Below are 70,162 nucleotides of genomic sequence, written 5' to 3' on the forward strand. Positions count from 1 at the left end.
TTAGTATCAATGAGCAGAACCTCAGTTTTATCGCTGTTTAGTTTAAGCAAATTTGAGGAAAGCCAATATTTTATTTCTGCTAAGCAGTCAGTAAGGGAGGGGGGAGGGAGGTTGGAAGTGGGTTTACAGGAAGGGCAGAGCTGGGTGTCATCCGTGTAACAATGGAAATTAATGTTGAATTTACGAAAGATATGGCCAAGGGGAAGGAGATAAATGATGAAGAAGAGGGGCCCCAGGATGGAGCCCTGGGGCACAACGGAAGTGACAGAAGAAGGCTGGGAAGTGAAAGTTTTGAGCTGAATGTACTGAATGCGGCTGGAGAGGTATGATTTGAACCAGTTAGGGGAATCTGAGTGATACCAATGGAGGATAGTCTATTGAGGAGGGTGGTGTGACATATGGTGTCAAATGCTGCACTCAGGTCAAGGAGGATGAAGATGGAGAATAAACCAGAATTGTGATATATAATATTAAGCTGTACATATATGATATGATCGTATATATGATTAATATATTATATAAATCTATACTGGGTGAAGTATACATCTCCCAGTTCAGCACAACATACTATTCTGAAAATATTGGCTGCCATTTGTCCAGAAAAAATTGTCTCTCTCAAGACCTTAACTGAGAAATTTAGGAACACATTAGACATCAGATTACTGTCCTTAAAGGGAACGTCTACGATTATGGGGAAACTCTTCTCTGGTTTGTTTACATTCAGAAGCTCCAAGCCTTTTCAGGTGGAATGGTATGTTTGAAGGGAAAAAAAACAACAACTATTGTTTGTACGTAGCTGAGGTTTGGTTTGTCTGTAAGTTTTTATTAACTGTTACCACAGAAACTCATTTTTATTTGAGTTTTTTAGTTATGTAGCACTTTCGGTCTGTGTTTACTATGCAGTTAGCCCTCTCCCAAATTTAGAGTCAGTTCAATCTACAGGAAACTTATGTCTACCCACTTGTAGGGTTGAAATAAAGAAATATCTTCATCTCAGTTTATGCTTTTCAGCGTTTGAAGTGCTATTAGTTGTCTAAAAACTCCAAATTCTGTTTTACTGCAGTGAGCATAGAGAGAAAGCTTAGCATGCTAGACCGAGACCCATTTTTTTAAATCCATTTAAAGGCACCAGGGCTTTGTAAACACATAAGATTAGACTGGAGACAACATTCTATTTTTAAAATATCAGGGAGGTAGATTTTCATTTTGAAAACATCTGCAATTGTTTGTCCAGAAAATATGACCTCTCCTCAAGACCTTAACTGAATAATTTAAGAATATATCAGATTACTGTACTTTATCTATCTAATCAAAATTATAAAATATGAAAAGAAATTGGATGTGCCAAACATAGCTACAGACTACTTGATGGCAGTAATCCTGTTGTGCAAAGTCAAAAAGATGTAAAAAATTTTGGGGTTTTATTCTTTTATTCAAAAACTACAATGATACTTTGAATCTGATCATTTGTTGACCCTACATGCTGTAAAACCTCATTAGCTGTTCTAGCTGTACTAAATTACATTACTGTTAACTGTCATGGTACATGTATCAGTCCTGGGAAAACCAACTTACGTAATTGGGTGAGTGTCCTACTAATTCTTTATGCTACAGAAAAGCACACTTGTTCCTTTGGGCTTTCAAGTTATCAGAATTGTGTCAGTATCATCATGCACACAATAGCTGACTTAATGTGTTAAAGAATAAAAAGTTGACATGAAGCAGCAGTGTAAAGTGTCATAACCCTGGGGACTGCAGCAGAGTTTCTGTAGATGTGTTGTACTGGTGTAGGCTTTTCAAAGATAATGACAAAACCCTGACGGCCACTGAAAGAAGACCTCACATTCTTGTCTAGATCCGTTTTTATACTTGAAAAAAAATTTTTTTTTGAAAGGTACAAAATGTCTCTTGAACTAAACTGTAAAATTCTAAATTTGGCCCTTGAATGAGTTTTATGAGTCTTTATTCCTGCTCTTTTGTCCTTTTGACCACCTGTTTAATATTTCTGCTTAAGCATTTAAGTCAAATGGGATACAATTGGAACACTTTACAAGGCCAGGATGTTCCACAAGGTCTTTGAGTCATACATCCTGCACTAAACTGCTTCATCAGCAGTCAGAGGATGGAGATGGTGGCCTTAATTTCTGTGTGGTAGTGAAAACGTTGAGCTGTGTTTATGTTTATGCCTTTGTACTCAACAGGGCCTTACAAAGTAGAATTTTGTCCTTAGCCAGCTAATTTCAATTATATTTGGTGTTTAACCTTGAGTTTTGGTCTCAAAATTCCTCTTTTCCTCAAGCGGTAGAACTAGAGCTACATGGCTAACATTGCTAAGAATAACAGGAGGTGAAATAGCCTTTGTAAATTCTTACCAAAGAATTGGTATTCATATATTTAATTCTATGTAGTTTGATAAGCAAAGTAAATATGTGTGTAAAAATAATGTTTTAAGTAAAAATGCCCAGCATCACTTGCCTTGCATCACTGTCTGTGAAGAGTTTTTTGTGTACTCCTCGTGTCTGTTTTGGTTTCTTTCCACGGTGAAGTGTGATACCTTGTGATGGACAAATGACCCGTCCAGAATGTGTCACTGCATTGAACCCACCCCTACCCACAGTGACAGTAAGCACACAGGGGGGAATATAGTTGTTGTTATTATTATTCCGGCGTCTTCTTGGGGGATTACGCTAAATATAAATGTACAGTAGAGATTCGGAAACCCTGACCTTGCACGCACGCACTCGTATGGAAAACGGGCGTGGCTCCAGTCAACGCCTCGCTCTGATTGGTGGAAGCTCGAGGGTTGGATTATGAGGTCACGTGTGGGATTCAGCTCGCCTGCAGTGTGCGGACATTCCTGCAGTCGCTCAGGCGGCGCGTGCGCTGCGTAGATAAGTGTGTTTCTTTCGGTGTCTGTCTCTCTTTTTCTCCCCTTTCTTTCAGTCTCTTGTGGATTTTCAGTTATCGCTAGTGTTGATGAGCATGTGTAGCAGGAGTGAGTGCGCCTGAGCTCGGAGTGGCTTCGCTCAGCGGCTCTCGGCAGGAGGAATATACACGCGCTTTGAACGGAGCTTAGAGTTTATTACGGGCGGATTTGGGATAGATACAGACACACACAGGTGGGTCTTCTCTCTTTTCGTGGTTTAATGCTGTTTGTGGGTCATAAACCCAACTCAAAGCATATCAAGGAAACAATTACGTGCTAAATTAAGGAAAACAGTTCGCCGTTGGAAAAAAAGGTGGTCCTATACATTATTTAAAAGTCCCAGTGCGTTGTTAAGCGCCACATTTGTAAAGAAAAAAATTTGAATTCATTGGGTTGGATGAAGGATTAACACAGGTGGGTGTTCACTCTTTGTGATTTAAGCTCTTTCACGCTGGTGTTTGTTATTGTTTTCATGTTATATAGCTTATAAAACCACGTGCTGAGTTTAGAAAAAGACATTTGTAGTCGTATGTATTGGATTTATTCGCATTTGCAAATTTGTCCCAGTGGTTTAATGTTGTTGTTGTTGTAATATAAATTAGATTTCACATATTACAAAATGATATAAGGGTTATTTTTGCCTTACTTGTAAACAATAGCTGAACCTTTGTGTCTGGTGCTAAAACATGTATTTTTCACACAGTTCCCCATTGAAGAGTTTATTTATCCACAAATTATAATTTATACTGTTAAACATACTGCTATGTCGTTACTTAAGGATCTCTTTTAATGAGCATTTTCAAAACTTAAAAAATCAAATTTAGAGGTGTAGCTTAATTTAATAAATGTTTTTTAGTGAAATCATGACTAAAGTGTAAATTTGTATTCTCAGTTTGCCTGTAAAACTAGAGTGCCATTAGTTTTAACTTTACTGCAGCTATTTAGGCGCGAACGTTCCCTTTAAAAGCAGAAAAGCTTATTTGGTTCATCGGTTGTACTTTTTTGGCGCATTACCTACGGGTATGTTAATTGGTTTGATGTAGGATTACGGTCAATGTATTGTATATCCAGTTGAAAGCAGTCGCAGTAGCTGAAGTTGGTTTCTTGTTCTAATTATCAGTTCCACCTTAAGCGAGGCAATAGTGAGCTTGTGGCTTCTCAGGTTGCCTGCAGCAAAAGTGTATAGGGTACTGGTTAAGGTGGAAAGAATAATTCCAGTACGGAGGCAGCTTCAGTCTGGTGTCTTCTGTTTCCACAAATATAGCGTGACTCGAATTAAAGTATTATCTGAACCTTTATCTAAGCTAGTAATCAAACCGACAGATAATACGTTTTAAAGAGAAAATAGGCGCAACACCGGAGTTCACACAGTTCATTTAGACGTTTCAGTAACAAACAGTTTAAAGTCGCAGAATAAAGTCGGTATGTGTTAAGTCCTGCATTAAGAGCTTAGTGTAAGAGCTCCAAGTTAGACGTGGCTCACTCTCTAAGTCCCAGAGCTCTTTGTTAATGCCCCTGAATCCAAACTTTTGGTTTCATTCGACGAGAAGCTATAACTAAACGGTTTGTTGCTTCAGCGAGTGTAATGCTAATGCTAAATCTGCCGCGCTTTGATTGTAATGTGAAAGGGCCAGTTCACCCAAAAACAACGTCAGAATATTCATTCAATCGTTTTCTGTAAACGTTCTGTTCAGTTGGCGCAGGCATGGTGTGTATATACAACTTAGCAGCTCTTTAAAAATGTCATTTGGTACTGCAGAGCATTTTATTATTATTTGCTAATGATTTGATTTTGAAATCAGTAGAACGTGTATCCACATTTTGTTTTATGTTCAATTTGCTCCATAAATCTGAACACAGTTTCCAAATTTATCGATCCATATAGCAAGAAAAAAACAATGCTAAGTGTTTCCTTGCTAGTTCAGTGCGAATAAAACCATGGAAACATGGTGTCACCACTTCATTCTTTTTTCCTCCTTAGCCTCAATGTTTATTTAGTTGTTTGATCTTAGAGGGCCCTCAAAAGGAGGAGATAGTTCCAAGATACAATATTATTGATAGGTGTTGGAACAAAACCTCCCATCTAAAAATAAATTGGGGGAAAAAACTTTCAGTGTAATTAATGGATCAAGATTATGTTTAAGTCATATGGTCATTTCCATTAATTCCATTCATTTTGTTATAATGGAAATTGCTGCTGGAGTTTCTGAAGAAAATGTCAAAAAGGTAAATTATTAAGTAAGCAAAGTAACCTTAAATCAATGTTGTTTGTAGTATGTCTCAGATTAGCAAAGATTATTTCCCAGTGTTTGGTGTTGTGGGCGTTGTGTCTGAAACCTGATCTCTGGACTGCTTAACTATTATTAGTGGTACTGGTATTAAAAGTGTGAGAGAAGTGGTGCTGATTTGGAGGCATGTGAAGGAAACCTTAAAGGCCTGGAAGATTTGAACAGGGAATGTGAACCAAAAGTTTGTGGATACACGGACCTGGCCATTGGGGGTGGTCTCCTGCAGCTTCACAGCTTGGATTTAAGGATGTTGATTCAGGCGCTTTTATTAGCCAGCTGTTAAAGCAGTACTTCAGCCAAAAGGCAAATTTACATAATGATTTCCCACATCACCAAAATTGTAAACAATCATCCAAGACAAAATTACACCTCAATTTACCTCAAATTTAGTTGAGCGATTCATTTGATTATGTTGATTCTGGTGATGTATTACATATATAAATTTACAGGCATTACTGTTTATAGGACATGCATTTGTGAACTTTTATGTGTAAGTATTAGTTATCCAATGCCAGATTGCCTGAGGCAGTCCTGGTAGGTAATCTACATTTTTGGATTAATGAGAAAAGAAAGATACAGAAATGTAATGTTTTATATTTAAAATGTGCATTGATTTATTACAACAAATACAGAGATCCTGTAGCTTTATTTTCTGATGCAGCTTATTGGATAAAAATTAAGACATCTGTACTATTTAATTTTATCTTTTTGTTTTTTAGTTAATTTATATTTAATCAAATATTTACTGCTGGTCCAGCATGAATGGTTACTAGAGGGGCACTAATTAGTGCACCTGGTTTGTTTTGGTGGGAGCGGCATAAAGTAGTTCCGAGGGAGAGTGAGTGTGAGCGAGTGTTTGTAATCGTTTATCACGTTTTAGTAATAAATTCGAACCCAGACATCGATAGAAGGGTGTTACCTGGGCCAAGGAGAAAAAGGAAGTGGACTGCTGATCAGTGTTCCACAGTCTTGTTTTCAGATGAAAGTAAATTTTGCATTTCATTTGGGAATCAAGGTCCTAGAGTCTGGAGGAAGAGTGGAGAGGTACACAATCCAAGCTGCATGAGGTCCAATGTGAAGTTTTCACAATCAGTGATGATTTGGGGAGCCATGTCATCAGCTGGTGTTGGTCCACTGTGTTATATCATGTCTGAAATCAGCGCAGCTGCCTACTGGGAAATTTTAGAGCACTTCATGTTTCCTTCTGCTGACAAGCTTTATAAAGAAATGGTTTTCATTTTCCAGCAGGACTTTGCACCTTTCTACACTGCCAAAAATACCAATACCTGGTTTAATACCAACAGTATCACTGTGTTTGCTTGGCCAGCAAACTCGTCTGACCTACACCTCAGAGAATCTATAGGGTATTGTCAAGGGGAAGATGGAGACACCAGATCCAACAATGCAGACGCGCTAAGGGGCCACTTTCAAAGTAACCTGGCCTTCCATAAGACCTCACACACAATGCTGTATTGGACACACCAGATTAACTCATATCTAGTAAAGGTAGAAGCAGCCCCATATTGTGCAAAATGCCAAACTCAGCTTACAATAAAACGTTCAATGTTGGACTGTATTGATTTTGGCTACGAGAGGTAACTGATCCTAACTGCAAAATCCATAACAGGATTATTCAACAATACAAAAGCATCAGCGCTCCTAAAATTCCTGTCAGTAACAAAACTTAAGCAACACATATAACAAACACATATGGCATCAACGTCCCTAAAGTAAAACTATTAATAAATTAATAACATCGTACTGTCTTTCTTGATATGTATGTGGCCTTACGTGCAGATATGGCGTTAAATACAAACTAACTAATCTAACCATAATACCTCTGCAGTGCCACAGGCTGATCACCTCCACACCACGCCGCATTGATACAGTAATTCATGCAAAAGGAGCCCTGACCAAGTATTGAGGGCATATGCTGTACATACTTTTCAGTAGGTCAACATTTCTGTATTAAAAATTCTTATTAATTGGTCTTGTATAATATTCTAAATTTTCTGAGATAATGACTTTTGAGTTTGTCATTGGCTATAAGCCATAATCAACATTAAAAGAAATAAACACTCGAATCACAGATCACTCTGTGTAATTAATCTATATAATGAGTTTCACTTTTTTTAATGGAAGTTTACTAAGGTGCACCTGTATATGAAGTGTCTATTGCAATGTACAAGGGAATGTAAAATAGGAAGGGTCTTGCATAATATTATCTGGCAGGTTACTTTTTTTTATTGTTTTAATGAATTTTAGTGGGACTGTTTAGAAAAGGATTTTTGCCTTCTGAGCTGTGAGAAAGTGTTATGTTGTTGAAAACTGCTGCGTTTGGATGTCTGCTCCATTCGGACACCCCAAAACAGACAAAATGAGGAAACACTTTCTGAGAGATTTTCATGACCAGTTTCTGTCTATTAGAACATATTAGAAGCAGAGTGCCCTAATGTTAGAAACTGCAGAATGATTCGGGTTTTAAATTCTACAACATTAGCTGGCAAGTAAGCTTCATGGCTTCACAATGCTGTTTACATGACTTTTTTAGTTGCAGTCTAATTTACTGCATTGTGTATTTATTTATTTTTTCTATTTTTAAACAGTATGATCAACAAGTCATGCATTTACATTTAAATATAGGGAAACAATCCTGTGTAAATCTAATGGAATTGCACATTTTAAGCATGAGGACATGTATGTTGCTTCTACATAAATTACTACCTCCCCTTTACTGAAACGTCATTGTCACTTGTGGCAGATGCTTTGCAGCCAATGCACTATCCAGCACAACCAGGCTCGTCTGGTCTTGTATGTTTTGAGTAATGATGACAGCCCTGTGTCTGTTAGGTCTTGAATACTGAAAACTAAACTGACATTTGGAAGTATTTATAGTAAAATGGCTTGGGTGTGCTGCCTTATTTAGGCTAATAGTCACTTGTCTGAGTCTGTCCCTGGGTGAATCCTGCTACTGGGTTCTCTGGGTGAAAGCATCTATACAATGGGGCATTGATACCATTAACTGAGCTGGACGCTGTGTGTGTGCGTCTCATGACTGTACCACAGTACTGTGGGTGTCCCCCTCAGTGTGTGTGCACGTCCCTGTATTTGTTTCCCACACAGTAAAAGATCATGTCATCCAACCTGAAGCTGTGTCAGTGCAGTGTCTATGTGAGGGGGAAATCGATTGTATCTAGACTCTGTGCAGCTGTTGTTTCAGTCCCTGGAGCACAGACACTACTCTCTTTTTTGCTGTTATGTTTTTTTTTCTCTCTCTCTTTTTCCCACACTCATTATCATCTTATCTCTTTCTTTCTATTCTTTTCACTTTCTTTATTTCTGTTATTTGCCCCCTCTCCCTTTTTTCCTTTCTCATCATTAATTTCTCTTGCTCTCTCCCACACTTTCTTTCTTACTCACAAATTTTAAGGTCATAATTGTAGTTTTCTGGTAGTCTGTTATTGATGTTTTGTATTCAATAGCTAAAAGAGCTTTAGCGTTCTGTCTGTTCTGTCACTGCCTCCTGTGTCTCTTACTATTAATGCATTTAGGAGTGTGTCTCTCTCTCTGACTGGCACTCATCCATGGCACAGTGGCACAACCTATAAACACGTGTGTGTGTGTGTTGTGAGCTGTTGCTATGAAGGGGATATAAACTTGTTTGTTGGCATCTTTTTAAGCCCCACCCTGCTCAGCAGCTCAGAAGGTCAGATCAAAAGATCAGTAACGCACAGTAAATTTAAGTATTTATGAAGTGGTATTACATTTTAAAGTAGATACTAGAACACTGCTTTGAGGATGTGAAGGCATTCGGCCACATAAACATTAATGGGGTCAGATATTGATGTTGGCGATTAAGTTAAGGATCACAACAAACTCCACTCCAGCGCATCCCAGAGGTTTTGAACAGCGCTCCATCTCAAGTTGACTTGGCTCCCTCGGGTCTTACTGAAACGTCTGTGACATGCTTTAATCAAAACACCACAAAGATCAAACACAGGACCCTGTCTGCACTTGTAACTTAAAATGAGTATGAGCCACTGTTCAGTTCAGTGTAGGAGCCCAGGGGTGAGCACAAAGGAGCAGAAGCTCATGTTTTTTACAAATCTTTCCCCATTCTGTTCTGTTTCTTCTTCTTTCTAGTTTTCACCATACGTAATCAGTACACTTATTTCTTTGACATAGGGTTTGCTTCTGTTTAACATTGTCTTTGCTCTCTCACACGTATGCAAGTCCAGCATCTCGATATAAGATCCTCAGATGATGAGTCAGAATAACAACAATGACTTGTCTGTTTTTGTTTTTTTTTTCTTTCCTCCCTTCCAAGTTTTTTCAGACTAAGGCAGGCCAAAATAACTGACTGGGTTGATTTTAATTTCGATTTTGTTATATATCTGGAGTTCCTACCAATCCACAGCATCTCTCACTCTCGCTCTCTCTTTGACTCCAGTGAGAATGTGCAAAAGTGTGAGTAGTAAAAATGACATACTCCTCGATTCCCTCTCTTTCCCTCTCCATCTGTTAAAGCTTGGTGTTCTGTGGTCATCTGTAATGCTCTGTGGATTAACCCTTTGCTCAGAGTTTGCTTTGGCAGTTGACGTTTTTAATGAGACACAGAATTGTGAGACTTCTGTACAGTATGGAAGTAAGTAGAGATTTGAGTGCAGCTTATGAATCAGTTTGAGTGCCTGAACCCAAGCACAGCCTACCAGTGCTTCATTTACATATTTTCAGTAAGCACAGATTCATGCATATATTTTTTGATAGCGTGCCAGTTTAAAAATTGAATCTTGATGCTCATGAGCCAATGGTTTTATGAGGTTGAGCAGTGAGTACCCCCTGCTGAACAAACATTTATTTTAAGCTTGCAACAACTGGCAAAAAATAAATGTAGGTTTATTTGAGACTGTAAAAAAAATTGGTATTGTCTTTTGTTTTTTTTTCCCCAAAATTAATTTATATAAGCAATGTATTTGTGTAGGGTATTCAATGCTTTTTCTGTGTTTTAGTTGTGTTTATGGGTTTTATGGGGGTGTTATTAATATAAAATTAAAAACACAGCGTTCTATATCTTTAAAGAAATACTGGGTAAGATTTGGGTTATTTGTCCTTGGGCACCCTCTAGTATAATTCATGTTTAATTCACTGGACTGAAATCAATAGAGTGGTCTACCTTCCTCCAAAAGTTACTTGGTGCAGTTTCAGCAGGGCTGAGTTCCGAGTAGCAATGGCAGAGGATCTGATACATGTCAGTGGAGCATCACAATGATTTTTTGAAATTTTCATTTTAAAGTAAAAATATTAGGTAGTGGACATAATCTGAACTTTGTGCATTGTGTGTATGTGTGTGTGAAAAATAACTACAACTATGTTTGAACTGGATCACTATTTACACAAATTATTAGTTATATAAGGGGTTTGATTTTTTTAGATATTTATGTTTTTTTCTCCCCGTGTCCGCGTGGGTTTCCTCCGGGTGCTCCGGTTTCCTCCCACAGTCCAAAAACACACGTTGCAGGTGGATTGGCGACTCGAAAGTGTCCATAGGTGTGAGTGTGTGAGTGAATGTGTGTGTGTCTGTGTTGCCCTGTGAAGGACTGGCGTCCCCTCCAGGGTGTATTCCCGCCTTGCGCCCAATGATTCCAGGTAGGCTCTGGACCCCCCGCGACCCTAAATTGGATAAGCGGTTACAGATAATGGATGGATGGATTTATGTTTTTGTTTATTTCGTTGCAAATTTAGTATTTTACATTAAACTATTACACACACAAATATACACACTTGTACTAAATGTAAATGTGGTCATTGTGGGTCACTAAGTAAAACTGATGAATAACCGAACCATCCGTGAAATTTACGTGTGCACACTGGTGTCAAATTAGACCATACATTACTACAGAGAGTGGGGTAGAGAGATGGAGGTCTGGCTGCTATTAGACTTAAATTTCTTTTCTTGATGATCTACCCTTTGCTGTTGTCATGGAAATTCTCTCTTTCCTCTTAAAAAAAAAAAGAAGTCTCTCTCTCTCTCTCAAAAAGATTTTCACCGTAAAATATATGGTCGTTATTCAGCCCTTAAAAGGAGGTATTGGTGTAAGGAGTAAAGAAATGTGAAGTATCTGGGTGCCACACTCAAGCCCTCAAACACAGGCTTATGGTGAACTTTCCTGACCAACACACCTTGTCACACATCAACACTAAACACACACAGAAATACAAAATAACCACTAATGCAACCCAAAATCAAAAACCATCCCTAATGATTTGTGTATTTAACAGTGACAAAATGTATTTTTTTACAAAAAAAACAAAAAAACAAATGAGAGTATTGTCTGTTAATATGTAAAAAAAAAAAAAAAAGTCATAAGCACTAAAAAAAATTTTTTAACTATGGGATAATGTATTTTTTTCCCCACTAAAGAGATGGGGGGAAATGTTTTGGCTGACATAACTATTTACAATATTTCACTGTTACAGAAACAGTATTCAACCTTTTTAGAGTTTATACTCTTTTATTGTCAAGGTTTGACAGATTTCAGTATAAATTATACACATTTTTACAGTGTACTGTTTGGAAATTGTTTAACAGGGCAGTTTACTGTGTGGCACAGGTTACCACAGCACATTTCACTGCACAAATGTGCTTGGACGACACCCCTAATGCTGAATTTGCCTGTCTGAAACAAGTATGAAATTCTCACTAGCAGTGATAAGACACTCATGTCTAGGTTTGCCTCTTTTGGAGCACCCGTGATGTAGTTTCTGGGTGTTTATAGTGTCCTGCTTCTTACTGTGTCTCTGTGTTGTAACTAATTTTCATAAAGTAGAGACAGTTTCAGCCAAGTTGCTTGAGATATCATCGTCTGTCAGATATCATCAATGTAAATTCTTGGCCTAAAATGGTTGGCTATTACATTTGCTTGTACCATGTAAAAACACAGAAATTAAACACTACTTCTTTATGTTAAAGATGTAATAAATGTTATAAAATATTGATAAGTGGTGTGTTCAGAAGTCATAAAATATAAAGATGCTTCTCATCTTGTAGCCAATGACAATTAAGCTGAAACAACAACCTCAATCCTTTGGAGCTTTCACTCATAACTGAATTCAGGGCACAGTGACATAGTTAATATTCACTTCAGAGTGAACCTCAAGCACAAGGATTATGCTTTTATAAATATATAAAACTTATTTATTTACCAATTATTTGCACATTTCTACTACCATTAAATTTTAGTGGGAGCTGTGTGGTCTCCTCCAAGTGTGCTGAGTGGCTCTTGAGGCTGTAGTAGATGACTGCCCAAGTCTGCTGGTTATTGACAATGTGGATTTTCCTGAAACACGTCATTTACGTGAAGCCAAATGCTCTTTTAATGTCTGAGTGATGCACAAGGTGTCTCTGACAAGTTGCTGTATGTTACAGGAATTATAATGATGTTTTAATGGACATGTAACTAATTTATAATTGATCTCTCTTTCTCTGTCTGTCTGCAGGTAAAGTGTAGGTCAGTAGAGGAGCTGATATGAGTATAGAGGTCAGTTCAGGGGTGGTGATGACCCCTCCTCCTCCCAGTGTGGGGCCGAAGGAAAGGTATTTCGATCGTATCAACGAGAATGACCCGGAGTACCAGCGCAGCCGCAACATGTCCCCTGACCTGCGGCAGGACTTCCATATGATGGAGCAGAAGAAGAGAGTTACACAGATACTGCAGAGTCCTGTAAGTACTCAAGCACACACTTACACTACGTTTTCTCACTCAACACCCAGTAAAAAAGAAAAATTGGAAGAGGAAACGCCTGCTGTCAATTATGTCGTCCAATGAGAAAGCAGTTCAGGTACTACTGGGCAGTCCCCAATTTTGGGCTTAAATTTGGGCTGACTGAGAAATTACACTGCACAGATTACTTAAACAGTTCAAAGTGCTGCTATAAATCTCCAATTCTGGTTTGTAGTCCACATACATCTCCAGTAATGAATTCCAGAGGTTAACATCTGCAGTGCTATCAAATACAGTGGCTTAGCACACCCATCCCTTTCTCTTACACACACACACATGCGCATACACACGGTACAATACTGGTCTCTCCTCAGCAAGCCCCTGAAGTGTGTCTGTGGGCTGCGGTAGAGGGAGATTTACTGCAGCGCTGAGAACACTGCAGTCTCATTGCTGAGGTCTACCAAAGATTGCCTGTGACCGAGAAAAAAAAAAACTCAGCATATTTTTTTTGACATCTTTATAGCTGTTTTTATGATTTTTCAGAAAATATGTCCTATTAGCTATTGTGTGTTTGAGTTGGGATATCTAGTGTCCTGTTTGTGTGTGTGTTTGTCCTCTTCAGGTGGGCAGGACTGTTGGAAAATTTAAGAATTAGTGTGCTCCTCAAAGTATGTTGAGCTCAGTATAAATGAGTAGGCTGATGCAACACTCTTATTTCAAAGCTGTGGAGAATACAGGTTTTTTGTGCCATGATCCTTGAAGTTATGTTCGTCTTGATGTGTAGAAGTATGTGTGTCTTGAGTTTGAAGACTTGAGCAGTTGAAGCAGTAGTGTCTTAATTACATGTTGCCTGAAAGTGTGCAAGTTACAGTTAAGGACAGGATGTGTTTACTTGGTTCGAGACCTGAGTGTGTGATTGAACAAGTATCAAAAAAACACATGGCATTATTTCTGTAATTATTCATTCATTCATTATCTGTAACCGCTTATCCAGTTCAGGGTCGCGATTTCTGTAATTATACTCGGGTAATTAATGGAATTGCTGTGATATCAATGAACAACTAGATAGCAACCGTGTCAGTAAAGCATTAGACCCCCAAAGCAGTTAGTTCAGTTTAATGAAACGTGAGTACATACAACACTTTTTTTTTTTACTGTATGGTGTTTTACTCGGCTCTACTCGCTCCCCCCACACCCCGGAATGTAGCCCATGAGTTCACAAAAGACATTGTCTGTAAATGGAACTACAGGCTTTGGAAACCACAATAGCTGCATGTTAAGCATTGCGTTGTGTATTTGAGTGTCCTGTTTTTTGGGACTAAACAAGCTCCCCACACCATTTCCGTGTTTGAACCTATCCAAAATCACAATTTTACGAGCTGCTATTGTGAGTCCAATTTAATAACAAATGTGATCGCTACTGTAGCTTGGAATTTTTACATACGCCTAGTTTGTTCTGGATATCTGCATTTCGTTGTGACTGACAAATCTCTCAGGCCTATCAATGTTCTGCAAGGTTTAAACATCACATTTAGTTCCTACTCAGCTTGCTTGAAACCAGAAGTGAGTAGAGAATGAAAATGTAACCGGTTCCATGTACCAGGCAACAGAATTTGCCTAATTAAGTCAAGTAGATACCGTGTAGTCAAAGTGCCAATAGCCATGGAGAAAAACCACAATGCTATACTGGTTTATGAGCAAAACTAAATTGGTTACTCCAGTTAAAGCTGGAGTTTTAAGGGCAATATTTTGAGTGTTGAAGTTACTGTTGTTTTTTTTTTTATTTTATTTTTTTTACCCCCCCCCCCTCTCTTAGGTAGGTTATAAATAATTAAATTCATACAGTCATCCACCCACCCATCTCTCCTTGAATTTTTCCATCACTGTATTCATGCGTATTTCCTCAAGTCTATCCCTATATCCATCCAGCCATTTTTATTCATCTATTTGTGTATTCATTCCTATATCTTTCCACACATTTGTACATATCCAAGGCATTCCTATAATCTTCTAATCCCTCCCTGCATTAGTTTCATTCAGTCACTATTCCATAAATCATTCAGGTACACAGCCACTAAACAATCATCAATACCTGAAAATTACAAGCAATACAAACTTCAAATAACATGGTGTATTATACCTCAAAGGGTTATGTGCAATTTCTGCATTGTTAACCTGAATATAATGGTTAAATCTTTTTTTTAGTTTAATAAAAAAATTACTGTATCCATGAAAATATATCTGCATATACTGGAGTTGGTACTTTATCGCCTGCAAATCTGTCTGGAGGAAATGGAATCTAAAGGTAACAACAGAATATAGTTCATGTTTAAGTTTTATGATTATAGCCTGTCTTACTGTGTGTTTTAATGAGGTAACTGCTGTTTTTCACCCCTAACAAGTGTGGGCATGTTGCTTTGTTTTTTTCTATATTTATGTTGATGTTTCCCCACAATCTCTTCTTGACTGTAAGAAACATCTTCCCAAACATAGCTGTGTTTATCTGGGTCTGCAGTACCCAACAGGTTTTGTCATAAGGGCCATATCAGGGATGAAATGAGACTAGTGTAGACCTGGCTGTAGAGGACTATGTTAAGTTCAACCCACAGTTGACCTTCATCACAGTAACCTAGTCCCAGTAATTAGCAAGTTACATTCTCACTTTCCATTTTTACTCTTGGTGTCTGTTGTTTTGGGTTTTTTTTTCTTTTTTTTTCTGTCATTGTCATATATCTTTTCTCACTCTCACAAGGCCCCAGGGCAGTTTGATTAGATTTTTGCTGCTGTTTACGTCACATTACATTAGGTAATGCAGTTGGCACCAGCCAGCTCTAAAAAAACACACACAGGCTGGCTGAGGCTGTGAGTGGTTTGCCAGTGCTGCTGTTTTGATGAGTTCATTTTTTTCTATTATTAATAATCACGGTATCTAGCAGTTGCTCAAACACTGCTTACGTTGCTCCTCACTCTCTCAAAGTTCTGCCATAAAACACTTGTCCAAAAATGTCTGGAGACCACTTGTCTGTGAATTTGGCTACTGTGAGCTCAGACATTTTAATTTTTTAATTAAATTCTGGAGTGCCAGAACTACTACTCTGACATGAGTACATGTCTTCACTTGCGTGTTCAAGTTTGCTATTAAACTATTACAGAACTGTTTCTCCTAGTGTGAATCCTTCTCAGGAAAGTAGAGGCTGTTGCCACAACAAAATGGTATGAAAAAGTTTGGGCACCCCCGATAATTATCATGATTTTCCTTTATAAATCATTGGTTGTTTGGATCACTTATTTCAGTTAAAGATATCATATAGCAGATGAACACAGTGATATTTGAGACATGAAATGAAGTTTATAGGTTTTACAGAAAGTGTGCAATAATTATTTAAACAAAATTAGACAGGTGCATAAATTTGGGTACCCCAACAGAAAAATGACATCAATATTAATATCCCCGAAATTACAGCCTCTAAACACTTCCTATAGCTTCCAATGAGAGTCTGGATTCTGATTGAAAGTATTTTGGACCATTCTTCTTTACAAAACATCTTCAGTTCAGTCATGGTTGGATGGTTTCTGAGCATGGACAATCTGCTTTTAATCACACCACAGATTTTCTGTAATATTCAGGTCTGGGGACAGATGGCCATTGCAGACCACTGTACTTGATCCTCTGCATGAGTGCCTTAGTAGATTTTGAGCAGTGTTTAGGGTCGTTGTCTTGAAGTATCCATCCCTGGTGCAACTTCAACTTTGTCACTGATTTCCTGAACATTGTTCTCAAGAATCTGCTGATATTGACTGTAATCCATGTGACTGTCAACTTTAACAAGATTCCCAGTACCTGCACTGACCACACCGCCCCACAGCATGATGGAACCGCCACCACATTTTACTGTGGGTAGCAAGTGTTTGTCTTGGAATGCTGTATTCTTTTTCCGCCATGCATACTGCCACTTATGTCCAAATAACTCAATATTAGTTTCATCAGTCCCCAGCACCTTATTCCAAAATGAAGCTGGCTTGTCCAAATGTTCTTTAGCATACCTCAATCGACTCTGTTTGTGGCATGTGCGCAGAAAAGGCTTCTTCGGCATTACTTTCCCATACAGCCTCTCCTTGTGCAAAGTGCGTTGAATAGCTGAACGATGCACAGTGACACCATCTGCAGCAAGATGATGTTGTAGGTCTTTGGAGCTGGTCTGTGGGTTGACTATGACTGTTCCCACCATCCTTTGCCTCTGCTTATCTGAGATTTTTCTTGGCTTTCCACTTCGGGCCTTAACTAGGACTGTGCCTATGGTCTTCCTTTTCCTCACTATGTTCCTCACAGTGGAAACTGGCAGCTGAAATCTGAGAGAGCATTTTTGTATCCTAAACCATGATGTTGAACAATCTTTGTTTTCAGATAATTTGAGAGTTGTTACCACTCTTCAGAGAAGATGCAAAGAGGAGAAAAACTTGCAATTGGCCACCCTAACTCTTTCTCATAATTGGATACACCTGTGTATGTAGGTCAGGGGCCAATGAGCTTACAAATAATTTTTTGTTCTAATAATTAGTGCTAAAGGTATTCAAATCAATAAAACGACTTGAGTGCCCAAATTTATGCACCTGCCTAATTTTGTTTAAATAATTATTGCACACTTTCTGTAAATCCTATAAACTTCATTTCACGCATGAAATATAAATGTCTTCGTCTGCTACATGATATATTTTAACCGAAATTGCTGATGCGAGGGTGGCACGGTGGGGCAGAAGATAGTGTCACAGTCACACCTCCAGGGACCTGGAGGTTGTGGGTTCAAGACCCACTCAGGTTTCCTCCTTCGGTCCAAAAACACATGTTAGGTGGATTGGTGACGTGAGTGTGTGTTGCCCTGTGATGTACTGGTGCCCCCACCCCCCCAAGGGAGATTTTGAGCCTTGCGCCCAATAATTCCAGGTAGACCCTGGACCCCCCGCAACCCTAAATTGGATAAGCGGTTACAGATAATGGATGGATGGATGATAATTATCAGGGGTGCCCAAACTTTTTCATACCACTTGAATGCCCTTGTTGTATGGGCAGGTGCCCACAGATGTCTGGCTGTTTGGTGTGTATATACATAAGTGTTTACTTGCTGAAGGGTGAAGGTTGCAGGGAGTGTAGGAATGGAACAAAGGGTGGCTAGCCTAAAAAGGGCCAAGATGCACTTTAATAATTAGTACACTGCTCTCATATGAGAGTGAAAATGTTTTAGTTGATTATGGCTATGGTTGCCAACTTGATTACCTAACATGAGATGCTGTAAACAACACAGCAGGCAAAAATCAACAAAAAACGACCCTGAGGCTTGTAGGCCTTGAACTGCATCACGCTCTACTGGCAAATATGGTCTAACACAGAAAGAAGATTTATTACTTCATTTTGGCAGGAGTTTAATTTTAGCTGTCTATAGGTTTTCGTTACACATTCCCTGTCAACACACGCAGAGGGGTAGTAGTGTCTACTCTCCTCCATAAGCTACATAGTGCAGCTTCTGCAGTGCTGACCTCAAAGAAGCAATGAGAGCAACCCTATTCTCTCCATTACAGCTCAGTGGAGCATGTTTCTTTAACTATATGCATTGGATCACATACATTTCCTTTGAAGCAAAAGCATGGCTGTCAGTTTCAGTTTTATAGGTGCAAAAGCCTGGTCTTGTATGACTGGAAATAATTGCCTGAAGGTGTTTTTTAGATTGCTGTTGAGAGGATGTAGAACTGAGTGTATTCTCGTTTCCTTATCCTGGGGGACTCAGCTTTTGGAGTTGAATGCTGGTTTTGTTGTAAATGTAGACAGGACTCTATAGTCATTAATAGCAAGTACTTGTCAACTCCAGGGTTTTCCAGAATGGAGGATAGTATCCATTTTACTGAAATTTCCATCTCTGTAGTGTGAGCATGCTTAATGTGCATACAGCATATTAGTCAAATGTAGCAAACACTGAAATCTTTCAGACTGCATTAATCGTTCTCTGTGAATGCTTGTGGTGTCCAGAGTGAACTGGTGTCAGTCTGTGATAGCCTAGTGACACAAATTCCTTCCCAAACACTGAACTGTTGCTGTAGAAATGTAGCAGAGGGCCTGAGAAAGACTTGGCCCCAGTAAGATTCAGCCAAACTCAGCAGCAGTTTCCGCAGGCCTTAGAGAGGGTGGATGAATGACCCTGCAGGGTTTTGGTGAAAGCTAATTTATTCTAGAGACCTGAAGAAAAAAAAAATATCACATTACTTTGTGAAAAGCTCTGTCTTTAATCGATCAGTAAGTCTGTCATATGTCCCTATGCACATGATGTTAAGAGTGCTAGCAAAGTGTTTCCTTCAACTGCTGCTAATGTATTTTCATTGGAGCTCAACAAGCTTTAAAGAGATCACTGCCTAATATTTTACGAAAGATCTGCATACATCACAAGCATCACATTTTAGCGCTTTTCCAATGCATGGTACCTACTCGACTCTGCTTGGCTTGGGTCTACAACCTATGTGGGACCTGGTGCAGCTAGACCCTGAAATTTAGCAGATGATATCGCAAAATACAGTCTCTAACTGGAACCACAACCTTTGGAAATTACAGCATTAGCAGCTGTAACGTTAAGTGCTGTTTACGCATCATGTTGTATGTTGTTTTTGTTTTTTGGGCCTGCATCAGTTAGACAGATCAATTTAGTTTTCTTGTTCCTGGTTTCACCATCCAGCTCTAGCTGGACTGAGTTTCATCAGCCACCACTCCAAGAACCTCTTTAAAAGACCACAGCATAATTTTACAAAATATTGGATGACAATTGGAATTACCAAAGCTTGAAACTCGTTATTGGGCTTTGAAAGGAGCCTTCACAGTAGTAAAAAGAAGAGGCAGGAAAAATAATTCCAGATCTGAATATCAGGAATTAAGAAGTGTGCTAGTCAGATCTCCTGAATATCAGACTTGTCACATAGGATCTGTTTCTTGGCGTATTTGTCACAGTTGAATTAGCTCTGGTTGCGGCATGTCAGAGACACTTGTTGCATATTTGAGAAGTATTCATGTGGTGACGTTTCAAGTCAGACTTCAAAAGGCTCAACAGATACAGCACTGTTTACACATACATAATGATAATTAGTAGCTGTCTGAATGTGTCTACTGTAGACACTGGTTGTGATCATTGCTGTGACCTAGACAGTGTGTCACAAAACTTACCTGACACCTATCATTACAGACTCCCATCATCCTGTCTGTAGGCAAGAAGACTGATCTGGGATCAGGTTTCTAGGTTGCTCTAAATATTATGACAGCTTGTTTAATGTGCTTTTGAGGAGGAAGTGTGATTCTCTGGCCAGTGAAGACCCTGGATCCAGACATTACCACTGAGCAGCACCATCTCCTGAAGAAGTGGGCCTGTTCTGCAGTAGTGTCTTTTCGACACAGCGACACCCCACAAGTAGGTTTAGCAATGGTTTCAGGTCTTGACAAGGAGTTTGTGTGGTTTCCTCCAAGTTAATCTATTAAAATAGCCGCGGGATACACAGGAACAGTAACATGAGATCCTTAAAGGCCGGATCAGACTTAATGTCTTGATGCCAGGGACCATGGGGATCTTCAGAGCTCTTTTAGAGTCTGGGACTCCTGTGTGCTGCCAAAACAGCCAAAACTGACTCACCAAGAAGACCAACAGCATAGTAGGTAGGTGATCATAAGGCGTTGGCTCATTGTTGTAGGTGTAACAGAATGCATATGCTGCAACTGATACTGCACATGGCAGACACTCACTCTGTATGCTATCAGAGCACCAGGGAAAAGATGTTTTAGTTTATATCTTGAGTATATTGAACTACAGGTTTTCGTTCTCATAGCTGGGTGTCTGTGTGGCAGTTTTTGGTGGTTGGGTTTGTGCGGGGATAGCCATATATTTAGATATCTTTGTTAGAGTTTTTACGTCACTACTTTCCTCACATGAATCAAAGTTCAGAGCATATAGACAACAATACGTAACAAGCATAAACTGCTCTGTAGAAAACTACTTTAAATGTTGGCTCATTTCATAGTCGTCAGGGCTCCCAATCCTGCTGAAGATTTTTGTGCCATTTCCTCACACATTTATAATGCATATGTAGTTCCTTGAAAGGCTTATGGTGATGCAGGATGTAATAGTAGCTTTTACCCTTAACACATTTTACACACATTTCAGGCTTCAACTAAAACTTAATCAGTTGGGCAAGCGACTTGAAATTCCACCGTCCCAAATCATATTCATATCCGAACAAATCTTTGTGTTTTTACAAGTGTTACAAATATAAAAAGCACACACATTGTCTTTTATTTAGATTTATTCTAAACATAAATATACATTCTTACAATATGTTTTAATTTTTGTCTTCTGTATATAAGCAAGCTTTTGTAAAGCTTTTTTGTTTTCATTTCATTTTAAATTTTTCATTTTAAAATTACTTGACTAACAAACTTTTTGTCATGTTTTTACCATCTTAGTAACAATACAGGCTTTCAATCTCCAGTTCATTTTAAAATTGAAGGTTGTGAAGAGTTGAAATGTCTTTATATTGTGACTAAATTTATTTAACTTTAAAGTGGCTTGACTATTCATCCGTCGTATACGTACATCCAGTGGTACAAATGCGCTAGCAGATTTTTTTTGCTATCGCATGCAATGGGACAGTGATTTGTGGGGACACTCGATGACACACTTTTTAAAAAAAATAAAATAAAATAGTAGTCCTAAAAAAATTTGTAAATAAAATAAAGAACATCTTTTTTCCTGCCTTCTTAAGAATCATTGCAGACTTTGCAATCAGAACATCTCCAGTGCAGAGATATATTCAAGTTTAATTCTCTATCTCTCCCTCACTCTCTTTCCCAGGCATTTAAAGATGAATTGGAGGGTCTAATCCAGGAGCAGATGAATAAGGGAAATGATCCTGCAGGACTTCTTGCCCTTCGCCAGATTGCAGACTTTTTCATGGCCAGCTCTGTTGCCGGATTCTCAACCTCCCCCCTAAGTGAGTACCTTGGTGATCCCACCGTTTGCTATAAGAACAGACTGCCACATTCTGCTCATTCTCCAGTCTGCTGTATCTACCGCACGACCAGATACACTCTGAATAAATTCATATTCCCCAGTCATGCAAGAAACATTGAGCCAAGTCAGGGAAGACCTTACATTCTTTAAGCCCCCTCTTTACCCTGCCGTTCTATCCAGCACTCCACTCGTGTGTCTGTTCTTCATCAGGCCTCAACAGTGGGTATTGGGCTTAGGGTATGGTTATTTAGAGAAAATCCCTGATCACTGACAGCACAGCAAATTCTATTGCTTGGGTAGTCTCAGCTCAAAGCTCTAGAAATTTTAAACTGTGAGCTCTTGAATATGAGTTGTTGTTTTTTTTTTTTTCATGATCTAGAGTTTTGAGAATGTGTGTGTGTGTGTGTGTGAACTCTGTAAGTCTTAAAATCATGTATTAGGCTTGTCAGAGCATATTTATCCTTAATGTTTATTTTAGATCTGCAATTCCTAAAGTCCAAAATTCCCTCATGAATTCTATGGCATCTATGTGCTCTAAACAGAAAATCAGGTGAAATTAGGCTATAAAAAATCTCAGGTCTAGCTCTTGGGGTACTGAGGTCTTGTTGAGCTTAATTATTCCTGAGGTATGTTTAATTTCTAGATTTGTTTTGGTTTGTTTTGAGCTGTAAAATTTCCCATATTTATTTGCATTTTAATTTAAAAATTCATGGGGATTCTAGTGCTCCAGTAGATCTCAGTATTTCTTGTGAGCTTTAGAATTCCCTCTCAATAAACTGGCTTGAGCTGAGGTATCAGTAAATATAGTATATACCACCAACCCTCCTGTTACTAAACTGTACTCTGGCCACCACAGTAAATAAATAAAGAACAGCATCATGTAATTAAGTTATGGCTGTAATTAAGTTTAATCAGCATAGAACATTATTTATCACGTGGTTTAGCCTACAGCCATTCATTCAGCTCATTATCATTAGTGTGTAACCTCAGGCTATCTATTGAGGGCATGTGTCTTAATTAGATTAGTATTGACACAATTATCCACGGCCCTAGTTATGTTTGTGTCCATCTCAAGCGAGACTCATTAGGATCGCCTAATTATTGTTTATGGAGGTGGGTTTGGACCACAGAAAAATTACATTTACACAATTTCTTTGCCCCAGATTGCACTAAAAGTTGTGCACAATAAAACCTGGGCAAAATGACAGCAATTATGACAACTCGCTGCCTTGACCCAAGACGTGTGCTTGCTGTACTGAACATCTGGGACACTGAGGTGTCACCTAAAAACTCATTAGCTAATGGGGACGCACCCCTTAAAAATCCATTAACATGAGATTTGTGTAAGAACTGCAAACAAATCTTGAGAGGCAGCTGGCAGTGTACTTGTGAAGCTAGTACAAAAGTCAGAAACCAGGAGAGAAAATTGCAAGCAAAGGTTTCGTTATCAAACGAGTAAAAGACCAATAGTTTACCTGATAACAGAGAATTTATTTATCACAACATTTGAGATGACATTTTGACGTTTTATTTATATATATATATGAATGAATGATGCATTTATTTGTTTTAAAGTATTTATTTCTACACATCTGAGTGCATACAATAAGGTTTTCATATTTAAAAAAGTGTCCAGATGTATGCTTCTAACAGACGAGGCAAAATGAAAGAAAGCACTTTGAAAAGTATGGAGAAAAACATTTTTGATCATAGCCCTGGTTTGTTTTCTAAAGTTACCCTTCTGTCCTTTCTAGGTTTAGGCATGGTAACCCCTATCAATGACCTGTATGCAACAGAGCCCAGTACCATGGTGAAAGGAGAGAAGCAGACACGTTGTAAACTGGCCAGTCTTTACAGGCTTGTAGATCTGTTCAGCTGGGCTCACTTCGCCAACTCCTACATCACTGTGAGAACCTCTCTCATCATCTTCACATTTCACTTGTATTGCTACTGCAAATGATAATTCATAGTTACCTTTAATGATTTGATTTCAGTTAATTTTTACCTTTTTTTTAATCACAGGGAGATTTGTTTTGTAATTATGGTCATAATGTCATAATAATGAACATATGAGTGATGGTTAGTAAATTAATTGCTCACTGTCACTGTAGCATGGTAGCATTCATATCAAGGAAATATAGCTTCAGAAAATGATTGTCTATCAGAAATAAGACAGTATTTGTTGAAAGTATATTTCATTGCCAGTTCTGTACAGTTCACACAGTTGTTGTTTTTGGGGAAATTGTTTAATGTGATTTTTATAGTCACTCACAACTGTTAATCTGTTGTGTGTATCAATAGAGTAACACAGCTGTTTGTCGTTCTTGAACAGAAATAATTTTTTTTTTTTAAGGTTCGGATCAGTAAGGAACAGGACCACATTCTCATCATCCCTAGAGGATTGTCCTTTGCAGAGGCTTCTGCATCCAATCTGGTAAACACAGTTCGCCAGTTGCTCTCCATTTTTCCGCTATGTCCATTTGCCAGGCTAGAGATGTGCATTAGAAGTGAGATCTCTAGACTAATTTTTCATATTAGATTTTCCAGAAAAGTTAATAAACTTATGAGGTGAAAAGGTTTGAAGCATCAGTAGTATTCCTACTTGTGTTGGTGAAAATGTAGAACAACAACCAAAAGTGGGTAGTCTTAATCCACACTTGAGGGAAAGGATATTTACATGAGTAAAATAATGACCACAGTAGAAGTAATAAAAACAGTACAGTAGGACAAAAGTAGCAACTCAAATACCTTAGGTAATTGGTAGAACAGTAATGGGAAATGTTCAGTACTTCTGAGTTTTCACTTTTAACAAATAACCAGGAGAGCTTAATTTCCCAACCTTTGCTAATATACATAAACCAAATTTGAGAAAGGGTGGGGGGGGGGTCTTACTGTGATCTAACACAAGATCCATTTGGAGACGGGACTAATTTCATAAGCTTAGATTTTGTCAGAAGATTCTACGGCGTGTTGTTAGCTAACTTGTATAACACAGACCATTGCTTTAATATATAGCTTACAAAATATGGCTATAAATGATAATGGGTGAGATAACTATATTGACTTCAACAAACAAAGTTGATAGGGGAAAAAAAAACTATGATATAGAGAAGGATGTGATGTTGTGTTGAGCATAATGCCAACCTCCCCAACAGGCTCCTTCTTTACTAAATGAAAAGTGGTGATAGGTCAAAGTGATTAAATTCAATAAAGCTTAGCTATTATAAATTTTAAAGAATCATTTCATTCATATTTTGAAAGGTCCATTTAAAAGCAAATTGGTTGTTTAACATGGTTGCTAATATAGCTAGTTCCACCCCTTAACAGAAGACATTTTTCACGACTATGTTTATTTATTTATTTATTTATTTATTTTGCGAATTAAAATGTTTTCAGAATTTATTGGTTAACCCTGGAGCCTATTCTTTTTTAAGTTTCTCTTTACAATTTCAATCTAAATTCAGAGAAAATTCCTCACTTTTCACTAGCTTTGTTCATGTGCTGGGGGAATAAAAGTCAGGTGTTTGTATGCAGCCCTTGCTCTGTAAAGGAAGTGTTTCAGACCAAACAGCAAAAATGAAATGGCATCTGGAGACATCTGAATGGTGGAGAGGCTTCCAAATGTTCTAAGGATTGACAATCTACTGTTCCACTCTAAAAGATACAGCAGGTCCCAAAACCTAAAGCCAGGCAGTGTGCATGCATGGCATTCTATAGAAGCTTCTGAAGGACGGGTGAGTTTGCCTTGCTGTGAGAACAGTCGTTCTCCAGAATCGTATACAGCACCTTTTTTAAAGGCAGGACTGGACAGATCTAGACCATGAACACTACTTCACTTCACCATTAGTGATACATCCACCATCATCTCATACACACCCAGGACACACAATGATTCAGCTGATGATTTCTGTCAGGTGTGTTGGAGCAGAAAAATATTTAAATGCATGTTTGTGGTTTGAAAGCTGTGGCTGCCCGTCCCTGGATTAAGAATGTGGTCTCTGAGGCATTAAAAAAAAACAAGCATTTCCTTTCATTCTGTACTAAAGTAACGTCGTAAACTGAGCTTTAGATCCTGTTTACTCACAGTCCAGAAACTTTGAGAGGTGTGTGCGCGTGCACTCATGTTTTGGAGGATAAAGTGTTGGCAGACTTTCAGAGCTCCGTTCCATACGTATGCCAATGCTTGTCTGGCAGTTAATCAGCTGTGAGAATAGCAGTATGTCTTTGATTACATGCAGCACAGTATTCTGGTGTGGCGTGTGTATTCTTGTCCACTGGACAACTTTAGGACTTAGCTTTTCTTAGTGTAATTTGTTGGTTGTGGGTTTTTTTTTCTTTCTTCTGTTCTGTGTATGTATGTATATATATATATATATATATATATATATATATAAAATCTCCTTCTCTACTTTTAGTCATTGCCAATTCCACCAGGAAGCTAGGACTTCCAAAATCATGTGCTACCAAACTAAAAGGTCGAAGACAGCACTTACTTCATCTGAGACATAAAAAGGCAGACCCTGCTACTTTTCTTGTGTTTTGAGGTTTTGTTTTTCCTGTTTTAGAAATTTACTGCTGTAAATTGTTTTTGTCCCTGCAGCACAAACTTGAGGAGCATTGAGTTGGATTGACATAAAAGACACATAAATTCTGATCTGGCTTTTTAGTGTTGCATTGCTGCCAATCAGATGTATATCTGTGTGCAGATCTGGTGTCCGATTCATTTTTGTTTTTACATTACATTTGTGCCATATGAAGAAAAAGATCTTATTTTGGCCTCTTTGCTGTATGAATATAGCATAAGACTCCTGGCTTCAGAGAACAGAGGTTTGACAAGGGCTCAAACTCTCAGTATTGGGACCAACACTTGTCTTCAAATTAATTTGATCTGAAATTAAGTAAAAAGGAGGGCTGTCTCAGACCTTTGCACAGTGCTGTGAATTTTGTTTGAGTACCTGTTAAATAAACAGGCAATATACATGGGTATATGTGAATATTTGAATAACTTATTATCCCTGAATTGAAATAGCTGAGACATCTTGCAATGCTGACTGGCATTTTAATCATTTAGACTCAATCTAGGTCACGTACTGTTTGAAAGAATGGCTGAGGGTTCTTCAACATTTTTTGGATTGTGGCAAGATTAGATTAGTTACGTTTTGAAACAAACGTGTTGTCTGTTGTTCCTTATATACTTGACCGTTGGACTCTTGTGGCAGCTGTTTTGGCAGATTCCTGCTAGTCAGATGTCAATGATGGAATAGAGGATGTTTTTAAGAATTTTAGATGCTTCAGGCATCACACTCTACCCTTGACCAGGGTCCTCGTGTCTGTGTCTTTTCATCCACTACTGTTATAAAATTCAGATCATGGTTCATTGTGTTGATAAGACTCTCATTTTTGCTATAGTCAAATTGCTATATATTTTGTATTTAATATATAGCTAAAATTTTGATATAATTTTTTTTTATATATACCTGGGCATGTAGGAAAGTCGTCAAAACTGACTGAAAATTATATATATATTTTTTTTTTTCTGCACTGTAGATAAAGATCAGTGCAGCTATGAATAGCAGGATTCTTCCAGGTGCTTTTACAGCTAATTTTTCTTTTCAGAAAGGCTGCACAGGTTGAGCCGGTTCTACATCTATCACCACAACGGTGTCTGTGACAGGTGTGTATATAATACAGACCTGTGTAAGTTAGGCTGAGCGAACCTTAGAACACCCTCTGGACTTTTCCTGTGATACTGCACTTAGTGGAACTCCTGATGCCTACTTTTCTACTTTTTTTTCTCATTCCTTTTTACACACTTCTCTCTCCCTTTTTATCACTACCTACATATATAATAGATACACACACATAGATAAATTGACTGTTATATGGAAATGAAAAAATAATTAATAGCTAACAGCATGTGGTTGTGTACCGTTTTGCATAATACATGCAATATAACAGTCTGAATCTCATTTTCATAAATGGCCACAGCATCCTTGTGTTGAGGTGTAGGATTCAACAGCAATTTTGGTGGCTGCAGGTAGGAAGAGTGTGTGGTGGGACCTATGTGAAGCTCTAATGGATTGACATAGGATATTTTACATCTTATCTTGTGTATGTTTATAAATACTCGTGTTGAAGTCTCATTACTATCTTAAACAAAATAAATGTCTGAGCTGAATACTCCACTAGAGGGCAGTATAAAGTGTTTAGGAAAGAGCAGAAACCCTGCTAGGGCAGTTAGCATTGATGTGTATTCTGTAAGTTCTTAGTATGGATAGCATCTACTAAAAACATGTTAATTTCCATTTCTCTTGTTACTATTATTGCAATCGTTTGAAAACTAAACCACATGTAGCACAAGTATATTTAAGAGAATAGTAATGCATCCTACAGCCCAGACTTGGCCCCAAGTGGGGTTTTTTAATAACCTGTTCCCAAATTTCAGTAGAAAGTGATATTCTGATAATGGTGATTAAATTATCATTTTTCATTACATTCCATTATATATCTGTTTTCAAGAGACACAAAACCTATTTTCTAGATCTAACAAATATATTGAAATTAAGGTTGATTTACGTCAATTTAAAAAAAAAAAATTATTAATATTTCATAATGATACAGAGAACTAATTGAATGCCCCTTGTAGAGCTACATGCTGGGGCATGTTGAGATCAAATCACATCAAAATTTATTTATAAAGCACTTTTTACAACTGACATTGTCACAAAGCAGCTTTACACAATTCTTATCAGAACAGATCATTTGAATCAAAGCCCAATGCCAGCAAGCCAAAAGTGAAGGTGGCAAGGAAAAACTCCCTCGAGGCTGGAGGAAGAAACCTTGGAAGGATCCAAGAGTCACAAAGGGGATCCATCCTCCTCTGATCAAACTACAGAGAACAATCTAAATAATCACCAGTTAAATGTCATTAAACTACAGTGTAGTTCTAATAATCGTGACATCTGGGGCCAAAATAAGTGCATCACTCAGTGTTGCTAATCTGAGTACATTTCTACATCAGGGTAATGCTGAGTGCTCTGAGGCTGGCAACAGTAGATGGAGATGAGCAGCTGGTCTGGTGTGGACCACAGGAGAATCTAACAATCTTCCAAAAATTGGGCTCCTCTGCCCATTCTTGCTTTGCTCCTTTTGCTTCTGAATTTTGTTCTATATTTCTCTCCCCCCACCCCCTTTCTCCTTCTCCCATCCTTCGCAGCAGCTACTGCTTCCTTCTGAACTCCTGCTATGGCAGTGTCACTGAGCAGCTCAACTCGCTTAAAGGAGAATACAGGATGTCCAGATCTGTATTCTGTTGACGGATACCTGTGCTGGCTAGCACTGGGTTTGTGGTGAGGGGAGTGGGTGGCCTATCCCAATGAACCAAATATGGCAGGGTCAATTGTTTTTGGACAACTCTTTAACCTTTTTAGTACAACATACATAATTCATGTAAATGCATGTAGAGACTAAGAGTGATTTGTTTGATTTCTAATGATTTATTATGAAGTTTTCAGTGTTTAGCTTATGCAAAAATCTTGATGACCACTGCTCTACACCATATACTGAGGTTTGTTTAATGACCTGTATCCTAATAATCCCCTTAATATAGCCTCCAGAAAGGAAGCATTCTCTCTAACGTGGCTCAATAATGTCCCAATTAAGTGTCATTTCCTCTGTGTCTGTCTCTTGGGAGCTGATTTTCCTGATAATGTGCTGGTGGTCTGGAGCGCTTCATTAGAACGTAGTAATAACTCTCTCACCCTTATTTTTCTAGGTGAAGGTGAATATTTTGGGGGATGTGGTGGATCAGGGCTCCACTAACCTGCAGGTGGATCCATCTGGGTTTAGCCCCCACGCAGCTATCTACTCCATGAGACCAGATGTACGTTGTATTATCCACATTCACACCCCAGCTGCAGCAGCGGTGAGTACCCCAGAATTTACACCCCACTTATCACTTTCTTGCAAATAATGGAACTGGCTTGTTACTCACACACTCACCTACATGCACACTCACACATGGTTAGGAATAGAAATTTCATCTCAAGTGGCACTGTTTTTCGCCATACGCACATTTATGCTTTGTCCAAAAAAAAACAACAAAACAGATGTGTAAGGGAACAAATGTTTCCCCCTATATATAATTTACGTCTAAGCAAATGCCATGATTGTTACTAACTGAAAGCAAGCTTTATTTGTTAAAGAATTCTTTAACTACACCATTGCCACTATCCTGTCCCCTATAATGGTGAAGACTACTGGGTTTAAAACCTGGAATCTCTGGAATGAAAATTGTTTCCATGTGAATTACAAATTGAAGGGACTTGTGTGCCGTATAAGGTCGAGAAGGACTTATTTGAGATGATTCTGTTTTCACATGACCGTGTTGTTTCGTATTAACATATGTGTTGCATGAGAAGGTGCGTTAATGTAAAATGGATATACAAGCATCTTGTACACATGCCCTGCCCTCGTTTTAATCTGTGTTCTCTCCATGGTCCAGGTTTCCTCTATGAAGTGTGGTCTGCTGCCCATCTCTCAGGAGGCTCTAATTTTGGGCGACATTGCCTATTACAACTACCAGGGTAGTCTGGATGAGCAGGAGGAGAGAGTGGAACTGCAGAAAGCTCTCGGCCCTTCAGCTAAGGTAACACACCCAAGTTACACGCACCAACAAGCTCTAATTTGCTTATTATTAAACTGAAGTTATGAAGTCTTTTTGTAGCAGGAATATTCTGCAATAGTCAATACTTCAGACCAGGGTTTAGAACCAATGGCTCAGTTATAAAGAGTGTATTGTGTAGTAGTAATAATGATAATTATAATATCCTGTTATGATAACCAACTTGGGTGTGTCTTTTGCAGGTGCTGGTTTTGAGGAACCATGGAGTGGTGGCTTTGGGCGAGACTATTGAAGAGGCCTTTCACTACATTTACAATGCCCAGTTTGCTTGTGAAATCCAGGTTAGGCCCATATTAACACACTGGTTCTCAACAGCTCCCAGGGTCACTTTTTTTTCCAACTTGCATCATACAGGGATAGGGCATAATTTTGGAAAATATGTAGGTCCTCTACTAATAAAATGACTTTACTAGAGCTATTCGTCCAAGCCAAGAGCCATTTAGGTATATTTGTAAGAATGCTGTTTTTGTTTTGTGCCCATGACTTTACTGGCATTTTTTTTTATGTGTGACACTTCTGATATTTCTCTTTCTCTGTATGTCTGTAGGTGAATGCATTCTCTTGTGCAGGAGGAGTGGAGAATCTGATTGTTCTGGATCTGGAGAAGTATAAGAGCCGGACACACGGTGTGGCTGAGGCTGGAGTGAACATGGGCTCTCAGTACAAGTGGAAGATTGGGGAGCTGGAGTTTGAGTCCCTCATGAGGATGCTGGACAACCTGGTGAGTTAGGGTTAGAGTTTCAGCATTGATGAACCAGTTCTGTTTCAGCATCTGAATAAAAATTTGGCCCAAGTGCACACTCCGATGTCAACAATATATAAAGCTATAAGAATCTGCAAGGGTGTGATGTGCCTTTGGCGCCAAACCAAGGTTGTCAGATGATTGTAAACACAGTCTCTTAAAGTGAAGTGGGGATAATCAAGTGGTCGTTCAGTGTATATTAATATCCCCAACACAAGTCGACTATATAGACTTCATGATGACAATACTTGCTAGATCTTATTCCTATTCAATGGCTGTAATTATATTTAGTCTAGACTACAGGAACTGAAGGTCTCTGCTGTTGTGTTCACTGCGTTTTTTTCTCAACAGGGATATCGGTCCGGGTATGCTTATCGACACCCCATCATCCGGGACAAGCCTCGGCACAAGAGTGAGGTGGAGATCCCTGCCACAGTGACAGCGTTCACATTCGACGAGGATGACATTCCAAGACTCCCCTTACGACTCCTACAGCAGCGACAGCAGAGGGAGAAAACCCGTTGGCTTAACTCCCCAAACTGCTACACCAAGGTCAGCGTGTCTGAGGGGAGCAAAGAGGAGTATGCACGCACCAAAACCATGGTACGAAACTTGTCAGGCTTTATCTAGTTAAGCAGAATGTGTCTGCTGTTTTAATGTGCAGAAGCCTTGGAATGATTATACAATATGGAATATAGCAATAGCAATGTTAAAAAGTGCTGATGGTGTATAAATTAATTTTACTATTTTACTTCCTGTATATTACCTGTATCTTCTAATAACCATAAAGGTGCACTGTTTCTTTAAGAGGAATTGATACAGATGCACGTCGCTTCCTGCCAAAAAAGTGTTAACAGTTAAAAGTGCAATTTTTCTTTTGCATTTTGTGCAGTGACACACCTGTTTAAGCCTTTTCTCTTTTCATCAAGACAAAGCAAGTTCAACCGCTGATCTAATTATCCTCCAATGTTTTCACCCATCCAATATGTCAAAGGGCTCTATTTTGCTTAATTCATATATTAATTTATCTTAAGTACCTTGACACCACTTTAAATGAGCAATCAGCCACTTTAATTTGTATACACATCCTGTATAATCTCTATAGAAAAGTATTGACAAAATAAATGGAATGCTCTGCAGTGCCACATGGTTTGACAACAGTCATGCTCAACACCAAGCTGAAATTATGCAGTAAAATAACCCCTAACAGTGTCCTACTGAGTAATAGAGCTCCACCTATTACCTTTGGGATTAGGTGAAGTGCCAGCAGTAAGCACATGGTATCTGAAAACTGCATCTGCCCTATTGTTTAAATTTCATCAGCAAAAAATAGTAACATACAATTGCCAAAATCTTGTGCCATAAACTCTAATTCGAAATTCTATTTTTTTTCTTTCTCATATATTTAGAGAGAAACTTTTGTTGTACTGGTGACATGTAAAACTTGTTAAAAAAAAATCCCATTAGTTTACAGGATTTTAAAAAACACTATTTGTCAGCTTATATAGGTCCCCGGTGACTTGTTGTTGTGGGCTGGTAAGAACTGGGAGATGAGAGAAAATCAGAGACTGCATTTTGTTGATAAACAAAAAAGTTTAAATATTTTGTAAAATAAAGGCAGTGAAAATACTATAGACTGTATTTAGATGTAACTTGATTAGCACTCATTTGTTACTCAGTTATGGCTACTGCGTATTCTGAATATGGTGCATTAATTTTATAAATGATAAGTCCAGAAATTTTATATAAACATATCAATTCGCTTTCAGAGGTCTCTCTGTAGGACTGGTTTAATGGTACCCTCTAGTGGTTAACGTAAGAACTAATGTTGAATGAAACTTTGACATATTTCAGTTTTCTTATATTTGTTTCACATTTACTTAACTGACAGGTGTACAAAGAAAAATTCCAATGTTTTCACTCACCAGATTTTTTTGTTTATTGTAAATATAAACACATTTTCGATTTGATACATGCAGCAGGTTAAAATAATAGTTTATAAAGTTTATGGAAAATATGGGTCATGCTGTTTTTGTTAAGCATCAAACAATAAGCAGATAAATAATAAAAGTAAAATGGGCACATTCACTAAATGAATGGCTCTGACTTTGCAAGCAAAAATAAGCCATAGCCCATCATTTAGTGCTGGACTTCATACTTAATATTATGATATGATTCAGAAATTCTAGAGAAATGCCAGTCCATGTAGTGTTAGACTCGACACAGTGCTGAAGGAACAGGAACTTTGAGACCTCATATGGCACTGCAGTGATTAAAAGATAGACACATTGGCTATTCCACAAAGTCAGATAAGTAGTGACCCTGAATAACAGGGTGAAAATGGGTCAACATTTGTACAGCAGTAGATGGACTGTGGTTTGCAAATGTAGAGCTACAAAGTGCATCTATATGACAAGTGGAGTTAATAAAATGGTTATTGGGTATAGAAACAGTGGCTTTACTGTTTAGGCTGTAAAAATATATGGGTTTATAGGGGTCTTTGTTTTGGTGTTAGTGTTTTTGTATGATCTACAGTGTATTCAGTTAAGCATTCAGTTTTGTTTCAGTGGATGAAGTCTGAAGATGGCAGCACTAGCAGCGGGACACCGATTCGTATTGAAGACCCCAATCAGTTTGTCCCTCTGAACACCAACCCTAGCGAGGTTCTCGAAAAAAGAAATAAAGTAGGCACCTTTCTACTGCGTTCTGTCCTCATCACTTGACTTGTTACTTCCACTATATCTTAGTAATTTAAAGGAGCTATTAGAAATTTTAACACACATTTTTATAAAATTATACACATTATGCAACAATCATGGGATGAAAATATATCTTAGTCCTTTTGCTGGTTTTTAACCATTTTTTTTCACCCCCACAGATCAGAGAGCAGAATCGCTTTGACTTGATGTCTGCTGGACCCCAGTCACAAAAACTGGCTGGAATTGTTACAGAGAGACCACCAGTAAGTACTGCAGTGCTGCCAATAACATTACATTACCCAGAGTTCTCTTCTCCCGCTCGTTTAAAAGTATTTCTGGTTCGAGAGAAAATGTTGAGTCTAGTTCACATGACCTCTGCTAGATGGAGCCAGACTATCACTTTCTGCAATGCTATCAATTGGAGTATTGGCCTACTGTGTTGCTGCACAATATGACCTGCACTCATTTGACCACAGTAATTTGTTCGGTCTCTTCTTTCTGTTAAATTATTCGCATCGTGGATCAGTGTGTGTTAACGTGCCTTTGTTTTTTCATTAAAGGAGCAGTTCTTTGTGAAGGTAAAGTGGCTTCAGAATTGTTTTGGATGCTGCTTGTGTTGTTTTTAAGATTTCTGTAGTCCTTCATAGACAAACTAAAGTGCTTTTAATAGGTTAATAGGTTTTTTTAATAGGTTATTGCCAGAGCACTGGGTGGGCTAGTCAAGAATATTCAACAAGATTTACTGACATTGCTTTACAAACAATATTGGTTAATACAGTCAACCTCAAATCACAAAGGATACAGTAGGCTAATATATATTTAGTTGAATTAAATTAAAGGAGCAATCTGTAGGATATTTACTGTATGTAGTCATAAAATATCCAGGGAGTGTGATCATAGATTAAGGAAACAGTCAAAGCTAAAACACTGCTGTCTATCTTCTCCTTGAGAAGTGGCCAGTCCCGCCCTCCAAGGTCCTGCCTGTCATCCCGTCCTCTGCCCAATCATTTTACAGTAATCCATGTGGCCAGGTCTACAAACAATGTCTTGCAGCCATGAAATGACCAAAAGAACAGAGCAATGTTATCTTACACCAGACCCAAAAAGCCCCACTGCCTTTCTAAAAAATGTCCATGACCAGAGTATGAAGTAAAATGAGAAATATTGGCACTATGTTTGAAAAGTGGAGGCAGTTTAGATGCAGGTAACTGCACATTTTTTTCTGAAAAGGTATTGAAGTACAGACGTTTGAATGAATAGATCAAAATGAGCAAGCATTATAGGTTGTGTGTTTTTATATAAAGAAAGTGAGGCATAGCAAAGTTTGAAAGGTGTCAGGACTGTGTTTTGTGTTTTTTTTAAACAAAGAAGGTGAATAACATGACTGAAAAGTGTAAATACCATTGTTAGTTTTAAAGAAATTTGTTTGTGTGTGTCAAATTAACTAGTAAGATTTGTGTTTGAAAAGCCTTGCATATTCACCAATGAATTTCCACATTTAAGGTGGGACGGAGAAATCAAGCTTGGTAGTACATAGCAAATATATGCTTTTTACTAGTAGGTAGATGTTGTAAGGACATGATGTACACTTGGTTGTGTGTTTTAAATGGGAAATAAGTGTTTCAAATAGTTTTGTTTATAAATCCTAGCGCTAGCTTTAGCTTCGCATTGCTGTTTAAGGTAGAAATGAGTATTCAATAAGATGCTAGAGAAAGCAAATATGACTCTTAAACAGACCCATTTAAGGTGGATCTAAATGTTTGACTATGAAAATTGTGGATAAGATCTGCCTCCTAAACAACATTTATGGTGGAAGGAAAAATCGGTAAGTAACACCAGCCTTGTCTAGTCGAAATATTTCAGGTGGATTTGGACAGTAAAGGCTTGTAAATGCAGGGAAATGGTAGCTGCATGTTCACTTTTTTTGCATTGATATATGTTTTAGTGAAACGATGAACACTTTTCTGTTTAAATATGTTGATTATGGCACATTCTTTTATTATAGTTATTTTAAACGATTGGTGTCAGTATTACAGATTGCTCCTTTAATGATTTGATGCTTTAAAAAGAGAGACCACTGTTCTAATACATATAAGGTATGATACAGAATCCAGGTTTGTGTTTGCTAGCTTTGTTTATAAACCGCCAGCTCTGGAACCCTTAAGAAAAGAGTATTGGTACCATTTGTGAAAAGGATAAAGTTTCTGATCACTTCCCTCATAGGCTGCCTTTGTGGTCCGGCTAAACTAGGCTTGCCTAGTGTTGTTTTAAATCTCATACCAGGAATTGCTGCAACCAAACCCCAGATTCATACAGATTTAATACACAAGAGGGAGTGCTTTAAGGAACCTTGAATGTATTATTGAGTTTATATCACAGTTGAGTTTATTTAACATAAAGAGGACAGGAAATTACAATTTGTTTATCAGCATTGCACAAGTTAATTGTTCCATTCCTTCACATTCCTTTTAGCCCTTTTCAACGAAAATCTGGTCTTGAACAGGTCTGAACTTGAATCTTGATGCTGTCCAGTAGGGTTGCAAAGGGGTGGAATATTTCCAATAAATTTCCAGTAACTTTCCATGGGAACTTTAGCTCCGGAACTTTGGAAATATTCCAAAATGTAAACTTTCCATGAAAATTTTGTGAATTTATGAGAATTTATAGGAATTAATAGGAAATATTGGATCAATTAAAGTAACTATCATACACTATCATTCATGCACCATTTTTTTTTGTTAACAACAGACATAAACAATACAAATAACACATAGTTGCAAGCAGAAAGGTATAAATGCTTCTTTCGTTGAACAATCAAAATAACGCAACTCCTGCGTTACGCAAAAAAGTGCCATTCAAAATGTAAAGCAAAAAAATATATATAAAATTTAACATCAAATATGTATTTTCCCACAAACATCTCCTGTCTGGCCTCTGCATGCTCTGCATTTTTGCTTTATTAGTTTCAGGCTTCTTCCTGAACCTCAGTATCCTCCATGTTCAAATAAATAATAAGTATGAATTCTTGGTTAGAGACAACCATTGAAGCAAAAAATATAGGTAAACTTTTGTGTAAACTATTCTCTTAAATGTAATTACGTTAAGCTTTTCTGATTTACCAGATAAGCAACTGAGATTACACCTTGAATTAATAGTTGCTTAAATGTTTCAATTCTATTACTGTCAATAAAAATATGAAGCTAAATATATGCTTTCAGTAGTGTTGGGGTTTCTAGAAATCACCTGGACATATGCTGTACATGTGATGGAGGAATGAACAGTGCAGGGGGTTTGGTCTCAATAGCCCTTTGGTGTGTAATGTGCCTGGAATTGAGGAGCAGTTTTGGTATCATATCTAATTATTTTAGCCAAGATTATGCTTCAGTATATTTTTTACCCACTATATGTATTTTTCTCACCTTGAGCTATATGTTCCTGTTTTATTCCCTATAATTACCCGTTAATTCCCGTGGTAAATTTTGCAACCCTATTCTCCAGTGAACTGCCCAGCTATTGCAACTGTTTTGACTGTAACCAGGGTGGTGTCACTGCTGTCTATTTTAACCAGAAGAGCATCAGAACTATAATGGTCATGGCTGGGTTCAGATTATAGTGATTATATGATGCATGTATAAATGATGCAGCGTTAAATTTCAAAGTCAATATTTGAGTGTGGCTCCAGAGCCGTCTTGCTGATTGTGATCAACAGGGGTTTAAATATTTAAAAAAATAAGTGCCTTGCCTTGCACTGACTACAGTCCCTGTGATTTTTCTTTTGCTTTCAAATCAGAAAATGGATAACATCCGCTACATCATAACTCTTTAATCTCTGATCTTCCTGGAGCCTTTTTAGCTTGCCACACAGGCGGATGTTCTGTGATATTGCTGAAGTGCTTACTGTTTTTGGTCCCAGCTTGGAACAAACATATGTGGTTCTGGGACCTATTTATGTTGGTGGAAATGCATCAAACCATTTAAAATTGAGTTGTGATCGGAAACCAAGTCAGTTCCACGTTCAGACTTATCACTCAATTGAAAGTGCTGGCATCATTGCTAGGTTATAAGTGGCCAAGTAATACTTAAAGTGCTTCAGGCTGAGTGCCATTATCTTGCAATAATAGACTCATAGAACCTCTCTCAGCCAATAACGTTGCAGGGTCAAAACCTAACTGTGGTAAAATTCACCATATAGGATTGACTGAAATTATTGTTATTATTATTTTTAATCAGTAATATTATAGGTATTTGTGTAATATAGGACTTCAATATAAGACACTAAAATATATTAAAATATAATATTAAACATGGGTTTCAGCGATTTCTTTTTATGTTCGACATATGCACGGTATAAAGATATTTGTGAATGTAGTTGCTACACTTCGGCATTTATAGTTTGTTCACTTTTTTTTTTTTTTTTTCCCCTGTTGTGAGTGATGCCCACATTGTGTTTTTTGACACAACCTGCATGATGGACTGATCTGTTGGTTTCATTTGTGTGTGGTTTTGTGTATTTGCCTTTACCTGTATCTAAACAGATGTGACACAAAGCAATGTAATTCCGGTACTACTTCAAGTCCCCCCACTCTCCCTAAAACACCTCATTCATTCTCTGTCACAGCCGTACACAGGTGGGGATGAAGATCAGACCGAGCCTCTGCCACCCAACCCCTTCACTGAACTGGCAGAGAAGGAGAGCGAGGACTACAAAAAACAAGAAGGGCGCCACCACCTTGATGGTAAAAAAAAAAAAAATAAAAAATTTGACAGATTTTGGACAGATTTCAAATGTGAACAATTTAACCCTATTGTGTATATAGAAATGTATAGAAAACATTTCCAATTTTGCTATATTGTATTTTGAAAGTAATTGTAAATCTTATGAAAAATAATAGAACTACTGTTCAGTCCTCCAAATGACAACCAACCTGGTTTAATTACAGGTTATAACAAACTTATTTATAACTAGGAGTCCAATAGAGTGCAATTGGGTTCTCTCTCTTATCTTATATATAAATATAAATATAATATAATATTTACACCACATGAAGCCATTGTTTCTCACACTTAAGCTCACTTTACAACAATATAGAAATGGCACACATCGATATAAGGGAGGGGGGGGGGTGTTCAGAAGAACAAAGGCAAAGAAATTGATGTAGTGTGTTCCATAGTTTTAGGCCTGTGACACTGAAAGATCAGCCCCCTGCAGAAACCAGTCTAAATTTGGGGATGTAAAGAAGCCCAGCATCAGAGGACCTAAGTATATGGGAAGGGCAGTAAGGGTTCAGCTAATTAAGGTGGTGCCACACCATGCAGTGATTTCTATGTGAGGAAGAGGAGTTTAAACAGAATGCCAGTGTAGCTGATAGAGAATAGGCACATGGTAACAAATATTTAATACCTCCTTAATACCTCCTCTAGTACCTTTTAATTACTAGAGTTTTCCTGATGGACTGAATCGTTTAGTAAAGGAAGTGTGAGCAGTATTATGTCACATTTCGATGTGACATGACATACTCACAGCTACTCCACCTCGCACAGACTAGCTTTTTACATGCAACACCAACACTCACACCTTTCCCTTTCCTCATTCTGAATGAAGCAGAGCTGTTTCAGGATTTCTAAATGAACTCTCGCATGTGACTCCTCCCTGCAATCAGTGCTAATTACAGCTCATGACTTAAACAGCCTTCAGTTGATAAAGAGGTCACCAGCCTAGTCCAGCTATACTCGCTAATGTGTCCTTAGGGGTGTTATGTATGTGAACAGTTTTATTACAAAAAAGTAAAGTGCCTGATTAATCTACACTATATGTCCAAATGTGTATAGATGCTCCTTATGAGCAGTTTCTGCTACTTTGTGTTTTTTTTTTTTTTTTTTTTTTTTTTTTTTTGGAAATTGCTGACAGCACGCACAAGTTTTTATCACTCATATAAAATCATTGTAAAATAGAATGAGCTCTAGAGCTGCTGTGCATACATTGGGCCAGCTCAGTATAAAGTATTGGACTGTGGAGCAAGCAAACAATTTCTCTGGTGTAATGAAACTTCATCCATTAACTTTCAAATTGAGTTGAAGTGCTGGAACTACACAGCTAACTTCACTTATGTTTACTCTCAGCATACTCTCAGCAATGTTCCAACATCTTGTCAAAGCCTTCCCAGGAGGGCAGAAATCATTGCTGCAGCAAAGATAGAGATTTACCAATTACTTCACGTAATTTCATAAGTAAAGTTGGAGCTGTCCAAAAACATTTGCAGATTGTAGTGCATTTTTCCTCTAATATCTGTCTGTATTTCTGTGTGTAGCATGACTTGTAAATTGCATCCGGAATATAAATTCTCACAGTGAATGACACTGAAATAACCAACAGTTAATATGAATGTTAAACTCATAATAATAAAGGGTGCATCATGTAAGATTTAGGAGGATCTAGTAGCTGAAATGAAATATAAGCTGTGTCTCAATTCAGGGGCTGCATCCTTTGAAGGACGTGGTTTATGGAGGTCTGTCCTTTTGAAGGCTAAACCGAAATGGGACAGGCTCCTTAAAGGCGGATGCTCCTCATCTTTCTCTTCTCTCCAGAGTGCTAGGATTATGGCTATTAATACACAGTATGCATAACAGTAAACTTTAAAATAAACAGTAATCATTTAATTCAGTGATTGTGGAAAATGGAAAGGCTGTATTAGTAACAGCTAATATGAAGTGAACAGATCTCAATAGCACTTCCCTATAAATAATATTTTACAGAAATAGTCGATAATGTGTTCTGCTTCAGTCACTTTGTATTTACCTCAGACCATTGTCATTTAAAACCGTGGGAGATAAACAAGAGACAAAGGCGCTCAGTCAAAGAAAAACACTACATTCCCTTACAGTTTAATAAACTGCTCATTGCTCCTTAAACAAAGGAAAACTTTGAGTATATTTTCAGTCTTAACTTTTGATAGTTGAGTACAGTAGCACTACGTTTACAACCTCCTTCGCTCCTCTGCTGATGTTGCAATATTCTGAATCTTGGTTGGTGAGGGATAGTCCTGTTGCATCCTTTGTTTCTCGGGCAAAGGAGGGCGCATTTATCGGCCGCATATGAATGACCCTCCAGAATGGGACTGCCTAGTCGCGCCTCGGTGACACAAGTTTACAGATACGTCCTTCGAAGGGTGCAACCCCTGAAATGAGATGCAGCTATAGTGGACACAATCATCTGTAACAAGCAATTGCTGTTTAGCTTAGAATGAGTAATGGGTTTAAATGTACACTGCTCATGATTCAGGCTATGCTTAGGTTTCTCATTTTAAACAGATTTCGAGAGAGCAGAGTTAGAGGAGCAGTGCATATTTTCTAGGTGTTTTATTTATTTATGAGATAAATTCACAATTGAAAGAAAATCTGCACTTGAGGCAGGGGAAAAAGTATCTTCCTGGAAATATCCTGCTCACTCAATCAGACAAAACATAAAATAAAAGTTTTCACCTTTACTTCTCTAATGTTGCCCCTGTTCTACCTCAGTGAAAACAAGTAACACTAATAATGCATATCTTACATGGAAGCCATTTACCTATTTTTTTAGTAACTACAATAAATAAATAAATACATATTTTAATATAGATCAAAAATAATCTCATGAGATGGCTTAATATGGCTACTCAATGCAGTAATAGATGATGTCATTCTGGAAGTAGCTTTGCATTTGACCACCACTGTAGGGTCTGATATCCTTGGAAAGGGGTGGGGGAGTGAGGGGTTTTCATTTGGTTGCAACCTGCAGCCTCACTATTTGATGCCACTTAATCTTACACACTGAACCTTTGTGTCTTTTAGTTTCATTTTGGCAATTTTCTCATGCAACAAATCTTATTTCACAGCCTTGTGTCCACAATTTGCTAAACGTACCATATAAACCAGCTTATTAGAGGTAACTTAACAATTCCGTAAGTGCTGCACCTCTGAGTTATCTTCCCTTTTTAACTACAGTAGTATAGTATTTCAAAAAGCTTAAATCTAAAAAAGCAAACATCAGACACCAAACATATCTTGGTTGATCAACTATGTTTGGGACAATTGTGTAAATTAGATTTACCACTGAAACTTGCAGAAAATTTGCTAGAAACCCACAACTGCTGACACTTTGCATGCTTCCTCTAACATGCTTCCCACTCTGTTTGTAAACCTCTGTATTTGTTTGTCTTTGTGTTCACTAATGCACTCCTCCCCTACACTGACTCTGCAGCAGAGGAAGAGCAGGATCAGCTCACATCCGATGATGCTTCCACACTCTCCCAGTCTGTGTCTCTAACTCAGTCACCACAAAACACACCTGCTAAAGAAGGTAGAGCACTTTCTCACTGCTCAAAACATCTGTCTGCTGAACTACTGTGTTTTTAAGGCAGTGCCTTAAAAAAGCAACTTAATAAATTTATCTGAATTAAAGGGACACTATTTTTACCTTAAAATGCCTCCAAATTATGGTCACTGTGCTGTAATAAGGACAATAGAGCCTCTGTCATTTCTACTACAGACTCAGCACTGCACAACTGGACTATGGACATTTTTAGATTTGAACTCTGGAAAAAGTCCAGCAAATTAGGTCATTACTTTTTCCTGAGCTGTTTTTTCACACATGTAGTGCACAGCAGGGCACTTTGTGTCAGATGCGTTCTCACAACTGGAAATATCCTTGATGCTTTAGGCATGGACAGTGCCTCTGCAACATGTGCATGAGAGACAGTATGATTCTATGAAATATTATTCACTCTATTTACACATACACTCATTCTGACATTACGTTGTTCTAGGCTGTTACTGGAATAAAGCCCGGGTAATGTCTGGTACAAATTGTCAGACATTAGCGTTCACATACAGCTCCTCCAGGTAAAGTCCAGAAAATTTCTAGGTTGCTTTACCTGTGTGAAAGAGGCTTATGTAACTTTTGGAGAAGTTGAGAACGCTTCAATGATGATTTCATGACCTCAAAAAAAATTAAAAATAATAATAATTAGTTTAAATAATTCCATTAAATTCGTTTGCAGTGTTTCAGGAGGCCAGAATGTCCAAATATAAAACAAACATGTTGGGTGCCATAAGATTCAGACTTGCCTGTATGATCACATTACATGCCAAGTAAAACAGAGATGGTGGGGAGTAAAGGACCAGCTCTGTCTCCTCCCTTAACATTTATTGCTGAGGTGTCTTGGAGAGCTAGGCATCTAACTCCCAACTGCTTCCCATTTCCGTGTGTTGCCTCTTGGGCAACTGTGTGTTTTAAGTTCACTGCCACTTATGAGTTCAGTGCAGAGGTATAATTTTGTTGCACTTCTCTGATTATTAAAAGCACATTTATATTTTTTTTCAATAAAATAATCCCTAAATTTAGGAAGTAAAGGAGAAGTGTGGAAAGTCCTCCAACATCTATACATCTAGTAACAAAATAGGTCTGCTGTTGTAGACTCAACAGGAAGCTGATGCTCCATAACATCAAACTCCAAACTGGCTCTCCTATGGATTTCTTTTGGTCAAGACAATAGTCTCTGAATAAACAAGACACCAGAAGCAAAGGAAAAATGTTCAAATAGGTTTTAAAGCATTATTTGCATGTGTAACACATTAATAGCGTTAACGAGTTATGAGTTCCATCAAGGAAAAAGCACTAGCATATGCATACATTTGTTCTGTTCTTGGGGATATATTTCTACTCCATGACTGTGGGATAAGAGTATGCTAAGATTTGCATTGGTTGGTAAAATGCTCCTTGTACAATTACAATATTCAAACTGATCTGAGCCATTGTTGTCACCCAGACAGCTTACACTTGACCAAGACCCAGAAAAAAACCTTAGTGATCTTGTACATGCATTGAAATGGCATGTTGATGTGGGTGGGTGGTAGTGCTTAATGACTTAACTGTTATTTGTCCAGGCTGTACAAACTGTATTAGTTTGTTGGTTAATCATTGTCTCACCCCGTCCAGAAAACCACAAGAATGTGCTGCTGAATGGGAAAGATAACCATGGTGAGGAGGAAGAGCTAAGCAAGCGTATGAGTGAGCTGACCACCAGCGTTGAGAGCGTGGAGATCACAGTGCAACCTGGAGAGAAGATCGAGGAATCCCTGTCCCCAGAGAGCTCACCCTCCAAGTCCCCCAGCAAGAAGAAGAAAAAGTTCCGCACGCCATCGTTCCTCAAGAAGAATAAGAAAAAGGACAAGGTGGAGGCCTGAGGAGGGTCAGAGCACCCACAATCCATCTCTATCTGTCTGTCCAACTGTCTGTTTCCCCCTTCCTTTATCTTTTTTTTTATTTTTTTTTTTATTTTTTTTAATTTACGTTTAAAATTTGTTTTAATTTTGTAAAAAAAAAAAAAGACTATGGCACATTTTTACTTGGGAAGGGAAGTGTAGCGTTAAAAGAAATTATACTGGGGACATCTTTCATATTTTTATTTAGTAGAAGCTGGAAGAAACATGAACGTAAAACAGGGAGAATTAGTCCTGGGAAACTGGCTCTTCCTCCAGTCCATCTCAGCTTTGGTAGAATAAACACACACACACACACACACACGGATACATATACATACATCCATAAATATATGCGAAGCAGCAAACATCTGTTAAACACCAGCCCTGGGCAGGTACTGCAGCGGTCATATTAATATTTTGTTTTTTCTCCCCACTTGTCATAGTCACCACAAATCTCCAAAATGCTTACGAATGAAAAACTTGTAATTGAAGTCAATGGAACCAGATTTTTGTTTCCAAAGCCATTTTGGACCATTTCTAGTGGTTCATTCATTAGAAACTTTTACCACAGTGTGAAGTGTAACTGGAGCTTTAATAAACTACAAAAATTTAGACTTTTGGAACAGCAACAAAATAAAATCTTAGTTTTAGGTTTAATTCTAACTCCACTCCACACAATTTTAAGCACATGACAGAGACGAGAGGCACTGGACACTTGTTTTGGGATTTTCCTACAGGTTTTTAGTTAATTGAGTTTAATGCCAATAAAGCAGTCACGTTTTAGTGAAGTGTAAGTTGATTCTCATTTAGTCTTGTCTTCCTTTAGACTTCTGCTCATCTCTTGAAATCAGTTTTGTTTTTTTATTAAACAAAAATTTTGGTATTTGTCAGCTTAGTTTTTTTTTTTTTTATTTTATTTTATTTTTTTTTTTGTAATCATTTCTACAATTTTACAGTAAAATACACCCATATTAACTGTTTGTTTTTTGTTTTTGTTTCAATGCTGAGTTTCTATTACTGATAATATAGTCATGCTTGATTACTTAAAAAAAAAAAAAAAAACACTTATATCGAAAACAACTGGATGAGTGATGACATGATTTATTTTTGTGCTGCACTTTTATCATAGTGTATGTATGTACATATATATATAAATATATATAAATGCATAAAGGTGATTTCAGCATTTGACAGTCTTGAATTGGAGAGCACAGTTTTAGGTAGGTGGAATTTTTTTAAAGAGAATGTGGAGGTAGAGATTGATCTGAGGATGGGAGATCCAGTGGGATTATGGTTCATATGTGTTATATTAAAACTATAAGCTATATATTTGAAGCTTTTATTACTATTGGAAAGAGTCCTATGTCCTGGACTGAAGAGTGAAACACAGGCTAGCATGGCTTCTTTGGCTATTGTTTTGTTGTTTAGAGCATTTGAAAGCCACATATTTCCCAATGTATAGCAAGACAAAGGCTGCTAAATTTGGGTATTTGTAATCCAGAATTATTATTATTATTTTTTTTTTTGCAGATAAGCCACATAATTTAAACCCAGAAATCAAAGCTGACCAATAGGAAAAGAGCTGAGGGTCGGGTCTTGCTGATTCACAAACTTTAATAAAGTTTGACTGCTTATTTTGCATATGATTATATCTTGTAGCATATATAAAACCATGACCATCAGGGCATGTTTACAGGGTAAATAAATAAATAAAATAAAAATAAACTTAAGTGCAAATCAGATCTGTCAAGTGAAAAAATAGCTTTGGGGACTTACCTACTGGACCTTTTTCCACCCTTCGGCGGCATCTTTGCTAAAAGACCCTTTTGTCTCTGGTTACCCAAAAGCAATCATATATTCCTTGGGTATCTAGTCTTCAAAGACTAGTTTGATAACTGAATTTCCGCAGTTTAACTAAGCACCTGCTTGCCCAGAGGGTATTCTGTGTTTAACACTGGTTAAATTATATATTTCATATCACCTTGCCATTCCTAAATCAGGATTTAGCTAGATGACTTCAAAGACAAATGTAAATCTGTGTATTGGGGAAAGAATTTAACAGCTTAGACACCAAATCTTGTCAAATCTGGGCTTAATTTATGTGGCTGCAAAAGTTTACTTGCATGGTTAACTTAACCCTGTCAGTATGCCAAGTCATGTCACCCTACCGTCCTACAGCAGGGCTCCCATATTTAAATTTATTTTTTTAAACAACTCTCTCTTCTCTCTCCTTCCCCCCTCCCACCTTTCATGTATGGTAGTCTGATAATAGCAGGTCATGGCTTTTATTCATGTCTGAAATTTTACTCATTCTTCCAGTGAAGACAGGTGTGAGAAAAATGGAGATTTTGGAATATTGTCATCCACATGTTTAAGCTTAACACCAAATGACTGTAAAGTCGCAAAACGCCATTCAGAAAGCCCCAGAGCCTCAATGCAGCTTTTTTTTTTTTTTTTAATTATAATAATGAGAATCTGCCAATGAGTTTACACTCCTTTGACTAAAGTCTCAGATCATGTGAGGATTGCATTCTTTAACTGAAACAGTAATCTGGCTCACCACAGGTTACATCTTGAGGCCTTGAAACGATCAATCCCGGCCAGCAATGTGAAGCAGAGATTTTTGTTTTTGTTTTTTTTGTTTGTTTTGTTTTTGTTTTGTTTTGGGGTGTGTGGTGTATTCTTTTGGTTTTGTTTGTTAGTTTATTTGTTTCTCAAGCCCTGCCTCTTGCGCTAGGACTGGCTAGTAGTTCAAACTCATAAATGAACGAATGTTCCAGAATACTTTAAGGAGGACAAGCCTGATCTCTTGTGCTAGTAGTTTTGAAAATCTCTCTAAGCTTGGCTAGACTAAACACACAAAGCAGTAAACATCCTAAACTGTTTGTTGTTATATAATACTTCAGTAAGTAAGGGTCAAGCCCCTGAAGTAGAATCTTTTACTCCAGAAGTGTCCTATTATAGAATACTTGGTTAAATAAGCTGGGTGTGATGAAAAATCTGTGGTTGTAGTATTTTAGACAAGCCCCACTTCCTCTTTTAGGGTTTGTTAGTAGACCGCTTATAGAAAATCCCTGCCTACCTCCAACAGGTAGTTTACACTCTCAAGCAGTTGTAGATGTCTAAGTTCTGACATAAATGAGAATCAACAACTAGCCAGTGGCAGCAGAGGTGATGGGGATTGGCAGAATTTCTCCTGAAAACAAGGAAGGAAATGTCTCAAGTGCATAAAAAGCATGTAGATTTGAATGGGATAGATTTAAAGGAACAGGTCAGCCCAGAAAAGCTGCTATAGCCAAAATTATATGGACACCCAGACCTTGCTGTAGTCATTGGTGCCATGCTTGCTGCGTTAGCTCTTTTTCTCAAACTGGACCTTTAAAGTCTGACCATACATGGAGATAGTTGTAAGAAATGAGGAGATTGAAAAAAGAAGAAAAAATTTAAACTGCAGGGTGAGGGTTTAAAAAAAAATGCTCTTTTATCACTTTTTTTCCCCCTCTCATCCTGTCTGTTTGTAAAGGTATTTCTTTCCTCCTTCATTCATGATGTATCAAAGTAATTTTATTTTATTTTTTAGTTTTACAGAGATTTACACTTTTTTTTATTAATCATGTTATGAGCAACAACAGCTCCCAACTAAACGAATGTGCATTGTTATTTCATTTTGCTTTCTCTGACAGTTTGCACATTTTTTAACCTAATGCCTTTCTCCATGTAGTCCTCAACTCCAGAGGAATTTTTTTTGTTTTGTTTTGTTTTTTTTCTGGGCATGCGAGTGTGAGCCAAGCCTCAATGTTGACCTGTGAAAAACGTATATAAATTGTTATCTAATGGACTTGCTTTAGATTGTATTGCTAATCAATGTAAATTCACAAATAAAAAGTTATTTTAAGAAATCAGAAACCACTTAAATTCTTCGTTCTAAAAGAGAGGAGAAAAGGAATTTGTTCACATCTTTGTGATCATTACATGTAATCTTCAGCTGTCTGCTCCATTCCATCATAAATTTTACTTAACCAGAATATTTGGATATGTTTAACATATCCAACATCTGCTGAGTGCAATGGAGTTTGATGCACTACAATAGTTGAGTAGAAGTAAAATTTTCTCAGGAAACTGTAAACCCTATCAATGTTTGGCTTGAGTATATGCATTAGTAACTTGTAATACATGTTCAGTATAGACATGTTCCTGTTAATACTCCAAATATTTGAATGCCATTAGGAGTCTGTGGGATAATCACAGTAGGTCTTTTTTTACCCTCTTGAACTAATTTGAATATGTATTTGACTAAGGCCCTTGGCCTGCCGCACAGATGCCAGACTGTTATACAGATGCTGGACTGAAGCCATGACACAGGGATGCTTTGTGCCGTCGTGCCTTCTTTGCATTTCTGCCTCTGCAACACCTTTAGAAATTTGCCGTGAATGAGGGCCATGATGAAGTGTGTGGGACTTACCACTGATAAAGGTTTAGCATCTTTCCTTCCACCGTGATTAAATTGATGCAGGCACCTGAGACTATGACCTATGTAATCATTCCAAAACCTTGGGGATATATGCATATTTTGCATGGTTTTCTGCATCATGGCTGTTAATGTTTCCATTGCACAATAATAGCATTTGGTAATTCTGCTGAAATCCTGCTTTCAGTTTCAGCCTATTGCCAAAACATTGCCCATGACCATGCCAAATAAGTTGTTTACAAAGCTAGTTCGCTAAGATCCCACTGCTGTGTAATCCAGATATCCAAAAATATGGCTTTTCTTCTTATTTGAGTCTAATTAAACATTGCTGGGAATTTTACTACATTCGTAGAACGGTTTCAATGTGGTTCTTGGGACATCTTTACAGTGACACATCCCTTCCGATAATGCAGCTTGAAGGTGGAGGTTAACAATAGTTATGTTTTGGAGCAATACATGCTGAATATTGTAGTGAGACTGAAAGCAAAACAAATGTTGTGAATATGACAAGTCAAAAAATATTAAATGACATAAGTATTACTCCATTTTCAAGGAAGTTGGTTAGATGTTAAAAATGTAAATAGCAAAATGCAATGATATGCAAATCATTGAAACCCTATATTTAATTGACAACATTACAAAGACATCTTTTTAATTGTTGGTATTGAGAAATTTTAGTTTTTGAAAAATATATTTGATAATCGATGCCAGTTGCATTAGATACATTACTTACTTACCAGTTCCTACATACAACAGGAGCGGAATTCATATCTAAACCGAATTTTAAGCTCTGTTTTTGAAGACTTCCTGTCTATGGCATCGCTCCAGATGTTTGCAGGTACCTTTTTAAGAGTTTGAAGGTCAGCCTGGCAAATTGCTGGTGGCCAGTTTTAGACCCAAGTTTGTTTATATCTGTCGCTGTCCCCAAAATTTGTTGACACCTTTATATGTACCACCTCAAGTGTGAAATTACCTCATGTTTATAATACAGTTCCTCTAGGTTGTATCAACAATATACTTTCATTTTTGTTTTAGTGTGATTCACTACAGGATCACCTAGTATATTATCAGCCTAGAGCCATCACTGTCCATCAATGATGTTAAAGCTTCTGTATAGGTCCAAGGTTACGGTTTATAAGAATGATTAATAGCTGGTCATGTCCAGGCCCTTTGTTTTCGACAACTGAATGTAACACGAATGGCTGTTGCTCCAATCATTGACATTTTTTAAACATTAAAGGAGTTGCTAACATCAGTGAATCTGTGTTGTTCTTATATTTCTAGCCTGAAGTTTGTGGTTGCCAAATAATAGTAATAGTAAACCTTGAAGGAAACAACAAGCATCTAGTTTATTAAAGTTAAACAAATCTGGTCTGAATTTCTTTTCTTCAAACATATTGCTAGGCCTTACACTAGCTAACTCTGCAAACAGTCTAACCTTTGTGTTGTAAGTGAATGGCTACAATTCTTCCTCCTCTTTTACTGCATATTACCTAGTGCAAGAGGTTCAGTATTTTGTGGTCAATAACCTTTTGAGGAATAGTAAAAATATATTTAAATGTGAAGCACCTCATGTTCATAATGCTGCATTCACACTAAAGCAAAGTGAAATGTTTCTTCCCTGTCTGTTGGCTGATTTGAGACATGCCACTAAAAGTAAGCAGGTTTGTCTGCCACAAACCAGTGTGTGTAGAATAATTATCCCTATGGCATTCAATTAATATTTTTATCTCACACTGAATGTTTGTATGTAATTTCAGTAAATCATTTTTTCCACTTGTGTTTGAAGTTCCCAGTTAATTAATATTTTATTATTGAATAAATTAAAATAGTAAACCATTGTAAGCACTTCCCACTAGTTCTGAGAGTTTTAGGGGTGATATAGCTGTATTAAAATAGGTTTCCAATAATTTTACTGCATTGTCATGGATTGGCATCAAAGGCAGCTGCAAAATTACAAGAGTATTTAAAATTATATTTATAGTTACCATAAATAATATAATAAAACTTTTAACCATTCTGTTGTTGATCATTTTGTTATTTACATGAAAAACAATCTATTATGTTAATACATTTTAAAGAAACAGGTCCTTAATCATGCTTATTCTAAATAAACTTCTTATAAATTTAATTTAAATGTCTTTTCATTTTTATGTATATTTTTTTCATCATTTTTCAATATATCTTCAATCATATAGAGATTTATCTCACAGCACATGGAAGTCTGAAATAGTTGTTATCAGCACCTCTGTCTTTGTTTTATATGGAGTTTAGTTTGCGGCTTGTGTCATATTGCCTTGTCCATGTGGTGCTGATTGGACACCAGCAACAAAAGCTTGCTTCCAATTTTCATAAAGTTGGTAAAATCTCATTTATTTGATGCTCACTTCTCCTCATTTGCACTGGTATTACTTCCAGAATTATCTGCACAGAACTGTTACAAGTCATCACCTAAAAAAAATAGGGGGGCGCAGCACAACAAATGCAGTGTAAATTTCTCTGCAGTGTGAATTTCCCATTTAGCACTCAGCATACTTGCTGCGAAATGAAGTTTGTGAATGTTACATAAGCTTACAAACATTCATGCTTTCTGTGGCTTTTAATCATTTAATCACATACACCTCCACTATGGGGTTCTATTCAGTGCTTCACTATATAGTGTACTATTATAAGAAACTGAATTCCATAGGTTAGTGAACCATTACGTTCTCTCAACGTGAAATTGTCCAGTTTTTTAACGTTCTCAGAACGTTTTTCTTAAGTTACAAAAACATTCCGAGAATGTTTCCTAACACTTATTTACACCAATAATTTAAAAATTTAGGAACTTTGTCTTGGAACGTTCTTAGAACATTGCAAAATTATGTTCTTAGAATGTTCCCATAACTTTCTACAACTTTCTGAACGTTGCACTGGAATGTTCCCTCAACTTGAATTTGTCCATTTTTTTTTACAAATACATTCTGTGAAAGTTTCCTCAAACTTATTTACACCAATAATTTAATATTCTAGGAACTTTGTCTTGGAATATTCTCAGAATGTTGTAAAATTATGTTCTAAGAACATTCCCATAATGTTCTATTTTGGTTGTAGGGAACGTTGCTCCCTCCACAATAGTTTTCTTAATATTGAAGTTATGATAACATTCCCAGATTATGACCTCAACCTAATTTGCACCGACAATTTACTATTCTGTGCACATTGTCTTTGAATGGTTTGAGTATGTGCAATGTAAAACAAATTCTCTTAACATTCTATTAAGTTTCTGAAAATGTTGCAATTTTTTTTTTAATGCTTCCAGAACATCTTTCCCCTGAATGTTACCTTAACATTATTTACACTGAAAATGTAATTTTCTCTGAAGGTTTATAGATCCAGTTCTTTTTTTATTCACTCATTGCAAGTTAGCAGAATGTATACACTATAATATCTTTTGTGCAATGCATTGGAGCATTTTTGTTGTTGTTTTTATTTTTGTTTTTTTTCCACCTTGTGTCAGATATGACGAACAGTCAACATTGCAGTGTCAAAAGTTGAGATGTTTGCAAATGATGCCCCTTAAGAGGGCTCAAACTTTCCCATTGGTTAAAAAAAATAAAAATCCTTACTTTAAATCACTCTGATTTGCTACGGTGGTCTAATTCAATAATGATAAAACTCAACTGCTATGATAATGACATACTGAGGCAAAATCAGTGCAAGTTTAATGAATTTAAAATTAAGTGATGCCAGGTAGGCTTCGGACCCACTGTGACCCTGAAATGCATAAGCGGTTACTGATAATGAATGAATGTTTATTTTTATTATCATCATCATCTTCACATTTAAATGAAGTGAAATACTTTTTAGGGGGTCTCTGTATGCTCCCCTTTCAAAGTAAACAAACAATTGTATTAAGTATTTCTTTGTATTTATCAGTTCATATAAAGCATTCTTCCAGTCTTCCCAAGCCATTCGCGCAGCTAAAACACAAAGCTTTCTTGAAATTATATTACAGATTTTGAGGTACAAGTCAGTTTGCAAGGGATGCATGTGGCTTCTTATTTTTTATTCATGACTAAATTAATCACTTGTGATAAGTTTAAAGAATAATGCCAATGACATTACTGAAGAAATTAGCAAGAACACAGTCTGGTAGCACTTTGTGTTCTTTTGATAGTTTATGCATTTTGGAAGAACTTGTTCTTTCAGCTTTAATTCCTTAGTCATACATTTTAGAGTACAATGGTTTATATCCTCATAATCCTGAGAGTATTCCAGTTCGACCGATGTATCATATGTACACATTGACTCAAATGTGGCTCAATGAAAAATCAGAATTTCTGTACTGTCACTAATATATTTTTCATAACAACTTTCCTGGCAGGGTATATTTAGACCAAAAATACTTATTTACTGAGTGGAAATATATATATATAATGGCAAAATCAATGAAAGGCGGAGATTTTAATTTGGTGACTGTTGATATTGGACATGTAATAGTTGAGATATACGTATAATATAAATAACGAATGTTTTTTGCCTGACGGTGTGCACAGGTGTGTTACTTATTCAATAACATTAACAAGATAATCTAATATATAGATAGCTTATACAATCAGTTTAACCTTATGCCTTTATGCAGAGTTAGCTAGCAAGATGTCTTCTAGCTAAATTAGCTAATGTTAGCTACCGTTAAATAGCTGTTAACTAATGCTTGCTCTGTTAAAATGAAATCAGTTAGCTAACTAAAAGGTACTAAATCCATGGGTATCCATATAATAATAAATCCATATAATGAGCTACAAACATCACATGTACCTTATAAAACAGGTAATAATATCAAAAACATTATTTTTTCCTCACTTCTTACCTTGTCAGTACAGCGCCCCTTTCTAGAATAAACTGGACAAAACTGGCCCCATCCAGATTAAACTGGTTCCTCTAACTGGTTCCTCTAACCACTAAATATCTGAAACCTTGGCAACAGTATGCAAAATGGGCTGCACTATTTGCATCAATAATTTAAAATTTTAGGAACTTTGTCTTGGAACATTCTTAGAACATTGCAAAATTATGTTCTTAGAATGTTCCCATAACTTTCTATTCTGGTTGTTGGGAACATTGCACTGGAATGTTCCCTCAACGTGAATTTGTCCAGTTTTTTAAGCTACAAATATATTCTGTGAAAGTTACCTCAAACTTATTTACACCAATAAAGTATGCAAAATGGGCTGCATTATTGAAAATTGTTAACAGAAGTTTTTTATGCCTTTGAAATTATGAAATTTCAGCTGGAAAAAGGAAAAAGCTTTTTAGGAAAAAGGTAAAGATAAAGTAAGTAAAAAATAGAAAGTAATAGATTATCTTAACTATATTGTTGAATTAAATAAAATGTTCTTGTAGTTGAACACAATGGATCCACATCTTTCTGTGGTGTACCTTATCACAATTAAGATATAATGACGTAAAACAGGTGACCCTTCCATATGTGTTCCCTGTTAGCTGAGTATCTGCTAGTGTGCATGTGTTGTACAGTACTTTTGCATTGTATTCTGGGATTGTTTGAGTGAACTGACAAAACAAAACTACAAAATTGCAGAAACACAAAATAGTGTCCTTGTCTTAACTATCTCAAACACACCATATTAATAGTGAGTGAGTTTGTGTTAGCCCCACAAACTGCCTGGTTTGCAAAAGTTTTGATGATAATTATAATGTGTTTTCCTGTCCAGTTTATGCAGCACCGCATGAATATTACTTCAGTTTGCCACAGGGTGTCCCCATGTCTGAAGGAACCAAAATTACCACCATGTGTTTTACACTTACTTCTCTACTAAACACCCTCAAGCCAGCAGTGCGTATGCTGGTTCTCCCAGCCACACTCCATGCGATGAGCTGATGACCACAGGAGCTGTGGGAAGCCAGTCAGTCGGGTGAAATGCCAGCCACCACACAATGAGGCGATTGACCAGCAGGGCCACGCTCAGAAAGAGAAGAGCTTGCCTTTTGACAGCATCATTTGAAGAGACTGTTGTGGCCATTAAGATGGAGAAGTGAAAAAAGAGAGATCCAAGCACTAAAGGGAGAAAAAGACCTTTCTCTAGACTCACTGAATCGGGTGGTAATAGGAGAGGGGTGGGGATGGGATGGTACAAATTTAGGGGGGGGGGGTTGGGGGGCTGTGGGTCTGTAGATGGACCCGTGCTGTGTGTGTCTAAACAATGAAGCAGCTCAAGGACAGATGGATGCACTGCCTGGGGGTAGAGAATGATATAAGCAAACTGAAGAGGGCCCCCTCTATAGGCTAATGGGAGTACTGCAGGACTTAAAAAGCCTATTTCAGCTGCTGAAAGAGGGCAGCTTTATGTATTAATACAGATAGTAGTATGATAAATCAGTGGGGGGATGTGACAGGGAGAGAATGCTTTCAAATAGGGCTGTTGATAAATTAAAGAAAAAAAAAAAGAAAATTCATTAATTACACATTTTATTGTGATTAATCATTTTGTCCCTTCCTAAGACTGAAGCTTATTATATAGAACTTTATATAAATTTAAAATGTAATCACAACAATACAGTTAAAATGTAACCAATTCCTTGTAATTTTTTGGCAGCAGTGGCAGTTCATTCCAAATCTCTAGATTCATAAAGCTTTCTCTTTATCTACATACTGTACAGTATTGCGGAGAGCTTTATCCAGGAGTTCATAATAAAAGTCTTCTTTACTAAAATTACTTTGCCTCTACAGCAAATCAACAATCAACGGTGGTCATAAAAAATTATTGCCATTGAGTCACCCTCACAGGTATTTTGAAGAAAGACCAGCTTTATCACTACTCATAAAATTCTATACATTTTTCATTCTTCAGCCTTTAATATCATAATTTAATTTTAGTTACAGGAGTTCCAGAATAAAGAGTTTTGCAAAGGTTACGGAAGTCCTACTGACTAGATCACTAGCTGCTCTCTCTACACAGCTCTGGCTGTTCAGGGTATCCGTACAGGTTTGTGTCCAAAATTAATCATGCCCTAGTCACACTATACTTCACTACCTAGTGAGCAATGTCAGGATTAGTGTAGGGGGCCATTTGGAACACGCCTCACCTTGTATACGGGCAAGCCCTGCCCGAACCCACTGAGAATGTACTGAAGGCTCTGCAGCTCGAAAAGAAGAGCCTTAACATGAGAGTTTATGAGAGGAGTCTGGGGGCAAATTTCCACTATCTTGAAATTGCCCAAAGAGAGGAGGGACAGTATGGAACAAAACCTAACGCTGATTGGACTGTGATACTTAGAGTTGGGACAAACTGTCTGGCAGAGCCATGGGTTTTTACTGTAGTAGAATAAAAGTTAAAAATTCCTACCTTTCCCTTTTGCTGGTGCACTGCCCCATCGCCCTAAGGAACAAACTGTTCCTGCTGTGCAGTGTATGCATGACAAACTGGAACCATACAGCTGTAATAGTCTCAGAGTTTGAGTTGTGTTCGCATCCTTGGCAGTAAGTCAAGTTTGTTCAATTTGGGCACTGGACTCTGTCAGGGCTTTGCCTGTTCCTAGGGGTAGACCCAGGACATGGTGAAGGGATTATATCTCCCCGCATGAAGTGCGGGTGGAGATTGCAGGGGACAGAGATGCATGGGCTTCTTTGCTCGCCCTGTTGACGTTGCGACCCTGAAATGGATTAAGCAAAAAAGATGATGATGATGATGATGATTTCATTTATTTATTTTTTTATGCTAAATTGTTAACTAAGCATTGAGTTTTTTGGAGTAGGGAAATTACCAAATGGTGTTTCCTGACCTGAATCTTCCTGGAGGCCTCTGACCTCAAGGCAGCTGACAAAGGAATGGATAATTTTGTTAAAGTTGAGCATATTGGGAAAACTTAGGAAACTTTAACTAAAATAGGGAGCTATTATTCTAGCTTCCTTTTCTTCTGAAATCAGGAAGGGTATCCTTTTCCCGACCGGAGGAGACTAACTGGTCTTCAAGCAGAACTTTGAGAATACTGGTCATAAATAATGTTGACCCACTGTTCAGTAATCAATGGTGCAGGAACGGACTAGCTGGATTAATACAATCCCAACAACGGAGGTAAAGAAAGACAAAAAATACTGTGTGTCCACCCATCCCTTTTAGTTATTCAGAGGGTGTAGCTTGATATTGCTGTGGGGAAAAGACAATAGAAACACCTTTTTTTTCTAATATTCACTTGCTTTATTTCTTTTCTTTTCAAGAGGAATCACCCCATTTATAACAGGATTTTGTTTGGGGGTCCGTTCCATCACTATCTCCTTTGTGATGAAAATTCATGTAATTGTGATAAAATGTTAATAGACATCATTTTAAAAACGGAAATGAATGGTTGGAGGACATGTGGAAGCTTAGCTACAATGGTGTAAGATCGGTTTAAGGGAACAGTAAGAAGGTTGAACAGAGGTTTAATACTAATAATAATATTAGTATTAAACCTCTGTAACTACATTATGGGTACACTTCTAGTAAAACAGTCACTGTGGTGGTACCCTTTATAGGTACATATTCAGTACCTTTAGTTAGGGAACATAATTGTACTAAATTGTATATTAATTACAATTTTTCTAAAGTAGTGTTGATTTCATACGACACATTCATCCCCAGGACTTTAATTATTTTAATATTGCAGAGTTCTATAATGAAATATTACCAATGTTCATCTCTCCTTCTGAAGAAGACAATGTAATGTAATTTTAAGGAATACAACTGGACTTTATATCCCCTGTTGTATGTTTGAAGGTACATTTATACCGTATGCACCTTTAGTGACAATAATGTACCTGTACAGCACCTTTTTTCTGACAGTGTATTTGGAGACCTTAGTTTAAAACTCCTAAAACCTCAATTGTCTTCAGCATTCTACTTTTCAATAAATGCTAAGAATATGCCCTGCTTACCCAAATCTACTTAATGTTTTCTTCCTTTGGTTGTTTTGCTTTTGTTAAGAATGAGCTTAAGGAGTTATCTCTTCAACAGAAAGTCTAGCTGGTGCCCAAACAAGGAGAACGAAGGAGTGTTAATCAAAAATGTGCATGAGCTTGATCCAGTTTAGACATGAATTTCATAAAAGTCTGACTGACCTCAGGAACTCAAGCCTTATCTTGTATTTGAAACATTCTACCCCCTTTTGCTAAGTGTACTGCTTTGTTCAAAGATAATACTGTCTTTATGATATTGCCTTATAGGGTCTGAAACCAACTAAATCTCATGAAGAAATACAGGCTGTTCCACAAACAGCTGTTTGAGCGCATACAGAGATTAAACCATGTGTGAACATAATGCTAATGTTGTTAAGAATAAATAAATGCTATGAAGGTGTATCTGAAAAATGCTAATGGTGGCTAACATTTCTAGGAGCCATGTAGGAGCCACACATTTGAACGTTTCGATATTTTTTGTAGTATTTTCTCATTTTTCATTTCAAGGCTCTCGTTTGGTCCACGATTGACTGAAGGAATAAAAAAAATAATAATCTGTTATAAAACTGAATAAATAAGCTTGGTATTCAAAGATTAGCACTATCACTGTTTTTGACTGATACACTAGAATATATCAGTTGCCAAATCATGCGTATTTGAGCTACTTATTTAAGTTACATTGGGCATCCTACCCCATCTGTCCCATCTGTCTGCGGATTGTAAACCAATATGATTTACTGTCCATTCAGACTAAACACACCACAAAAAAAGCTTAAACTGATCCAAGGACAGCACTCTGCTCTAACAGAGCAGTTGCCCAAATGCATGATATTTGGCTGCTTATGCAAACATGGTCACACTAATGGGTCTATTGTTGATTTAATTTCTGGTTTGGATGAAGAATCTGGCCATTTTAGAGACAAATACAATTTACAAACACAGTTAAATTGGGCCTAACGCAGCCACTGTTGTAGATCTTGCACATGGATGATTTACTGACTACACAGGATAAATCACAAAAGCATAAACAAGATCCAGGGTCAGCATTTGCTGTTAGAGCCTGTATAATTATTTTTAAAAAGAATCCTTCAAAAAATTCCAGCCTTTTTAATTAGAATATTTGGGTTTTCCAAGAGACAAAACTGTAATTTTAGAGTAGGTCGTTATATTACATGGCCTGATACAAACACCTCTGTGTAGATCTAGAATCAGTATTATTTTTTCTCCATTAAATCATACTGGTTACATTACAAGACGCTATAATCCAGATTCAAACCTGTCCTGATAGACCAGATTGTGAATGATAGATTGAGGACATTTTTATTTAAATAACAAAATATGGAAGCTGTATCATTTTTATATTGGGTCCATGTAATCATGGGGCAGCCTTGACCTGGAATTTAGAGAAACTTTGCTTGTTACATTAGCACGTGTTTTGATGGTGTACTTGGGATTTCTAAGTGGTATCAGAAACTGGTAATAGCTTGGAAGGTTTGTTTTTCCTGCTGCTAATGCAGATGGTGAGCTGAAAGCAGTGTGTACCAGGAGACTGGCGGCACGTACATATCAATGTGAACCTATAGATAACAATACAACTCCACACAATAATGAAGGAGACAATACACCCACCCTTGAACTAAGAGAAGAGCTTTCAGTGGGACTGGGGACCTTCTGAGGGGTGGGGTGTTTCGAAGGGGTTAGGGGGCTTTCTAAAGGGGGGTGGGGCATTCAGAGGTGTAGGGGGGATTACGGAGGTGTAGGGGTGGGTGGAGTATTGGGGATGTCATAGACGAGACACAGTCACTGTCCTAGCTCTTGAACGAGGTCAGGAGGTCAAAGGGAAAATGGGAATGGAGGAGGAACAGGGTTGGGCACAATACCTTTAATGGAGTCGGGGGAACTGAAGATATACCAGCAGTCACACGCTCTGATTCACACACACACATATAACGGGTCTTATTGCAACACAAGTTTCCTGAAGTACAGCTTTGTGCTATATGTAATAAATAGATATTCTTCTGGCTATTTAGGCCAGGAGGTCATTCTAAAGCTCCATTATTTTCAATTATATTACCCCTGAAAGGACACTTAAGCAACAAATGCCCTCATAACAATCCTAGCAACAACATCACAAATATAGTCATGCTAAATGATCCACATTGGTAACCAGAATATTACGCTTAAATAGTTTTTGGACTTTCTAAGGCCTTGTTTACACCAGTTATTTTCATTAATTTTGTCTGATAATAAGTGCATTGAAAGACATATTTGGACACTTGCCATGTATATTCTGAAACAGAGGATATTAAAGACCCCTATCTAGAGTTTTCACCTGTTAAGATTTTAAGGAACACTAGGTCAAATTTGGTATTTTTGCTCCTGGGCTCACCTTATATTAGTAGAGGGTAGTTCATTTTTACAGCATTGTCCTGAAATCAAGGGGGAGGAAGTGGGTTAGCTTTTTATGGTCCTCCAAATGTTACATAGTACAATTTCTGCAGTGCTAAGCCCAGAGTAGCAACGTTAGAGGCTGTATTCTCCCTATTAAAGATAATAGAAGCATCCCAATGATTTTAAGGTACAAATACTACCTAGTGTTACTAACTACTAAGGCTCATGTGCAGCTGCTCCAGAGGGTCACATTCTATTGGACAATGCTGCGATTTTTGGAGATTATACAAACCATTTGCAGGGGACAGGGGAGATATGAATATTTACTGTATTAGGCAGTTCTGTATATAGGTACACACTTGTTTTGCTATACTATACAAAAGAAATAATAATTACTGTAGATCTTTCACACCTAACCTTAACCCAAACCTTAACCTCAGTAACCAAAAGTAAATAATTTTACACTCTTATTTTTTTACATTAGAAAATGTCCTCACAATACAACAAACTGTGACATAGTCCATCTAGTGAGGACATATTGATCTTATAAACATATAAAACATGTACACAGTCACAGGCATGTAATTCTGAGTGGTGTCTTATATTGTATAGCGTTAGGTTACTGATTAATTCACTGGGGTTTTTTTTCAATCACTGTAACAACATAGCTCAGAGTGACCTCATGACCTACATATACACAAACACACATACTGTGTGATGTGTGTGTGTGTGTTGGTCTGTGATGGCAAATATATCCTGATAGTTTTCAGGAAAGGAGTAACTCTTGAAGAATAAGAAAGATGTTTTTCTGGCGCTATACCCCCCGACTCTCCCACCAGCACGGGAGGGGTGCAGCAGGAAATTACTTACTGTTGTTTTCAGCTCTTTAATCCCTTTTTAATATCAGGTTTACGAGTGAGGGATTGAGGGATGGAAAGAGAAAGAGGGAGGGTTTGAGCCAGAAAACAAGTAAGTTTGAGGCAAGACTTTGTGTCTTATTCTCTCTCTCTCTCTCTCTCTCTCTCACTCTCTCTCTCTCCTTTTTCACCTGTCACTTTCTGTTTACCTCTATTTTCTCAGTCACACACCCTTTCCTGTTTTTCTTTCTTTATCCCTCTCTTTCTGTTTTCTACTCACTTTGCTTCACTTCTGCTAACTTTTACTTTCTCTTTGACCTTCAGTTTTCTCCCCTATTTTTCCTTTTCTTTCTCTCACTTTCCCATTCTCTTTCATTTATTACACTCATTCCTTCTTCTTCTACAACTACACTCGCAGAGGTCAGCAGATTTCTTCTCTCTCTCTCTCTCTCTCTCTCTCTCTCTCTCTCTATCTCTCTCTCTCTCTCTCTCTATTCCTCACGCTTGCTGCTCACTAAAGGCCATCTGCGTTCTTTGTCTGGCAGAGAAGCCCTCCCCAAATAACCCACCTCCACACACACACACTCACAGTGTCTAGTCACCATGGTTTCTGGGGACATTACATAGACTTTCATTCCTTTTGTGGAGATTATGTGGACACTTACCATAACCCTTACTGTAGCTGCTAATCTTAACATTTAATAAATTATATTATTAATAGGTCATGATTTTTTTGTCCCCATGAAAAAGTCCCCACAATTTGCTATACTCACAAAAATAAATTTAAAGTCTTCTTGGGCTGCATGGAGCGTAAAGAATATAAAACTCTCTTGGGACCCTTTACACATATACGCACACACACCCCCCCCCCCCCACCTCCCCATCCGTCCGGAACAGCCCCTGCAGATGTACGTATGTGTGTGTGTGTTTGCGTGTGTAATATTTGGGCTTAGAACTGATCATCTCAATAGTGCTGTCCTGTTGTTTTGGGAGCTGTTATGAATTATGGATGACTTTTTTACTGCAGTTAATATTACAACTGTTTTTCTACTCTGTTGTATTCACTTTGTGTTTCTGAGCTGATAGCAATTTATATTAAAATCCAAATGGAAAAAGAACAACAACAATAAGGATCTGACTGAATTCAGATATTTAAGGTACACTATTTGTGGACACAGGCATCCAAGATTTTATAATCCCCACAGAAAGCATGATAGAATGGGTTTCACTGGAGCAACTACACTAAGGTCACATGCTTAATGTCAACTTAAGTGTCAACTAGAGGCGTACAGAATTCGACTGTCGAGAAGTAGAGCTGTGACCTCTGGACAAATAGTGCACCGTCCAAAATTCTTTATTAATCATTCATCAGGATCTGCCCCCAGCCTACCCAGAATCTATCGTACACTGTATGAAGAAAAAAAAAGTATTGGGACACGTATGCATTACAATTACTGGAGCGCTTATTATATCCTTTCCTAAATCCACAGACATGTGGAGTTCACCCTTTGCCACTATAATAGCAGTTTTCAAACTCTGCCTTTATTGAGTCAGCAGAGCGTTGTTGACTTTTGCTAACTGTTGCCCTCTGCACCTGCTGACACCACTCTATGTGGTCTGCCATTTTCTGTCTGAGTTGCTGTGGTTCCAAAACACCACTCACAATTGATCATGGAATATCTAGTAGGGAAGAAATTTCAAAAACTGACTTGTGACTGTGGCATCCAACTGTTGAGGTCTTTGGAATCACCCATTCTTCCAAAAGATCTTTGTTAAGCCAGACTGCATGAATTAATGCTTGGTTTTGAATATCTGTTGCAATGGAACTGAATGAAGATTAGGTGGTTTGTCACAATTAATTTGTTCATAGAGTGTATAATTCAATAAACCATACATATAAAATAACTAAACTGATTTACATAAAAAGAGCATATATGTAATGCATGTTGCATGTTTGTTTGCCAGACCTAATGTTACATGGCACGTATGCAACAAAAAAAATAATAATAATATTTATCTGTAATTACCAGAGGATTTTTTTTTGGCCTGTCACCATCTAGAAAAGTCTGACAAAGTGAGAAAGCAGATTGTTAAGCTTTACAAAACTGGAAGATAAACATTAGGAACATTAAGGAGCTGCATAGTTGCTATAGTCATTAGGAAGTATCGAAAGAGGCACAGTACTATTAACCAGGTTAACCAACTATTAAGTAATGGCCATCATCAAAAGATGACAAAATACACTGTGTACCATTTATGGCACTCTTTTTTCTGAAACAGATGGCCCAGTGCTTCCAGGTTAGCACAATACTTACCATTAGATATTAGCATCTCAGTGAGTGGCCAGGCAGTGGCATGAAATCAAACTTTATAAACGATGCCATACAAAAAACATCACTGTTATATGCACAAAATTGCAAGAGTTTTGCCAAAGAACTTGAAAAGAAGCCTGATGAATATTTTCAATGCATACACAGGTCAGATTAAACAAAAATAAACTTCTTTGTACTGGATCGTGTTTAGCATGTTATGTACAGACCTGGAGGAAGTCTATTAATACAGGAGTTCAGCAGATGTAGAATAATCATCACCTGAGTTAAATACCTTAGCGCAATTTTAAAGCAGAAAGCAGTGGCATGTGATTTCTCAAACAACAACAAAGGAATCATCTGTTAAAAATAGCAGAATATTTCTCCACAGATCTGTGCTATACTTTTGGCCTCCATGCTAAACAGGCTTCAATCAACTTTCAGCAGCAAAGGTGGAGACAGAAAATATGTAATACTGGCAATATTTGCCATTTTAAAAAATTCATACACCATTTTGTTTGGTTCAATCTTAACCAGTTTAACATATATGTGTGTGTGTGATTTTGGATAATATCTATTGGTCCATTCATCATGACATTTTCACACACACACACACATATATATATATATATATATATATATATATATATATATATATATATATATATATAAAATCACAACTCCACTGAACATCTTACCCAGTTGGGAGGAGGACACTAACAGTCAAGTTCTGTTATGCAAACTAACAGACGGCTTCAATGGCTAGCTTTGTGCTTATGATTAGTGGACAGCGAGGGCATTTGTGCTTTCTTGGACTCCTGGCCTCAGATGGGTGAAGAGTTATGGGGTATGTAACAAATGATCACTCAATGGTAGGATCACAACTTTTACAACATTTTCATCACTCAGAAGCCCATTCAATATGTAGATTTGTCATGTGATCTTTTTGTTTTATTCAAGATGTTTGCCACACTCTGAGGTACTGGTATTTTATCAGATGCCGCTAATCCCCCACATCAACATGCCCCTTGATCCACTGAGGCTGAATGGGGGTAGATGTGGGTGAAGGTGGGGGGATACAGGATCCTGTCTAGTGGGTTGTTGGGGGACTATTGTCTAAGAATGGCTTGGAGCAGCTGGGGAAGCCCTTAGGAGGACACTGATTTGGGATTCAAAACTGATGGTATTTAACTGTGAGTGTGTGTGTGTGTGTGTGTGTGTGTGAGAGAGAGAGAGAGAGAGAGAGAGAGAGAGAGAGAGAGAAAGGGAGGGTTTTGAAAAAATTATCCAGTTTTTATCGACATGTGCTGACCTCTGTGAGGTCATCAAGGAAAAGTGCCTACTGAAGAATATGATTATGTGGTGGATGTGTGTGCACACATGAGGCAAGCATGCATGCTAAATGGAGTGGTTAAAATGTCACTGTTAAACTGGAGTGGACTACAGACCAATGATAATGATGTCACTGATGCAAAGGGTCTGACACACACAATTACACAAAAATGCACACTTGTGCTTCTACTGATGGTGATTAATAGCCTTTTAGAAGCTCTGAAGGAAACATACATTTGTCTCCCTTTGAAAATCTCCAGAGAATGAGATTTCACTGCTCCACAGGCCAATGGATATAGACTTTAGCTCATGTGCAGGTGATTCACAGCATCTTCTTATTAAATAAACCTGACAAAGATACCATTTTCCTTGGCAATATTTTGCCTTACAAACCCCTACATCTACACTCCACCATGAATTAATTTAGTGAATTAAAAGTCGATAAAAATAATACTAAGCATTATATAACAAAAGAGACATACATAGTGGTTGGTCTCTTGCACTCTGTACGTGAGTGTACGTGTTACCCAGATGTGGTTAACACCAACTGCACCGCCCCCCTCCCCCAGGACCCCATTAAAACCCAGGCCAAGAAAACAATGCAAACATGCAGCATTACATCATCCTCAACACGGAGATGTGATGAGCAAAAACAAGCAGAACAAAGGAGAGGAAAACTTTAGGGGTGGGGGGAGGGCAAAGAGAACGAAAAAAGAAAGAAAGAAAAGAAAAGAAAAATGACAGAAATGACATGGAATGATTAAAAGAGATACATATGGGTGAACAAAGATTAAATGTAGATAAAAACGTAAGACTGATTATACGTATAGCAAGAAAGTGAAATGGAGACAGAATGTCTAAATGATAAGAAAAGAGATAAGTAGAAAGTGAAAATGAAAGAATTAATATCACAAAAAAAAAGATAAAGGGAATGAGAATAAGTGATGTTGACGTTAGAGATATAGTAATGGAAAGGGAAAAACATAGAAGAATGAATGTAAAAAAGATGAAGTGTGTTCTAGTTAATAACATTAGGAGCAGAGAAAAAATGCATAAAACAGAGACAGATGGGTGAAAAAGGATGAACGGAAGAAGACAGAAGGAGGAGGAAAATAATCATAAAAATGTAATTCAAAATGTAAAAATAATTAAAGAACAGGAAAAGAAGTGAGTGAGCTTATACTTAAGAGCACAGCATTCTGGAATTTGAGAGTCCAAACACTGAAAAAGGACCATCTTGGGATTTCAGAAAAATACTACACACAAAAGTTAATATATCAAACAGTTGTAAAGTAATTTAAATTTAAACACATGTCCTTACAGAGTCATGAGTCAAGTTTTGAGTAACTAAGTAAGTCGAGGCCCCATCGTGAAACTGGGATACTGTTGAAAATACATGAATATCATACAGAACAATTGCCATAGCATTTATGGCACACCACCTCTTTACATCATTCACTTATGTGCAATACATGGGTGTGTAGGCTACAATTCAGCAAACTCACCCATTAGAATCAGGAAAGTAATATTTAAATGAGCTTATGAAGCATAAAGAGTGTGAAAACAGTGGAGAACTCATTAACCACAAGAACCAGTTCAAGAGAGATAGCCTTGTATTTCTACTAATGTGTCAGTCATCACCACAAATGGAGTTGAAGTACACAGTGTATGTGTGTGTGTGTGTGTGTGTGTGTGTGTCAGCTTAGCTTGAGGGGAAGGAAGTGTGAAGAAAGTTGGGTTGCCACCTTAACCAGCTTTTTCCCAATTAGGTCATGAGCCTAGGTCATCTCTCTCTCTCTTTATAGTTATTAATTAAATAATTTTCTAATACAATTTTTATATTAAAATTAACCATATTGTTTCATTTGTTTCATTTAAAAATCCAACCTGACATACTACAAAAAATAAAAACAGACTAAATTCATGCCTCAAGATGGCCATTATAGCTGGTCACCGAAATAAACAACATTATAGTCATCCTCTGAAACACAATACAAATTGGCAACTTAGCAGGAAGAAAAAAAACAAATTCTGATGTCTGAGACTATTCTGGTTCGATATCCCATTGAAGAGCAAAGTGAAATGGGGATAATGTATGCAGAGAACTACTAAGTTCTCCTGTATGTTCAGTGGAGCTGATAAAAATAACAATGAATTTAAGTACAAGGTAGATGTTCCTAATCAAGTGATTATTAAGTGTGCAGTTAACGTTTTCCTCCAAGCATGTTGAGATGTCCATTGGATTTGTGTGAGCTAAAGTTCAAAAGCAATCTGTCTCAGAGGAATAATGCGTTCATCCTCCCTGGCAGGTGGCAATTTGTGTGACCAGGTGCTGTTTGGCATTGGCAGAGAGGATTTGGCAAAATTTTCATGGGTGCAACCCACATACTCAGCTCTACTGCTCATCCCACAAATGTATATTCCTTACAAATGTGAGACTATTTAAAAGGGAAATTAACAGGCTTTTCAACGGTATAAGATGTATTGCCCAGAAGCATTGTTACGACAAAGAAATAATCTACAAACTCAAATTTCCTTACTTTTTGTGCTATGTTTATATAAAGGCAAATATGTGAATATTTGCATATGAAGTTTGTTTGTTAGCAACAATAGTCAGCTATATAACTGTATGACCTAATTACTTAAGTCACATTAGCCTTATAGCTCCAGTGCAAAAGCAGCTAAATTACAGTTTAAGAAGACAAATATACTAGTTTGTTTGTTTTAAGCAATCATAAATCTGGTTCTCTCTAATTATTTCTCTTCCCCCTGTCTAATTGTCTTCAAGGGCCCCATGCTTGCAGCAGCCTCAGGGCTAATTTGGTGACCCACCCCAATAAAAAGCAGATAGCAGCTAATTTACTCAGAAAACAGTGTGTTTGGAACCTGCAAATAATGGGTTAGTAGCAGTTTTCTTGAAGCCTGACAGTCTCCCCACTCCTCTGCATCTACAGTTTACAAACTCAATTGCCCCCCCCCCCCCCCTCTCTCACACACACACACACTTGCACACCCGCCAGATGTCCATCGCTGGGAATATTGGACAACAATAGCTCATGGAACCAAAAGGCAACCCCTGGGAGGAGGACGTCTCACACATGTCCAACAGGTTCCTCTTCCTCACGCTGGTGTGTTTGATATTTTGTGTGTGTGTGTGTGTGTGTAAAAGAAAGAGAGAGAGAGAGAGAGAGAGAGAGAGAGAGAGAGAGCATGTTCGCCATAATTGTCTCAACTCATATACGTGGCTTAGAGAAGAAAGGATTTAAGTTTACATAAACTATAAGTAGTTTGGGCCTCAACTTCAAAACTCAATTCATAAATTAAAGAAAGCAAACATGCAAACATGCTAACTTATGGGAATGTCTAGACTCTCTAGAATGTTAGCTACAAACTAACATCTCTAGATCTAACATACTATTTTTCTAAATAACAAATGAAATATAATATTGGCAATAATCTGTTCGACATTTCAAGAATTAACCCCTTTTCTTCTAATTAAAACTAACAATATAATTGTCACTACTACAATATTTGAAGATATATATTAGTATTTGTTTTGTCTGAACTAACCTTGAATTCATGTTTTCCATTCATTATCAATGCTGCAACCACAATGAGCCTTTATTTCAGAGAAATATACATATTTTACAATGAAAGTGTGTGTGTGTGTGTGTGTACATTTGTTCATTCCAAATTTCTTCTGAAATGAAGAGTACTTGTTGAGCATTTGTTCCGTCTTTTACTGCTATATTTCTGTGAGGATCTGACTGCATTAAGCCACATGAACAATTCTGAGCTCAAATACTGATTTTGGATAATTAGTTCTGGATCACAAATACCACTTCATCTCACTTATTGGATGGTGATCCATCACTCTACAGAACACAGTTCCACTGCTCCACAGCCCAGTGCTGGAGATATTTATACCCATCTAGCTGATACTTAACACTGGACATTGATATTGATTCAATGACATTTTCACACTTTCTCTATGTGGAACTTTGAATTATTTTCTTTTTTATTTTTTGCACTTTTCCATGAACTGCTTCTAATACTATTATATTTATTGTGTCCTCATAGTTACAAAAACATGTCAATCAGCATGTCATTTGACCAAATGGCTCCCAAATTTTTGCATACATCTGTAAGCATTTGTGAGTGTGTGTGTGTGTGTGTGTGTGTGTGTGTGTGTGTGTGTGTTTTCCTATGAAAGAAAATAAGGCTGCTTTATGTAGTTCCAGTATACCTACAGCAGTCCTCTGGGTTAGGGAGGACGCTGAGGTGTTGATGCTGTATCTTGAAGAAGGGGTGAGAATAGCTTGAAGCGATAACGTCCAGAACGTCCTTCCCTGAGACCTAGAGACCTCTGGCCAAACAAAAAAAAACCCAGAGCCATCAGATAACTGTGAGAGAGAGAGCACCTCGATGAACTAGTAAATTATTCCCAACCCCCTACTTTCATCCTTCCTTTTAAGGCCACTCCCCTAAAACAAACAAAAGGCAAATGAGTACATGTATAGTGTATGTGCATGTAGGGAGGGTGATGTAGGTAGGTAGGCAGGCAGGTATACAATCCAATCATTTTGTTCAGTCAGAATGGGATGGTTGGACAAAGGTATTTATAGATGTGACCTATATAGAAAATTATTCTTTTTATAAAATTATAATTTTTTGTCATCAGAGCATTTGGTTTACTGACTGCTATTTGTATGTAAAGAGTATGTCAAGAAATATAACAAAACTGTGTTTAAGACAACATCATCTACTCTGCCTTTAACTATGTCTCCTCCAGTCACAAGAGGCTACTAAGTAGAGATTGTAAAGGTTCCTCATGAAAATCCAACAATTCTTTTCTAACTGCTGAATATGAGACTGACAATGAAAAAGGAGCTTAACATGCTCAGAGGAGAACACTAACTGCCTAGTTATGATATGTTACCTAACAGATGTTCATGCTGGCTTGCATTACGGTGAATGTTGGCAGGAGGGAGGGTCATCCTACTCATTTAGACAGGGTGAAGACCGCAAGGCCCCCTTTGACTACCAAATCTTAAACTACCTTTAACTTAATGGGAATCTGAGGCACAAAACTAAACCCCACCCAAGACAAAAACAAAACAAAACAAAACTAAAAAAAAAATTGAGAGTGGACTCGATATTCAGTTATGGTCACAGTCTTTTGCTGTGTACATATATTTTGACCTTTAGATAGTTCTATCTCTAGTTGGCTATTTTCCTATTATGAGGTTTGACTATTACAGTAGTTTTTGGCACCCAGTTACATATTCAGTTTTTTTATTAATGGTGATAATATTAAATAAGCAATTGCAACAAGGAATACAATGATAAGTGCTACAATAGCATGCTGTGGCCTGGGGTGGGCAACATCCAGTTTTAAGCTGGACAATCTGGTTTTCAGCTCCCAGTTCAGACAATTTTTAGTTCTCCTTTTTTTGATTTGTATTGATTTTATTTTTTATTATTTGCTCACATACATCTCAGAAGAAATTCCTTGTATCTAATAGGTTCAACAGCGTTGA

At 37.5% G+C, this 70,162-nt stretch overlaps 1 protein-coding gene across 5 annotated transcripts; it reads left to right on the forward strand.

Moving 5' to 3' along the window:
• The first annotated feature begins 2,886 nt into the window (after positions 1-2,886).
• LOC136677903 (gamma-adducin-like) lies at positions 2,887-50,861 on the forward strand. Of its 5 annotated transcripts, none has more exons than XM_066655600.1 (16): positions 2,887-3,119; positions 12,712-12,935; positions 21,809-21,947; positions 23,722-23,873; positions 24,321-24,401; positions 29,742-29,891; positions 30,471-30,614; positions 30,833-30,931; positions 31,198-31,371; positions 31,744-31,995; positions 33,960-34,076; positions 34,271-34,354; positions 34,652-34,669; positions 38,710-38,827; positions 42,328-42,426; positions 44,065-50,861. In XM_066655600.1, the coding sequence occupies exons 2-16, from the start codon at positions 12,741-12,743 to the stop codon at positions 44,310-44,312; spliced, it is 2,070 nt and encodes a 689-aa protein (XP_066511697.1). In that variant the 5' UTR covers positions 2,887-3,119; positions 12,712-12,740; the 3' UTR covers positions 44,313-50,861. The 5 variants fall into 5 exon arrangements, with proteins under 5 accessions (XP_066511697.1, XP_066511700.1, XP_066511699.1 ...); XM_066655601.1 differs by lacking the exon at positions 2,887-3,119 and adding an exon at positions 3,243-3,340; XM_066655603.1 differs by lacking the exon at positions 42,328-42,426 and having other exon boundaries at positions 44,065-50,860.
• The last annotated feature ends 19,301 nt before the right edge of the window (positions 50,862-70,162 follow it).

Source organism: Hoplias malabaricus, chromosome Y (assembly GCF_029633855.1).
Source record: "Hoplias malabaricus isolate fHopMal1 chromosome Y, fHopMal1.hap1, whole genome shotgun sequence".
Taxonomy (NCBI): Eukaryota; Metazoa; Chordata; class Actinopteri; order Characiformes; family Erythrinidae; genus Hoplias; species Hoplias malabaricus.

Coding starts and splice junctions, on each gene's coding strand:
- LOC136677903 (XM_066655600.1), top strand. CDS start 12,741: ATGAGTATAGAGGTCAGTTCAGGGGTGGTGATGACCCCTCCTCCTCCC. Junction 23,874..24,320: donor TCGCCAACTCCTACATCACT/GTGAGAACCTCT, acceptor TTTTTTTTTAAG/GTTCGGATCAGTAAGGAACA. Junction 24,402..29,741: donor AGGCTTCTGCATCCAATCTG/GTAAACACAGTT, acceptor TTATTTTTCTAG/GTGAAGGTGAATATTTTGGG.